The sequence below is a fragment of the Muntiacus reevesi genome, chromosome 18 (genome assembly GCF_963930625.1).
Source record: "Muntiacus reevesi chromosome 18, mMunRee1.1, whole genome shotgun sequence".
NCBI classification, from domain to species: Eukaryota; Metazoa; Chordata; class Mammalia; order Artiodactyla; family Cervidae; genus Muntiacus; species Muntiacus reevesi.
Window position 1 is genome coordinate 28,421,497 of NC_089266.1, and position 62,827 is coordinate 28,484,323.

At 43.3% G+C, this 62,827-nt stretch overlaps 1 protein-coding gene across 5 annotated transcripts; it reads right to left on the reverse strand.

Moving 5' to 3' along the window:
* Nucleotides 1-4,271: 4,271 nt before the first annotated feature.
* ULK2 (unc-51 like autophagy activating kinase 2) lies at nucleotides 4,272-60,622 on the reverse strand. 5 transcript variants are annotated; one of them, XM_065911214.1, is made up of 28 exons: nucleotides 60,047-60,622; nucleotides 59,086-59,178; nucleotides 57,744-57,785; nucleotides 52,849-52,881; nucleotides 52,400-52,436; nucleotides 47,481-47,654; nucleotides 46,324-46,397; nucleotides 44,031-44,132; nucleotides 43,008-43,066; nucleotides 41,044-41,126; nucleotides 39,278-39,325; nucleotides 38,850-38,938; nucleotides 33,101-33,272; nucleotides 25,758-25,818; nucleotides 22,550-22,687; nucleotides 21,557-21,702; nucleotides 19,811-19,891; nucleotides 17,989-18,275; nucleotides 16,947-17,134; nucleotides 16,440-16,543; nucleotides 13,887-14,036; nucleotides 12,815-13,023; nucleotides 10,859-11,037; nucleotides 10,366-10,484; nucleotides 9,891-10,048; nucleotides 7,041-7,176; nucleotides 6,379-6,467; nucleotides 4,272-5,390 (listed from the first exon to the last, which is right to left on the reverse strand). In XM_065911214.1, the coding sequence occupies exons 1-27, from the start codon at nucleotides 60,134-60,136 to the stop codon at nucleotides 6,409-6,411; spliced, it is 3,111 nt and encodes a 1,036-aa protein (XP_065767286.1). In that variant the 5' UTR covers nucleotides 60,137-60,622; the 3' UTR covers nucleotides 4,272-5,390; nucleotides 6,379-6,408. The 5 variants fall into 5 exon arrangements, with proteins under 5 accessions (XP_065767286.1, XP_065767285.1, XP_065767289.1 ...); XM_065911213.1 differs by having other exon boundaries at nucleotides 4,272-6,467; XM_065911217.1 differs by lacking the exon at nucleotides 47,481-47,654 and having other exon boundaries at nucleotides 4,272-6,467.
* Between the last annotated feature and the right edge of the window lie 2,205 nt (nucleotides 60,623-62,827).

Here is a 62,827-nt window from a genome sequence, read left to right on the forward strand (position 1 = left end):
TTGAGGAGTGAGTGTCCAGGGCTCATCCTCTGACACTGGGCACTCCTGGATGGGGTTGGGCCAGCAGTCGATAGCAGAATGTCAAGCAAACCTATGAGCACAGGTGAGGGCTCCCAGGCCACTGAATACCAGCCATGCTGAGCCAACCAGAGCCATTCAGCTGGACCACAGAATGGTGAGAATCAGCTGTGTCCACTGTGTGAAGCTACTGTTCTTGGAGTGGTTTTGTTACCCAGCAAAAACAAACTCATACACAATTCCTAGCAACAGAGAACCCTCCTGGATACACCCCCATCCTGTTCATCTCCAAGTCACATGGGTTTTAGCTCCTTCCCGTCTCTAGAAACCAGGCACTTTCTCCTCTGAAGACATTTCAGGGGGTGACCCTGCGTCCACTTATGCCGCTTCCCATCTTTTCTCCAAGCTGCCAGTGCAATCAGGCCACCCGCCTGTGTCAAACCTTCCCATGGCTCTGAGGGAGCCTCCCTAGCCTTCCAAGCTGCACACTTTGACCCAAAGCACTGACCTCTGGTCAGGCAGGGCTGGTGACGAGAGCCTGTGTCCGCCACAGGATGGACGTGCTCACATGTGCACAGACGTGCGTAAAAGAGTCCCTGTGCACAAGCAGAGTCGTTGCTGTATCTTCATCTTGTGGGGGCGTGTCAGGGCGTGGGCTCCAGGTAGCCTGCCTGAGGCAGATCCTCACGTGGGCACTGACCACCATGAGAGTCAGCAAGCACCTTCAGTCCCCTCCCAGACCCTGTGAGATCTATACATGCTCAGGTAGAAGTTCCTGGATGTGTGACGACACAGGATCACACGCAGTGTCTATCTGTCTGGAATGTGGATGTCACCACTGTCACTACTGTAACCACCACCAACAGCAACATCACCACCACCATCCCCACCATCACCACATCCCCATCAGCATCATCCTCACCACCACCAAAATCATAAATGCCACCATCATTTTCCACAAATATGTTTTGAGCACCTGCTCTTTGCCAAGAAATGTCCTAGGAACTAGGCGCATTATTAACAAGACAGATTCCTGGCTTGAGAGAGATGACACTTCAGTGAGCAGAACAGCAAGTAAAAGCATAAACGGTAATTTCAGAAATTGGTTACTTGTGCTACAAAAAGCACGTGGTGCCGGGACAGAGGACTGCTGTCTTGTCACTGCCTCCATTGAGGCAGATTTTCCTGCCACAGGGCCTTTGCACAGGCCAGTCCTGCTCTCAGAACACCGCCCCCCCACCCCCCCCACCCCCCCCCCGCTTCCTTAACCTGGGCAACGGCCACTCATCTTTTCCTGACTTTGGCCCCATCACCCCCACCATGAGCCCACCCACAGCAATGACACTGTCCATCTCTCTTTCATGGCATTCATTGCACTCGCCAAGTGGTTATCAGTCTTGTCCGAAAGGTACACCCCATGAGAGCAGTCAAGCCTCTCATTGCTGCAGTCCCAGCATGGCAGGTGTGTTAAGTAGGAAGAGACCAACTTTGAAGTCAAACATTGCAGTTTCTTGAAATTTATCCATCAGCCTTTGGCCTAGGACATACCTCATAGAAGAGGTGATGCCTCCCTTAGACCCCTCCTCCCTCAACTCCAGGGCGTCACCCCTAAATCCAAGCGTACAGCAACTCAGGGTTGTCCCTTCTGCACCCTGTTGGCTGGAGGCCTGGCCATTCTCACCCACAGAAGCCCCTTCAGGGCCATCCTCAACACAGGAATATGAAGGCCCCTGGAGGCAGAAGTCAGGGGGAGTCCTGGAGCAGCCTTTCCTCTGGAGACTCTTTTGTCTCTCCTTTGGGACCCCATGCCCCACTACTCTCAAGAGAAAGGTTGGTCTCATCAGCCCCTGGAGGGGCCCAGGGGTCTTCGGGTGGTTTCTCTGGAGGAAGGGGGCCCAGGACTTGCCTCCCTGCTCCTCTCAGAAGGGAGCAGGGCTGAACAGGTTCCTGTATAGCCCTGTAAGCCCCTGCTCCTAGGTTTGCCTCAGACCCTCTGCCCTTCCCTGTTCACAGGTGTTTTCCCCACCAGGACCGTATGAGTAGGTGCCCCTGTGATCTTCACTGGATGAAAAAGCAGAGCTGCAGAAGGCAAGAGATCTGCCCAAGGCCACACAGCACAAGTGAAAGGGGCCTCACTTGTCAAAGGACCAGAAAGACAAGTGTCTCCAGATGCTTCAAAACTAATAATCGTGTAAACTTTGCATCCTGTGTATTCACTAACTGTCCAATGAAATGTTTAAGGTCAGAATCGTTACCAGGGCTGTGCTGCTGACCGAGGTGGACCGTCCACATCCGTGTTAACTGACAAATGGATGGTGGGGAGCACACGTCCCCAGGGGCCTGTCTCTGCCACCATGTGCACCTCAACGCCTGGCTCTTCTGCGGTTCACCTGGGCACCGGGAACACACACAACAGCCTGCAGATTAAGACTGGTTCTTACATTTAAAGTGGATATTTTTTTAAAAAAGAGAGATTTTGTGACATGTGGAAGTTATGCGATACTCAAATTTCAGGTGTGTCGTCTGGTTGCTTTCCGCAGCTCAGCAGCAGGGCTGAGTAGTTGCCGAAGTGGCCATTCAGTCCTGAACGGAGCAAGTGGGCAAAACAGGGTGTCCTGTCCAGCCTCCTGGACAGGACGTTGCAGAGCAGATGATGTGTTCGTGACCATGTGGAAGGAAGCTGGGACCCATGTGGAAGTAAACAAGCCCCTTACGTAATAAGCATCTGTTCTCAAGAATCCCCCAGTTTTCATATCCTCTCTGGATTGACATGCTCTGGTCACAAGCTGGTTCCTCCGTGAGCGACCTCTTAAATGTTGACATGTGCTCAAGGTTAGCTGGTCTGAGAAATGAGATTTTATTCCATATCTTCAGTGTCCGGAGTCCATGGATGACTCACGTCTCTGAACACCAGAGGTGATGAGGAGACAGCCTGTGACTGGAGAAGCATCCCCAGCCTCAGCCTCCCTCAGAGCCCCCCTCCCTGGCTCAGATCCGCCCCCCTATCTGAGCCCAGAGACTAGGACCCTCAGCCAGTCTGTACCAGGGACTTTTTACCCTGTCACTCACAGAAGCCTCCAGACTGGAGACTGTTGGAAGGGAGAGGCAAGGAAGGAATGTGTCAAGAGGCCACCGCTGCACGAGGGAGTCCGAGACCAAGAGAGTTGCACCCAAGGAGGCAGAGAACAGCCAAGACACAACAGCCTGGGAGTGGGAGGACGAAAGGAAGCCCAGGGCTCGGGGACCTCCACCCAGATCCACTCCAGAGGCTCTTCAAAAAGGACACCCTCAACGGCACAACAAAGATTTACATGGCACATCACTAACCGGCCGAGCAAGGCCCTGGGGAAGGGAACCTCACGCCTTGGCCCCTTCCTCCAGAACGGTCTGGGTACTGGCCTACCATGACCCTTCACCTGTTTGGCTTGGCCTTGTCCACAAAGGCTGAGACTTTAGGGGCTACCGGTCATTTCCCGTGGTGGGTGCTCTTCCAGGTGGGCCACTGTGATGTGTCTCCTCTGTTTGGGTGAGGACCCAGCCATCCTGACCCCTTGCCCACAGATGGTGTTCCAGCCAGGGCTGGGACAAACAAGGAGACTCGGGCAGCACTCAGGAGCCTCCACAGCTGCAGACTCAGGGCTCAGGGCACAGCCAGAGTCATCTCCTGGCGTGCAGAGCAGACACGATACTTCCAGGTGGTGCCTGTCAGGGAGAGAAGACGCCAAGCTCCCCAGCAGCAGGCATTCTTCTGGAACAACACAAGTTCGCTCAGCCCCAGTGAGAACAGGTGACTGCTTGCGGAGGCTATGGCGGGAGCAGCAAGACTTCCTCCAAGGCCCATGCACAAGTCCTTCCATCACCTCACGGGCTTTCTAAAGCCAAGTAACAACTTCACATCTATGGTGTCCAGCTTGACTCCCCTCCTGTTACCTGTGGGGACTGAGCCCACCCAGCCCAAACAGGGACCTTGTCTCCAGCCTCCTCTCCTCGACCCCAGGAGGGCAGAACAACAGAAGGGCACTCTGGCTCTTCCTCTTCAGGAGAAGGGGGTGTGGGCATCATCCCTCAGGCCCAGCGCAGGCCCAGTTAAAGCAAATCCTTAAAACAGGAACAGCCAGCTAGCACATTCGCAGATGACTCCTCTACCTGCATTTGTACGGTCCATAACTTTCCAGATGTCAATCCATGAATGTATGGACCGGTCCATTTCCATTTCATGAAACAGATGATAGAAAAATCAAAAGATACACATGGAAACATAAAGCATTTGTTTATTATTGCTATAATCAAGGCAAAATCTCTTAAAACATTTGGCCTTGATAATGGAAATATAATCAGAATCATTATTCCTGCATTTACAGTTTGTTTTCTGCTGTTCAGACTGCAGGGTTTCACACATACACCACATACCACCTGACCTTTCTTGCACAAGAAGAAGAATGCACTTGGAGACCACTCCCTAGGTACTGACGGCAGACCAAGCCATTTCCTCACTGTGAACTCATTCCATCCTGTGTTTAAAACAAACGGGAAAGGGGAGGAGGGGCCAGAATGCACCCACCCCCTTTGGAGGATCAACTGAGATGACCCAGGTGCTAACGGAGAGAACATACAAGAAACTCCCTTTACTCTCAAAACAGTGGTACAAACTAGACCATCACCGGTAATGGTGCTTGTCACCCTGCCGGGGGAGAGGGGAGCCCCAGCACAGCCCTGCTCCCATAGCCTGCAGGACTGTCACCACAGCCTGAAGTCCTGGGGCAATGTGCGTTAACCACCCAGCCTCCAAACTCACTGAGGAAGGAGCTGGTCTGACAAGCCACGTCACAGGGACCCAGCCTTGTCCTAGAAACACCTGGTCAGTTTTATTTATCTTAGTATACATCTGTACAGGCAATAATAAAAAGGCTACTACACAATTCAGTGAGTTTTATCTAGTTTCATGGGTAATGCATGCAGTTACAAATGAGAGGTAGAAACACTGTATTAAAGACCTAAAAATACAAACATCATATAAATAAATGTTCAAATTAACTGCTGGGATTTTATACAGATAAATAAGGTAAAAATTACATTACTTCGTCAAAGAAAAGGAAAACCTTTTTGTTTTCATCAGTACACTAAATTAGATTAATGCCAAAGAGCTTCTGTGCAATTTGTCCAAGTTCAGATGACATCATCTAAAAGATTAAAACTGGAGAATGGTTTGTTCAAGTATCCAAGCACGTAAGTCAAAGAAACCAAATCATCGACCACGTGGGCACTGTTTCTGGAGGGACGTTAAGGGCCCACATTCTCCACGACTAGCTCTCTGGTGGACTGCCAGGATTAGCAGGAAAATGCACGCGGGCTGGAGAGAGCCGCCCCTTATCCTAAGAGAAAACAAACCTCATTTTTCACTGACTTCATGTAAAACTCCACATCACTAAAAAGCCTAGAGGTCACCAACTCTGTTTTGGCCCTACCGCAATTCTTGAGTGTACCTCTGGCCTGCCACTTGTTCTAATGCTGCCCGAATAAACCTAGCGGTCACAGGCATGAATGCACATTATGCATGCACAGTAAAAAATGCAAACTAAAGCAGACAACCAGCAACTTAAAAACATCAGTGAGAGAAAACCTGTAGGCGTAGATGAATAGATTAAGAAAATGCAGAGGCTCATAAAACACAAGTCTTTACCACTGAAAAGTCCACAAGAGATTACATGTGAATTCTGGAAAGGGTACGCATATATAATCAAGTAAAATACTTTAAACAAGTCCATTGTGCCTCAGTTAGTTTTAAATTGCAAAATCCAATACAGTTGTTTTAATAAATTAGTGCAATATGAAAGATTTTGGAAGATTATTAATATATGTCCACGTTAGCTCAAATTGAAGATTTCACAATATCTTCCAAGAGTCATCTTTCACTCCTTCTTATTTCTTCCTGAGCTGTTTATGGGTGCGTGCTCAGACTCAAACTCACCCCGAGAACTGAACTGCCCGGAGGAGATGAGGCTTTTTATTTCCACTCCTCGGCGAACACAAGGAGTCCCACACTGTGCTCTGGTGGCTAGTACAAAGAGCCACTCATCACTTAATGCTAACTCTCCTTAACAGTAACGTATTGGTGACTCTAGTTCTAAGGTACGTTTATTTACCAAAATCAAACCGAAAGCCCAGTGGAACACTTTTGCATCTGCTTCTATAAAGAGAAAGGGAAGGGGTGACTTCTCTGGTAAGGCAGACCTCCTACAATATGTAGTTCTGGGATTGGTTTTCCTTTGTGAAACCACTGCGTGCTCTTTGGTAGTCACCATGTAAGAGTGGACACACAGGACACAAGCTGTGCTCCCAATGGCATCACATGACACCCACCGCTGGTCCTGGGGGCAGGCCTGCTGCTGCTCACAAGGCTGAGGTGCTATAGCAGAGTGCTGACAATCTTCTTTCAATACTAGATTTATCTAGAAATAAAACAAATCCATGAAAATACCATTAATATTTCAAAACCGAGCAAAGAATCACCACTGAGAAAAATCTCTCTCTCCATCTCCGCCCTCACTTCTGTCCTATCTTTGCCCCAAAGTCAACAGTTCTAGTGCTTTTTCTTCTTTCTGCCTGTTAATTGTCTAGCTTAGTGCTGCGCGGTGTAAAAGCTAGATTAGCAAGTTAAACGAAGAACATGTAGATTTTAACAGCTAGTTTGCTCACAACTGCAAATAAGTATAGAACTGCCAGCCCCTGGCTGCTCTTCAGAATGTGGATGACCACACCTCCTCCAAGAGGCCCACCACCTCATCTGCTCTTCACAAGCCTCGTATCTACTTCTCACAACAGCTCTGCAAGGCAGGCCTTGTCCCTCATCTCACAGAAGAAGAAACTGAGGCCATGGACGGGGGATGTGACTAGCCCAAGGTTGGGAAACCAAGATGCAACACCCTTGGGCAGGTCACTGCACACCCCAGGGTCTTCCTGCTGTTCCAGGAGAAGACAAGGAGATGCAATCAGCAAACACACTGCTTTCCAAGTCAACTCACATCTGTGGATGTTTTCAATGTCTGCCGGGTCCTGAAGAATCTTAGTTAAGCCCTCCAGAAGAAGGGCTGCTTTATGATAGCGATAAACAATATCTTCAGTCTGCTGAAACATTTCATCCAAGGCTGCGGCTTGAACCTGGAACCAGTGAACAAAGACAAGAAGGTTCTCAGTTTTTCCAAGAAAATATGAATCCATGTGCACAATGCAGCTTAAAATGGAGTCTCTCTAAAATTAATACATTTTGACAAAATGATGTAACTTACTGGGTGAATGATATAAAGGAAAAGCTTCTTGACAAAAGAGTTACTAACTCTGCATTCAAACATAACCTTCTTGAACTCAGAGACTCAAAACTCCTAAGGTTTAACACTTCTAAACTGACTCATCTCTGACTTCAATAAAAAGTTTACTTTAAATATATACTTCCATACTAGTAACCTGGCATTTCATTAAAGCAGATTTTGTTACAATGAAATAATTAAATGATGTTAAAAGCCATTTATCAGCTGCTTCTTTCAGTTAAAGGACTTCCTGGTGTGTGGGATTTATTCACTCAGAGACATTTATTGGGCACCTCTTGAATTTACGGGGCAGTGGGCATACGATGAAGGTGAGCTCACAGTCCAGCTAAGGTGTGGGCTGTGCTCCAACAGCCACACGGTATCACAGGAGGAAGCCCTGGATGGTACCCAGTGGACTACGCTCAAGGAGCACCTAACCAGACTATCAGGGAGGGGAAGGTGAGGAAAGCCTCCAGGAAGTTACACTGAGGCCGAGTCAAGAGAAGCAGGCGTGAGCTGGGCAGTGGGAGAGGGGGGCAGGGCCTCCCCAGTGTCATTCACAGGGTTATGAGCATTTTGCTTTCCCAACAGCATCCTAATTTTCTTTTTAATCATTCATCTCTGAGTCTGAGGGATCCAGTGTGCTAATTTATCTGTCAGTATGCTGTCTCTTTCAAAAAGTAAAGCCACTTACAATAAGATAAATAAAAATGGATATGGAAAATCAAAGTCCTGAAACGGAGGGAGAAAGAACGAACTACGTGTAAGGTGAGTGCCCCCACGCTGCTCAGTAGCCAGGGCCCAGGAGAGATTTGTTGGAGGCATGTGGCCCTGTCATCAGCAGAGACAGCAGCACTGTCACTCCTCACGACAGGACATCAGTCCTGGCACAAATTTTAAGAGAGAATCTGTCCTACGAAGTCTTAATCTGGTACAAAACAATACAGTGTATAATATTATTCATGTCCAGTTTGTAGTAATATAATGTATATTATTATCTTCAATAGCTTATATTCCAAAATTATTTTCATATGACTTTTTATTATGATGGCTTTCAAAAAAATGCCAAGGGGGTAATATAACAGTGCAATTTCAGAGTTCAGGCAAATCTGGGGCCAAGAAGGAAGGTCAATTGTGTTAGTATGGTAAAAATCATAAGGTTGGTCAATAATTAAATTCTTCCCCACTGAATTACTTCTTTAACAGCCCCTAATTTCATGCTTACCTCAGGCAATTTTCCTCTTAAGATACAGAAAACAAATTATTTCTACGAATATAACCAGATATTTGGCAAAGTAAGTTAAACTTCTTGTCTATACTGAGGTCAGTCGTGGAATCTGAGCACATGAATTTTTGCAGATAGGGTAAAAGAGCAGAATTTTTTTCTAACATTTTAAGCCAAATTTCTTAAACAATGGGAAATGAAGAAACAGATCCAGCAAAAGCTTTTAGATACAAACTATCAAAAGACTAGATCATGCCTAACATTAGCAATTCTTAAGCGGTATGGTAAACTTTTATTAACACCAAATGTGGTAACCAACACAGCTTATGTTTGCTGCATGTTGCTGCTACTGCTAAGTCACGTCAGTCGTATCCAATTCTGTGTGACCCCATAGATGGCAGCCCACCAGGCTCCCGTCCCTGGGATTCTCCAGGCAAGAGTACTAGAGTGGGCTGACATTTCCTACTCCAGTGCATGAAAGTGAAAAGTGAAAGTGAAGTCGCTCAGTCATGTCTGACTCTTTGCGACCCCATGGACTGTAGCCTACCAGGCTCCTCCGTCCATGGGATTTTCCAGGCAACAGTACTGGAGTGGGGTGCCATTGCCTTCTCCTTGCTGCATGTTAATTCAGTCCAAATACTCCTTCAGGAAGAGGTACCATGACACCTGGTACATGGGAGTGGTGGGGCTTTAACTCTGTTTAAAAGGATGATGTCAAGCAGGTATGCAATTCAAAAGACACTCTTAGAATGGATAAGGAAGCTGTGGTACATATACACTATGGAATATTACTCAGCCATTAAAAAGAATTCATTTGAATCAGTTCTAATGAGATGGATGAAACTGGAGTTCATTATACAGAGTGAAGTAAGCCAGAAAGATAAAGACCAATACAGTACACTAACGCATATATATATGGAATTTAAAAAGATGGTAATGATAACCCTATATGCAAAACAGAAAAAGAGAGACAGATGTACAGAACAGACTTCTAGACTCTGTCAGAGAAGGCAAGGGTGGGATGTTCAGAGAGAACAGCATTGAAACAAGTATACTATCAAGGGTGAAACAGATCACCAGCCCAGGTTGGATGCATGAGACAAGTGCTCAGGGCTGGTGCACTGGGAAGACCCAGAGGAATGGGATGGAGAGGGAGGTGGGAGGGGGGATCGGGATGGGGAACACTTGTAAATCCATGGCTGATTCATGTCAATGTATGGCAAAAACCACTACAATATTGTAAAGTAATTAACCTCCAACTAATAAAAATAAATGGAAAAAAAAAAGATGCTCTTAAACACCACAACTATTACTGTACAATATTACACTTAAAAAAGGGTTACCATTTCTACAGCACAGTTATAGATGAGTTTCTCTGCAGTTACGCTGTTGATTTCATCAATAAATCTCTGTTTGTCAGAGAAGAAGCGATTCAGCTTTTCTGTCAATTTCTTGCACATGCTAATGCAGAATTTATATCGTTCATTCAGATTTTTGACAACTGGAAAAAAAATAAGAATTCAGTTTTCTTTCATAAATAGAGTCATGGTGACATGCAGCTTCCCTGCTAACTTAAGGAAAGCGACAAAAAATGATCACTGAGAAAAGTGCCTGGAAATCATTCTTTCCTATGTCCTCTCAGTTAAGAGAGGATTGACAACAAAGCACCTGATTGCTCTATATTAAAAACAGAGAAGCCAGCATCTTTTCCCATTGAAGAATACTTAATAACACAGTGACCCCTCATCAAAAACCCCTTTCTCAGTGCAAGGAGAGAGGACTGCTGGGCCCCCAGGAGCTCATCATGCCCCAGCCTACCTTGCTTCACACCCGAGGACGGGCTCAGCTTCCCGGATTTGATCTGCTCTTTGGCAAGATGCAGAGAGGCTGCTAGGAGTTGTGCAGCTTTCATGTGCAACACGAGCTGCTCTACTCGCCTGGCCCAGAGACAGCAAGCACAGTGTTAGCCTATGAACCAACAGGCCAGGCCCCATCTCAACCCGCCTTGACACTCTTAGTGCACAAAGGACTCCTGAAAGGAGAAGGGTCGGTGTGGAAAAAAGTGTACTTTTAACATTAGGGGCACACTCAGATAAGAGTACCATTTCTTTATAATCAAGTATCTTTAAAATCAAGGCTGCAGAACCTCCAGTCTTGGCTCACAGAGCGAAATTGAGCACTGAAATAACTCAGAGACTCCTTGACATTTTTGCTAACCGGACGTGACCTGCAGTAGGTGGCGAGACCTCCAGCGTGGACACCAGTATATGGAGGGCAGGAAGGGAGGAGATGGACAGCAGGGGGCACCTACCCCCAGTCCTTGCTCAGCTGGCTGATCTGGTCTACCACCGCACTCTCCTGGATCTGGTACATGGAGACGGCTGATGCGCAGAGCTCCGGGCTCCCCCCGCGCACAGCTGTCAGGTCCAGCACACACTCCGTGAACAGCAGCATTGAGTTCAGGTGGCGTAAGGTGTCTGCATGTTCTTGCTAAGGCAAAGCCAACTTGTCTTAGAAACTTGAAGGTTAAGGAGGTGCATACTCATTTTTGTATACCAACCATGGCCACTGCTAATATTTTTCTATATGTATCAATATCAGAATGATCAAAGGAGGCTGAAATTTCTAAATTCCAGAAAACTAGTGAGAAGATAAACACAAATGAAATCAAAGGTGTATCATGTGTTTTTGTGGCATGTATGAGAGCAACCACAACATTCAGCCTCAAAGATATGAGGCCACTGTGCTTTCACAGGAAAAAATGAAACACAGAACTAAATCAATGTACATGAGACAGAAACATGACCAAACAGATACTGAGATATAAGAACTTCAGCATATTCTGGACTTGAGACTACACTTCTCAATAGTTTCATGAATTCTACTGGCTTAAAATTTCAGAGATACTTTATTTAAATTTCTGGTGGTTCCTCAGTTAACAGTGGTTCCTAATAATAAAGCTTTTAAATTTCATGATCTTTTCAGTTAGTTAGAGTGAAGTACAGACAGACATAATAGCAATGCATTAGAAATTGGTATTCTAAAATTAATGCTGTTTTGAGATTTGTTTTTAGCTAGCAATGTATTTTGAAATCTCAAATAAGACTAAGTTTCTCACTCTACTTCCATGGTTAAAAGGGATGAAAACCAGCGTCCTTGAGACAGGAGAATAAACGAACCAACTTTTGAGAGTCTCCCTGCTCTGCAACAGCAGATTGGACTGTATGTTCCAACACTTACTAGAACATAATTTACATTATACATATTTTCAAAATTACAGTTTATTACACAGAATCACTACTAAAATTTTGCATGTAATATTTTATAACTTTTATGTGAGATACTTAATCCTCCTCCACACACAACAGAAATCCTAGGGATCCAGCACAGACACTTAGTGCCTTCGATGGTCTGGAGAAAGGGTCACTTTAATTTGAAGTGCAGAGTGATCTGCACTGACTAAGGTCAGATACAGTCCACGGGAAGACGGCCTAGAGTCGACGCTGAGGAGTTAGCTGCACAGGCTTTGGAATCGTAACATTAACCTCTGTTCTGGATGTGTGCTCAGTACGCTGCACATTATGATGTGTTTTTCCCTGGAGAACCCACTCCATGGAGGGACGTGACTATCCAATCTGCTGGGAAGCTGTATTTCTCAGCGTTACTGACACAGTTGGCATTATAATTTACTTTTTCAAAACTTAAATTTAAGCGTATCATTTTTATCTTGTAAGGTAAGGTAAACTTTGAGAATAAAAAGTTATGGCTTTAGGGAAAAGATTGTGTTTTAAAGTTCTATAAGTAAAAGGTATCCCTCATAGCTCACTCAGTAAAGAATCTGCCTGCAAGGCAGGAGACCCAGGTTCGATCCCTGGGTTGGGAAGATCTCCTGGAGAAGGGAATGGCAACCCACTCCAGTATTCTGGCCTGGAGAATCCCATGGACAGAGGCGCCCAGCGGGCTACAGTCCATGGGTTTGCAAGAGTCAGACACAACTTAGCGACTAAATCATCACCACCATAAGTAGTAAATTAACTTCAGATAAAAGAATTAAGAATACAAAATCTGTATGTGTCACTTCCTGTGAACCAAAGCTCGTTGTGAATGAGTGTCACTGTCAACATAATTCTAAAAACACACCACCAAGGTTTCAGATAGAAAAGGTCATGGGGAGAACCACTGGGACTTGCTTTCGGATTCTGCCCTCTCATCATCAATTCTCTCCTCACTGTAGCCTTAAAGGACACATCGTAGGGTCTCTTCCCACCTCCATCAGTGTTTCCTCTGGCAGTTCGGGGGCTTCAAAGGTGATGAGACCCTCCAGGCTGGGGGGTGAAGCACCACAAGGCACATGTCTCAGGCTGGGGGCCGCTTCTGCTCCCAGAGGGGGAGACCCCGAGCACAGCCCAGGCGGGGAACTCCCACACACACGGCCGCCGATGGAGCACAGAGAGCCCCCGGAGCCGCTAGAGCCCCCTGTGGAGAGAGGACATGGACAGCACTCGGTGATTAGCACCCAGTGATCACCAGGCAGGATGGCAAACAGTAAAAGAAACCCTCCTCCCACCCCAGCCCAAGAACAGGCTCTATCTTCCCACGTTCACCTTCATTCCTCAGCTGTAGGCATCCTTCACAGACTCATCACAGCTGCTTTTAAATTGTTTTAGACAAACTCTAGCATACGCCTTTCTCCCCTGCTATGCCGCAGTCCTCAGGTGAGAAAACTCAGCCATAGGTGGTACATCACTAAAACTCTATCCAAGTGCTGGTCTGGAGGCACTTACACCAGTTCTGATTTCTAATACCACGAACAACATTGTGATGAGATCTTGCCTTCTTGTGAGTTATTTATGTGTGATAAATATTTTATAAGGCCATTTTGTTGTGAGTGGTCTTATAAACAGAATGCAGTTACCACAGGTCAAATATTACTATACACACTTCTACAGCTCTAAGAATCATCATGCTGTTTTCTAAAGCAGCCAAAAGTGAGCACACAGTTCCCATTAAGCCTCCACAGCACTGGGTTATACTATTTAAATGTTGGCTTAGTTAATAGGCATAAACTGTTATTTTCTTTCTCTCCTTTCTTCAGCCGCCCTGCGTGGTATGAGGGACCTTAGGTCCCTGACCAGGGATGGAACCGGTGCTCTCTGGAGTGGAAGGTAGAGTTTGAACCACTGGGCCACCAGGGAAGTCCCCTCATTTACTTTTTATAACCCTTTAAGGTAAAGAAGATTGTTATCTCCATGTCACTGGAAATTATATCACACCATGAAGGCATTTTCAGAACTTGCACCCCAAACAAGAGCCCAAGGCAGAACTAAGTCAATCCTCACCTGAGGTGGTTCTTATCCGAAGGCCCGTGTGGGCACATGTGGTGGCTGCGGCCCTGTGTGGGGGAGACCCCACTGTGAACATCACAGCCCTGGGACTTGCTGCTGCTCCTATAGGAGGGGCCAGGGCAACACCACAGGCTCCTGCAGGGGCTGAAAGAAGTTCACCACGCGTGCTATATTCCAGAGGGCAGGGTTACAGAGAGACTTCACTGTTACATTAGATTTTTGGTTTTTTACAATAAGCACTTATTACTCTTCAAAACAGAGAATTCAATTTAGAGCTCCATGAAAAATATTTTACAGTAATCTCTTCACAGCTGTGAAATCTTCCTTTCACCAAAGCCTAGAAGTCAGTTTTCTGTGCACTTCTAAAATATGTGAACTGCAGTCACAGTTGAGAATAATTTGAAAATGTGGAAACTAAGAACTGGAAATAAAAATGTAAGGACAAAAACATGATTAAATAATGGGCAGAGGATCTGAGAAGTTACTTTACAAAAAAATATGATCAATAGGTACATGAAAAGATGTTCAACATCACTAATCATCAGCGAAATGCAAGTAAAAACCACAGTGAGACACCACCTCATACCTGTCAGGACGGTCATCTTCAAAAAACCACAAATAACAAATGTTGAGGATGTGGAGAAACTTAAGAGCTAAGCTGTCTTATAGCTTATAGTTTCTTAGAAGAAAATGCAGAGGTAGGCATGAGATAGGAGTATCTAGGGAGACTTCAAGAAAAGGAAGACAAAAGCAAAGACACAAGAGAAAAGTTTACCCTGCTACCTACAGCTACAGCAAACCCTACACACAGCCTCACTCGTGGCAAAAAAAATAAAAAAAGACCTCACTATTTGACTTGATTCTTTATATCTAGTATATCATGTCTGGCTTTCAACAAAAAATTAAAAGGCAAGCTCATCAACAGATAGGATGTGGCAGAGAAGAGAAATGAGTAATGTATCTGATGAGCTCATCAATGGACAGGACATGGTGGAGAAGAGAATCAGCTAGCCTGAAGGTACGTCAGTAGGAACTTCCAAAACTGGAAAGCAAAGAGAAAGAAGAACCAAAACAAAACCCCGAGAATGTCCAAGAACTGTGGGACAACCACAAAGGGAATATACACGCAATGGGAATATCAGAAGGAGAAAGAAAGAAACGAAAGAAATACCTGACGTATCAATAGTAAAGACCCAAGTAATTTCCCAAACAAATGCAGAATCAAACCACAGGTCCAGGAAACCTCAAGAACACCAAGTGGTTAGAAGTAAAAAAAAAAAAATCTATACCTAGGCACTTCATATTCAAACAGCAGAGAATCAAAGAAAAATTCCTGAAAGAAGCCAAACTGTGTGTGTGTTGGGCAGGGGGTGGTGGCGGCAGGGAGAGAACATCTCATCTATTATATCAGAGGAACAAGGTTGAGACTTACATCAGACTTCTCTTTAGAAACCACGCCAGATGAAAGTGGAGTGAAAAGTGAAGTCCTGTTGTACAGAAACCACAAACCATACTCAAGATATTTACTGGTCTAGACATTCCCTGCTTTGGAGTTTCATGGGAGAGCCAATAAAAGAATTACAGAGAAAACAAGAACAAAGGTTACAACAGTGATTCTCAAATTTAAGTGTGCATAATAACATGGGGAGTTTGTTGGAGACACAGATTCCTAAAATCCATTTCCAGAAAGCTCAATTGAACAAGTCTGGTTTAGGGCATGGAACCAGCTCTTTGATTTCATTTTTTTGACAAGCAGTCCAAAGTAATCTTGGTGTGGGTCCATGGACATAAAGGTCTCTGGGACAACTGAAAGAGCCAGGGATCTCAGTGACCCATGGCTCTCTATAGGATAGGCCTGCTACATAAGAAATGCTGAAGAACACATATGTGTTTAAGGTAACTTTGGCCAGTATTATCCTACTGATAAAAAACAATCTTGGTCAGAACTCCTTCTAACTCATCGGCTGCTTATCATCCAGACACTGCACAAGTCACTGTCTTGGCAGGCTCCTAAGAAATCAGATGAGATGACAGAGGCTGGATGAAGAGATGTGGGTCAGCAGGTTCATGAACAGTCAAGAGGAGTAGACAGGCAGAATGTTACCCCCACATACAAGCCAGAGATGCTCACATCCTGACCCTCGGAACCTGTAAATACCTACATTACATGGCAAAGAGGAATTAAAGTTGCAGATGGAACTAGAGTTGCTAATCAGCTGGCCTTAAAGAGATTATCCAGTGGGTCCAATGCAATCACAAGGGGCCTTCAAATGGATAACAAGCAGGCAGAAGGTCTGAGTCTAGACTGGCCATGGCTGACTTTCCAGATGGAAGGGGCCATGAGCCAAGGGGAACAGGTGATCCCTAGAAGCTGGAAAGGCAAGGAATGCAGTCTCCCCAGAGATTCTGAACACAGCCCTGCCCACACCCTAACTTCAGCCCAGTGAGACCTTGAGAACCGTAAACTAATATACTTGTGGTAATCTGTCACAGCAGCAAGAGGAAACTAACAAATTACATGCCTAAAGGAAACCAGATTTTTCTTACCTGTATCCATTGGTCGTTCTGTATTTAAACTGTCCGTGCTGCCCTGATGTCCACTGCAAGGTGTTTTTACTTGTTGATCTGATAATTTCCCAGTACTGATGGACCTAAAAAGAAAAATAATAGTGTAAATATATATTTTTAAAAAATCTGGACATATCAATAACAAGGGTGACTTAAGCCAAGCCATAAAAGGATTAATGGGAAGTCAAAGAACAAGGAGACAAAAATAGAGATCAAACAATTCAAGGCAGAGATTAACTTCATAACCAGAAAAACAGAAAGTATAAACAGACCCCTCAGGAAACTCAGGATGAGCTCTGATTCACACAGGTGCAGGAAGCATCTTGGTTTTCTGAGATGCTACGTTTACACAGTCACTAACTGTACACAATATCACTAACCACTGGCATTGAGCAGCTGCTGGTTTGGTCTGGTTGTTTTATGGTAGAAACAGAGGCACTGCTACAGTCTTGAAGTTTGAGGCTGGAAGGAAATGGCCTTGTTTACCTGCCAAACACTGCCTTGACCTGATGCTCGGACTTCTGCCTCTCCCCTCCTTGAACCAGGACACAGTGAGTGCATTTCCTTGGGTTGTTCCCGTCTTTCGGTTGCCCCTCGGAAGGCCCAAGGCGAGTAGCCAAGGCGAGAAGGTTGGAAGATGCTTGCGTTTTGGGAATTTTGAAAGGAGCCGTGGTCTAAAGAAAAACACATAAGCGAATTACTCCAACATATGGAGTAATTCCATTCAGAGTCACCAGGCTCGCGATGCAGAGGCTGGAGCAGAGACTCCAGACTGTGGCGAGCCTGGATTCAAATCTGGCTCCTCTACATCCAGTCTCTGTGACCCTGACAGTTCATTTATGCTAAGCCTACTTCCTTTCTCCATGGTAAACAGGATAACAAATGTAAAGCACGCAGCAAGTAGAGGACTCACACTTGGCCTGGCACACAGCAGGTCCTGATTAACTGGAGTTGTTCTCCCCCGAATGCTTTCCACAATTATCTGTTAGACTAGCTCATGACCTGGCTTTCTACTCCTAAGAACTCAGTTAAGCTACTGCTAAGCCGACTGAAGGGACCTTACATTGACACTAGCTCCCTGTACAAGTGCACGCCCTAGACAGCAGCCCAGAGAGTCAAGAGTGAGTAAGTTCCAGATCAGACTTCCCTGACAGGCCTGGTGACCTTCCTGTCTCCTGGGGCCCTCCCACTATGCACCCCTCAAGACAAGATTCTCATAGAACTTACCAGAACCCTGCTCTTTGGTTTGGAATGACCCATCCAGCCTTAGGCCAGAACCCCACAGCACTCTACCTGCAGACCTAATAGAGGCATATGCCCAGGTCCTGTCTTTGTCTGCGCTCTGACTCAACATCCCTATGTGGCTCCTGGGTGCTTCTCCCAAGATCTGGGAGTAATCAACTTCTCTATTTCAATTTCTCTTGTGGGCTGCTACTGGATTCAACTAACCATCCAGAACACAGTGCCCAGTTAAGAAATGTTCATTTAGCCAAGTCATAACACCCACATGAGGGCTGAGTACACACACCTTAGTAGGAGAGCCAATGATGGTTGGTAACGGAGTTCTGAAGAGCCAGTCCGAGCTCCGCGGGGAGGACCCGCTGTGCTTGGTGGGGGAGGTCCCGAGGCTGCCAGGCCGGCTGGGCTGGGGGGAGCAGCTGTAGCCTGCCCCGGCCTGGGATGGGCACACGGGGTCAGAGTGCTGTTTTCTGAGCTTCTGCTTGTTCTGGTAGATGTCGGTGAGGGTGGGAGCGCTCTGCAGTCGAGTGCCCAACAGGACAGGCTGTGGTGACTGGGCCTGCGGCACGGGAGAACCTGCCAAGGAGACAGAAGCAACGTTAACCCGAAGAGAACAAGCACAGAGAAGAAATGGGGAGTCAAGAAGACACCTCTCAAATGAGAATTCTAATGAATGTCTTGTTTTCCATGAGATATTCTAAAAATTGCTTACCTGGCAAGACACAATTTTTTGGCTCCTTTACAAAACAGTGACAAGGGCATTGCTGTTGGTGTCCCAGGAGACAGAAGTTAATGACTGTGGGTCTATCAGCTGTTTTTATCAACAGCAAGCACATAACTCAATTAATGCAATGCCTAATTACCAACAAAGAAAATTAAAGAGTAAATGGCTAAAGCTAATGAAGACAACACAAATCTACACTGAACAAGATGGTTTCTACTCTTCATGTGAAGACACACATGTGTATTATCAATGAAATTATTCTCTCTTCTCATGTAGCAACTAAAAGAAACTCAAGCTAACCTAGAAAAAAACTCCTTATTCAAGAAAAGAACGTTGGCAAGAAAATTATAAAAAGAATATATTTTTCCTGGATTGTTTTTTTGTCTAAAAACAACAAGCATATGGATATTTGTCAGTTTCATGAAATTCATCTGAAACCTAAAATATCCATCTTCTCTACAAAGAGAATACCAATCATTGACAGACTTCCTGACTCTCAGGGGGACACTGGGAGACAAGGTCTCGAAAAATGTTTGGCTATGATCTGGGAACTCTCCTCCAAACACTGCTGCTACTGACCTAACTTCCATAAGCCGAGAGCTCCAGTTACAGCTTCTTGCAAGTCAAACCACCACCAACAACATTAAAGACATATAAACCTTCTTGGTGGCTGATAACCATTATCTTCCCCAAAACAGACACCAGTAAATATAAGATCCTGCTGCTGACCACTCTTAGCTTAATCTCATCCTAAATCTAGTATTTTAGTTTTTAGACCCACATTCTGCCATACATGTGTGTATACATATACACATGTACCAATAAATAGTGACAAAACATTATGATCTGAAGAAAGTTATTTGAGTTCTATTATTAAGGGAACACAAAATCTGCAACACTAAACCAAGAAAAGAGTTCTTTTCTAAGTAACAGAGCATTCCTTTAACTGCCTAGTTCCTCAAATGCACATGTAAGATTTGACTTATCAGAGTGTGATTTACACATATCTTTTCAGACATATATATTTTACATAATAAAGCAAATAAAGATCCACATTTTTTTATATGATGCTAACTGGTAGCTCTTATTAAAACCAATATTAATCAAAGTAATGAGATTTCATTTTCTAGATTGATTTTCATTGTCTGTATGACAACCAGAATTTAGCCAAGTCATTAATTCCTAAGACTTGGTTTCATGAAAGAATCATATACCCAGGAGACAATCAATCAGCAATGATGCACTAGAAGACATTAGACCAAGACAGGAGAGCAAAAAAAAAATCTCATATAAATTCTATTGGTTTGCTAAGACTGGAAAAATCTAACTTGAATTCACTCAAAACGGGACTTAAACTATGAACACTGACTGTGCAGACATCGCCTACCTGATGAGTTCCTACTCCTGGATTCGTGGCCCTGAAGATGCCCGCAGCAGCACTGACGGAACTGCTCAGGAATGGTGCCCACTGAGAGAAGGGGAAAGGATGGAGAAATGGGTCAGAACTAGTAAAGGATGGAACAGGCAACAGGTGCACAGGCTGTATATTATAGCTGACAGAATTTAATTAGCAAAGATGTAGTTCAGCTTGTGCATGCTAAGTGGCGCGCATGCTGGGTGCTGGGCTCACTGAGAGTAGAGCCCCACTGGACCTGCCTGGAGAGCAGAGTCCTGGGAGAGAGCCGGGCACACCCTCGATACCACAGGGCATGCCTTCATGACAAAGAATGTGAAGAGCTGGTCCCAAGGGTCCAGCCCATGGAGCTGCCGGGTCCCAGCGGCTGGCCCTCTACCCGCCATGTTCCTGCCAAGGTCACTCCCGTGCTGCGCCAGCTGTGACTGCACGGGTCAGAGATCTGGATGGCATGGTGCCTGGGGATGCTCCTTCAGCCTGGGTGACATCTTCTCAGGACTCACTACCATCAGAACTCCTGCCCACTTGTCTCCTCCCTCCCCCACCCTTGGGGGTCAGGCTGATGGGTGCTCTGAAGGGCACCCGCCGCTCCTGCTTCCTCCCTGATCTCCAGCAGGGTCTTCCCATGCACTCTCTGGAATGTTCTCTGCATCTACCTCTTGGAAGCCAAACTAACGAGAGGGACAGCCGGGGAAGACTTCAGGGAGCTTCGGCAGATGAGAGACACGTGTCCACCAAAAAGAAGAGGCACTGACTAAGTGTGGCTGGGCCTTGCTCCTGGAACTGGGAGAGCCTAAAGGTTACAGAGGGGATGAGGAAGGACCATGGTCTTATTTGAAGAATGTTTTTCAGCTAAAAATACTTTCAAAACCATTGCAACAGGGCAAGTGGTGATGTAACATTTTGACAAAATGTCACTAGGGTTCTGTTCTGTGACTGGGGCCCCTGGGTACTGCCACAGTCTCTCGCTCTCCCTCCTGCTGAGGCGTCTCCTCATGCCCTCTCGGTTTCCTCCAGCAGCTGTGACGGGGGATGCCGGCCCTCATCTTGGAAGTATCTGTGTCTGTGTATGCTGGTCCTCCCTGTCCTGCTCCCCCCACATTTCTGCTGGGTGGCTGTCTCTCTCAGACTCTGCCATCTCAGCTGCTCTGGCCTCTCCAATGTGTGTTCTCAAGTTGGAGCCTTTTCTCTGTCTCTCAGTTTTCCTGAAAATGTGGTCTGGGGTCTTTCTGTTGGGTTGGGATTTGCTGTTCTATGGCCTCCCAGGGTGCCCTGGGAGTGGTTTCCGAGCTTGCCCTGGTGCTGTACGTGGTGACCAGGAGAGGCAGGAGGAGCTACCACCCCTGTCCCCTGCAGCAGAAGGGCCTCTGGTGGACACAGCCTGGCACAGTTACGTACACCACTGCCTTGTAACTCTCTTAAATCCTAGCACCAAAGCAGGGCAGGCATTATATATGCTTTAACCTAGGGTATCTGATTTTGTGTTTAGAGATGCTTTTTATCCATAAGACCCATGGATACTATCATATTTTCAACAGTGCTCCGAATGGATTTACAGACCCTCAAGAAGGAGTTGGAGCAGTGGAGGGTTGGAGGGAGGGACATGGCTCCCTATCAGCTGGGACTCAAGGCCACCAAGAGCTGGGTTCCTAAGGGATTGTCGTGTCACAGATGTCATCATGAAAAAGGAGGAAAACAACTGTCACGTATTCTTCTTACCCAGAGGGGAAGGTGAGTAAGGCCTGGAAGAGCCAATGGAGAGTCTTCGTCCTATGGCCGGAACCGCATCTGCCGGTGCTGGGGAGCAAGATCCCGGACGGAGGAAGCCCAGAGGGCTGGTGTTAGACCTTCGTACCGCTGCAGATCTGGGGAGAAATACAATTACTCCCTTGCTGGCAGCTTCCAGGATTTTATTTCTGTCTTTTTTCCTAAAGCTTCCAAACAGTATGCCGTGCAGTAGATTTTTTAAAGTATGGAGCATGTTGTATGGAACAGACATCAAGTGTGTGAAATTACAGAGTGAGGTCTCCCTCCCACCTTGGATCCCTCCACTTAATTTCCAACACTTCCTCAGTCTTACTCAAAAGGTTACTGCTATGTTCATTTCTAATGTATCCTTCCAGAGTTCCTTAATTCAAATATGAATGTATCATGCATGTGGGCATGCATGCTAAGTCATTTCAGTCACTTTTGCAACCCCATGGACTATAGCCCGTCAGACTCCTCTGTCCATGCGATTTTCCAGGCAAGAATACTGGAGTGGGTTGCCATGCCCTTCTCCAGGAGATCTTTCTGACCCAGAGATCAAACCCACATCTCTTGAGTCTCCTGCATTGGCTGCTGCTGCTGCTAAGTCACTTCAGTCGTGTCCGACTCTGTGCAACCCCACAGACATCAGCCCATCAGGCTCCTCTGTCCCTGGGATTCTCCAGGCAAGAAAACTGGAGTGGGTTGCCATTTCCTTCTCCCCCTGCATTGGCAGGTGGGTTCTTTACCACCAGCACCGTATCACACTATATGAATTACCCAGCCAAGTTTAAACATCATTTAAATGGATCCACTACAAAAACATTCATCATTATTCAATTTCGTACACCTCCAGCACACACCCATGTGAGAGAGTAGTCAGCTATGGAAAGTGACGAACCTTCAATAACAAAGGACTTTAAAAGACAGGTGGAGGAACTGGGAAAGGGGCGAGTGCCCACCTACCGTGGAGAGCCATGTAGATTTGTGCTGGAGCCAGCAGTGGAGGTGAGGTTCTGCTCTATGCGCTGGTAGTTCCTCACCTGCGTGGGGACGGGAATGGGGGCAGCTGCGCTGTGTGGGGACACGGAGGGCTGGCACTGCCTGCAGACACGAGTCATGAAAAAGGAAAGAAATCCAGTGAAACCAGTCTCCTTTCACTTGACCCACTGGTGACATTGAGAAAACTCTAGAAGAAGCCAAGTGATCACATCTGAATGCGAATAAGAAATGATCTTAAATATATATATATAGCTGAAAACATCACACCTGTCATTTCAAGAAGTCTCCTGGCTTGCACACACACACTGAGGAGGAAGACGTGCAGCCAGAAGGGGACACACACCCCTCTACAGCAACAGGAAGGGCCCACGGCCCGCACAGCGCCGCTTCAGCTGCTTACCTTCTGCGGCTCATTCTCATGTGATCAAGAGGAAAAATGCTTCTAGGAAACTATGCTGGGTAAAAGAACAGGAAATTCAAGAGCAGAGATGCCTGGAATGTTTACAAAAGTTATGAGTGCAGTAAGCATTCTCAGGAACTGGGACTTTGATGAAGACTAAAAACATACTGTGTGACTCCCAGCACACAACTCATGTGAGATCCACACTGTGCAGCACAGCTGGTTTCTTTCCTTGCTTTTCACAAATTCAGAAACGGCATGTCCTTAGATGACCTTCAATGCAATCTACAACATATCTTAAAACATCGGGGGTGACACTAGGCCTTAAGAAAGAATGAGTGATTTCATTCTTTTGCCTTTCCTTAATTCTGAAAAAGCCACAAAATCTCCCACTTTTGCCTAGTTACAATATTAGAGAGATAAAGAGATGATATATTTAGTTATTTAAATAAAAAATCAATGAAACTGATAAACCCCTGGTGATATTAACTAAGGATAAAAGAGAAAAGACTCAAAATCGTAAATGAAAGAAAGGTCATAACTAATGCCACCTAGAATACACAGATAAATCCTACAAATACACAACCTACCAAGACTGGATCACAAAGAAAGAAAACCTGAATAGATCTATTACTAGTAACGAGACTGAACCATTAACTGAAAACCTCCCAAAAGAGAAAAATCTAGGACCATATGGCTTCACTGATGGATTCTAGCAGTTAAAGACTTACCAAACAACACTCAAACTCCTCCAAAAATTGAAGAGGGGGGAACACTTCCAAACTCATCCCATGAGTTCAGGATTACCCTAGTACAAAAGCCAGACACAGACACTATAGGAAAAGAAAACTACAGAATATCCCTGATGAAATTTGAAGTGAAAATCCTCAACAAAATACTAGCAAACTAAATTCAAGATTATGTCAAAAGGATCAAACACTATGGTCAAACAGGATTTACAATATACCATAATTAACAGAACAAAGGACAAAAACCACACAATCATCATAAATGATGGAGCATTTGTCAACATCCAACACCCTTTCATGATAAAAACTACTAAATAAAACAGGAATAAAAGGAAATTATCTCAACAATAATAAAGGTATATATGAAAAGCCCACAGCTGACAACATATTTAATGGTGAAAGACAGAAAGTGTTTCCTCTATGATCAGGGATGAGTTAAGAATGGCCTCTCTCAACAATTCTATTCACTATAGAATTCCTAGCCAGAGCAATTGGGCAAGAAAAAGAAATAAAAGACATTCAAACTGGAAAGGAAGAAATAAAATTATCTCTTCACAGACAGCATGATCATAAATGTAGAAAACTAAAGATTTCACATACAAGGGGAAAAAAAAAGACATCAGAACTAGTAAACTCACCAAAGTTGCAGGATATAAAATCAACAAACAGAAAAATCAGTTGTATTTTCCATATATTAACAACAAATAATCCAAAAAGGAAATTAAGACAACAATCTCACTGATACTAGTATCAAAAAGAATAGAATTTGAGAAATAAGTCTAACCAAGGAGATAAAAGACTTGCATGATAAAAACTACAAAACATTGTTAAATGTAATTAAAGAAGACACCTGATATTCATAGATTGGAAAACTTAAATATTAAGATGTCAACAGTAATACCCAAAGTGTTTTATACAGATTAGTGCTGTCCCTATCAAAATCCCAATGGCTATTTTTATATAAATAGAAAAAAAATCTATCCTAAAATTCATATGGACTCTGCATGGACCCTGAATAGTCAGAATAATCATGGAAAATAATAAAATTGGAGGTCTCAGTCTTTTTATTTATATTTTAGGCTGTGCCACATGGGCTTGATGGAGAAGGCAATGGCAACCCACTCTGGTACTCCTGCGTGGAAAATTCCATGGACGGAGGAGCCTGGTAGGCTGCAGTCCACGGGGTCGCTAAGAGTCAGACATGACTGAGCGACTTCACTTTCACTTTTCACTTTCATGCATTGGAGAAGGAAATGGCACCCCACTCCAGTGTTCTTGCCTGGAGAATCCCAGGGACAGGGGAGCCTGATGAGCTGCCATCTATGGGGTTGCACAGAGTTGGACACGACTGAAGCAACTTAGCAGCAGCAGCATGGGCTTGAGGGATCTTAGTTCCCAAATCAGGGATTGAACCCACTGAGAGTGCCAAGTCCTAAGCACTAAACCACCAGGGAATTCTGCGAGATCACATACTTCTTGATTTCAAAACATACTACAAAGCTACAGTAGTCAAAACAGTGTGGCACTGGCATAAAGACAGACCTATAGACCAACAGAGAACTCAGAAACAAACTCTTGCATTTATGAATAAGTGATCTTTGACAAGGGTGCCAACATCACTCAATGGAGAAAGGAGAGTCTCTTCAGCAAATACTGCTGGGAAAACTAGATATCCACCAGCCAAAATTGAAACTGGACCTTCTCTTATGCCACATACAAAAACCACCTAAAAACAGATTAAAGATCTAAATACAACAACATAATGTATAACCATACATCCATGTGGAGACCATATATGGAGACCTATTGTACAACACTGTGAATATGCTGTTTTTGAACTCAAACTGAAAAATAGTTAAGACAGCAATTTTTCATTTCTTTTTTTTACAATTTTAAAAAATGTTTAAAGAAAGAAACCGTTGTGAAACAAAATACATTTTAGAATCAAGAATAGAGTTCTGTAACTTCACTCAAACACACAAAAAATATGAAAAAATGTTTAGTGAAATACATGCAGACATACCCTCCACACACCAAGAACTCATTAGAAGCACGTCTGCCAGCAGTTCCGATTGGCATATCATCTGAAGAAAAAAAGAGAAAAATACAACCAGTTTTGCTAAACCACCTGCTTAAAAGTGTTTACTGTTCCAACTTGACTATTAGGAAACAATTTGGTCACAATACAAATTTACCATTTGCTTATGTTGTGATTTTGCAACAATAAGCTAGTAGGGAACACTGCACCCAGTTGAACCCACAGGCTGCCAACATCAGGTTTTTTCAAGGTAAACTGTCATGCTTATTGCAATGAGTATGTATTTCTCCACCATTTAATATGTGCAAAATCTGTGCTACTGTTTTTACCATGTTCCGTTTCACATGGCACTGACAAAGGTTTTAGGTGTTGTTCTCCTAACCCCAATTTGCTATAAACACTGTGGGCTTTACTGAACTACTCTGCAGAGTGTGGTGACTTAAGAACATGTGTGTCACCTTCTAGTACAGCTGCCTGCACCCCGAGTCCAGTTCACTCTAACGCTGGAGCATCCCCACTCCTGCATGACACTCTCCTGGGTCTTGCATGGGTGGCTGAACAAGATGTCATGAAGCTGGGCCTCCTGGACACAGATGCCACAGGGAGTCTTCATGCTCAGACATCACCCATCTACGGGAACAGAGTGCAGCTCAGAACACAGGGTCTCTCATCCCTTACCACCTCTACACCCATCAGATCACACTGCCCTGTGTGACCTTTACATGGTTGCAAAGGTATAATTCATATGTGGTGATATGAAATAGTACTGTTGACTAATAATATAAATTTTTAAAAATAAACTATGGTAACTTCAAAATACTCAAAAAGGAAAAAAATACTCACAATCCTCCCTTTGAATGGCCCTATATGCAACTGAGGAATATCAATACATTTATTTTTGTCCCTGCTGTCATGAAGCTTACACTCTAGTAGTGAAAAAAGGTTAACAGTAGCAGGAAGTGATAAGATGTATAAAAGGAAAATAAGTCAGGGTAAGGGGATAGAGAGGGCCACAAAGAAGTCAGTTTTAAAGACAACAGTTGCCCAAGGGTAATGGAGAAAACAGGGCAGAGGGGACAGGGTTAGAAGCTGGAGTTCACCTCTCCATTTTGCAGCTTTGAGTTTGGAATCATATATCACTGTGAAACAAAACTAAGAAGAAAAGAACAATCCCTAGAAATTAAAAATAAAATGAAGTGATGGAACCTAATCATGTATCAGCTCGGTAACATAACTACCAGAGGGGAATGCTTTCAAGTGACTTTAAACTCGGAAATTTAATTGAACATTCCTAATGGCTAACTAAAGAGCCTCTTGATGAAAGTGAAAGAGGAGAGTGAAAAAGTTGGCTTAAAGCTCAACATTCAGAAAACTAAGATCATGGCATCCGGTCCTATCACTTCATGGCAAATAGATGGGGAAACAGTGGACAGTGGCTGACTTTATTTTTCTGGGCTCCAAAATCACTGCAGATGGTGATTGGAGCAACGAAATTAAAAGATGCTTACTCCTTGGAAGGAAAGTTATGACCAACCTAGACAGCATATTAAAAAGCAGAGACATTACTCTGCCAACAAAGGTCTGTCTAGTCAAGGCTATGGTTTTTCCAGTGATCATGTATGGATGTGAGAGTTGGACTATAAAGAAAGCTGAGTGCTGAAGAACTGATGCTTTTGAACTGTGGTGTTGGGGAAGACTCTTGAAAGTCCCTTGGACTGCAAGGAGATCCAACCAGCCCATCCTAAAGGAGATCAGTACTGGGTGTTCATTGGAAAGACTGATGTTGAAGCCAATACTTTGGCCACCTGATGCGAAGAGCTGACTCATTGGAAAATCCCCTGATGCTGGGAAAGACTGAGGGCAGGAGGAGAAGGGGACGACAGAGGATGAGATGGTTGGATGACTTCATCGACTTGATGGACATGGGTTTGGGTGGACTCCGGGAGATGGTGACGGACAGGGAGGCCTGGCGTGCTGCGGTTCATGGGGTCGCAAAGAGTCGGCCACAACTGAGCGACTGAACTAACTAATGGCTGAGTCTTTGTTGGGGGATTTGAGCAGCCCCTCAAAAAGGAAGCTGTCTGAGACAATGACTCAGACTGATGACCCAGTGTAGACTCACTGTCCATAAGATCTGCCACACACGAAGCTTTCAAATAACATCTTAACTGCTAATTCTAAATTATGAGCATGTGACCATCACCAAACATTCAAAGAAAGAATCTAAATGAAAAACTAGACTCTAAAACAAACTGGAGGAAAAAAAGAACTAAACATTTTACAGGGAAAAGTTTAAAAATGTATAAAGTGTGTTCAGAGAGAAAATAGTGCATCTTGAAACAAAAATAACAATACTGAGAGGGAGATAAAAAGAACTTCTAAAAATTGAAAAGATGAGAGCATAATAAGTAAAAAACCCAATAGAAGATTAATGAAATAAAATTCACATTTTATGGCAAGGCAAGAGAAATTTAAACAAAAGTTCTCTCTGCTCATTTGGGTCTCCTCCCTTCCTTTTAGTGGATATTTTGCACCTGCATTAACCAGACCTCCTTAGGAAATAACCTTCCCTCTTAATCTTGTAAGGGGTCAGCACAACAACCCACCACTGACTTTTTACATGCAGACCTGGATTGGGTAGCTAGCAACATGTCATTTGATGTACAGCCCCTATATAATTGTGCTTTGACCGGTAACAAGTAGAACAGTCCTTATTAACTTTTCATCAAGAGAACATTAAGGAAACTTTCCTAAAAGTAGAGCAATACAACAAAAACATGAAAAATCAGACAAAGAAGGTTAAGAAAATCAGGAGTATGCTCAGGTATGTGTTACATGAGTAGTGTTAAGTTGTACAGATGTTTTAAATGTTTCCTTCAGAGACCTCCAGTTCCTGATTTCACATGTAAGGAGCTTGGAAGTCATCCTTCCATCTTGATAAGTGAAAACTCTTTTTGGCTCCAGAGGAAACAGGAGGACCCTGGGCGAAGAGATGTCCCCAAGACTGCAGAAACAGGCACACACAGAGAGGACTGGTTTCCCTGGGAAGGGACTCATCAACCGAAACGACTATCGAAACCAGAGCCAGGGCAGGAACACCTGAATGAGAACTGACAACTTGCTGGAGCCTCGGGGCAGACAGCTCTGAAAGCTGAAAACTCCAGCGAGACGCAGTCATAGGAGCAGTACAGGGCTGTCAGACTGACCTCTGGGAGCCCAGGCAGACTGCCACAGTAAATGTGGAGAAAGATACTTTCCTGCCTGGAGCGGGGGAGGAGGCTTCTGTGGAACAAGGCCAGTCCCCAAGGGACATGTACTAACCCGAGTTCACCGGCTAGGGCTGAACACAGAGCCTCAATGACCTGCAGATGGGGAACCCCCAACTCCAGGCCTCTCCAGCCACCCTGTCCCACCTCAGACAAGAGAAGAAACGGTGAAATAGCTCTGAAGTTCACAAACCAAAGGCTCAGGCTCCATGAAAGTGTGTGAAAGTCGCTCAGCCATGTCTGACTCTACGCTCCATGAAAGGCAGAGCCTTAACCACAGGGCTGCCTCCTCCTCACCACATCAGTAACAACCACAGCTCTAACGGCCTGTGGACAGCACTTACCTACCCCACCCCAGCCCTCGATATGTCAGATGCAGCTATCTAGACACAAGTACAAACCACATCAAAGGCAAAAAAACACCCTGAAGAGGCAGAGCATCAGAACCAGACACAGTAGGGATGCTGGGATCCCCAGATCCGGAATTTAAAATGATGATGATTATCATGTGTGTGTGTGCTCTCAGTCGTGTCCGACTCTTTGTGACCATAGGAACTGTGGCCCACCAGATTCCTCTGTCCATGGCATTTCCCTTGCAAGAATACTGGAGTGGGCTGCCATTTCCTTCTCCGAATGGATTAATATACTAAGGGCCCTAATGGAAAAAGCAGACAGCACACAAGAACACATGGGGAATAAAAGCAGAGATGGAAATCCTAAGAAAGAATCAAGAAGAAATGCTAGAGATAAAAAACACTGTAACAGGAATGAAGAATGTCTCTGGGAGGCTTATTAGTAGACTGGGCATGTTTGAGGAAAGGATCTCTGAGCCAGAGGATTATTTCAACAAAATCCTTGAAAACCAAAAAATAAAGACTTAAAAAAAAAAGAACAGAATATCCAAGGTTTGTGGGACAACTGCAAAAGGTGTAACATGTGCAAAATGGTGATTCCAGTAGGAGAAGAGAGAGAGGAACAGAAGGAACTATCTGAAACAATGAGAATTTCCCCAGATTAATGTCAGTCATCAAGCCCCAGATCTAGGAAGCTCAGAGGACACTCAGCAGGGTAAATGCCCCAAACAACTACACACTGGCATGTCATTTTAAAATTCTAGAAAACCAAAAATAAAGAAAAAATTCTGAAAGAAGCCAGAGGAGAGAAACACCTATAGAGGAATAAAAACAGAATTACAGACTTCTCCGAAACCTCAAAAACCAAAAGAGAGTGGAACCAAATACTTAAGGTGTTGAGAGAAATAAACCACCAACTTAGGATTTCATACCCTGCAAAATTATTCTCCAAAATGAAGGAGAAATATAGACTCTCAGACAAGCAAAAATTGAGGGGACTTGTTGCCAGTAGATCTGCCTTGTAAGAAGTTCTTTAGAAGAAAAATAATATAGATCAGAAAACTGAACCTACACAAAGTAAGGAAGAGCACTGAAGAAGGAATAGGTGAAAGTAAAATGAAAACTTTTATTTTGATTATTCTTAACTGATCTAATAGGTAACAGTTTGTTCAACAGCAACGATGTACTCAGTTATGTGTGTTTCCCTCCATGCCCTATGTGTATACATATATATATATATGCTTGTGTATGCTTATATATAAGTGAAATTAACGACAACAAAGATACAGGGAGGAAGGAATTAGGGTTATTTTGTTATTATAAGATACCCACAATATTCATAAATGGTATGGTGTATTTCAAAATTGACATGGATTAGTTACACATGTATACTGCAAATCTAAGACAAATCAACCACTCAAAAAAATAAAAAAGAAGTATAACTGATATGCTAAGAAAGGAAAGAAAACAGAACCTTAATAAATGGTCAATTAAAACCACAAAAGGTAGAAAAAGAGTAGAAGACAAACAGGAAGGCAGATCAAGAACAACAATAGAAAACATGAATGTGGTAGGCACTAATCCGGGTGTATCATCAATAATCACTTTTAAGATCAATGGTTGCACAGGTAAAAGAGGTTCAAAGAAGACATACAGGTGGCCAACAGGTAAAGGAAAAGGTGCTCAACGTGGCTAGTTATCAGAGAAATGCAAATCAAAACCACAGTGAGGTAATCACTTCACGCCAGTCTGAAGGCTCCTATCACCAAGACTACACATCAAAAATGCTGGACAGGGTGTGGGAGAAAGGAACCCTCCTACACTCTACACTGTAAAGATTCTGTCACTGAACACGTCTTAGAGAATCAACACAATTCCAATCAAAATCCCCAAATGGCTTTTTTGTAGCATTTTCAAGTCAAAATTAAACTACATGGTGGGAAAGGGGCCAAGAATAGCCTGGGTGATTCCACAGAATTCTTGGGTGCCCCCTCACCTTCACCTGACCCCATATTACACACATACAATGAAACAAACCCTTTATATAAGCCTGATGGGGCATGTCTGGGATTGCATATAAATGAAGAAAAGACAGAACATTCAATAAATAATCCTGGGGTAACTGATAGAACTCTTATCATCTATACAAATGAGTTTCAGGTAAAGTTAAATATGGAAAAAATAATGAAAATCTCTAGAAGGCACCATGGTACTACTGGGGCAGCATGACAGGACACTGCTGCTAGCGGCTATAGGCTACAACTTGCTTGTACGAACATTTTGCAGAGCTGAAGTTGTACACATCTACAGCCACCTGGAGGAAATCTGGCACAAGGACATCTGTTACCACATATTCTGAACAGTAAAAAGATGGAAATGATCCAAGTCACAATCAGTAGGGAGACGGATAAACTATGGTTCAGTTGTACTATTTTTAATATAAAATTCATAAGTTAAAATGAACTAGATACACACCTAGCTATATATCTAGATACACAGCAAAAATAGGAATAAAAAAGCAAACTACAGAAACAAATATTCTATTTGTTTACTTAAAACTGTACATTTACTTAAAACTGTAACATCAAAAAAATACTGTTTTTTTTTAGATACAGGCATATTAGAATTGTAATATAAATCAAGAAGAAGAATATATCTCTGGCAAGATTAGAATGAGGCCAGGTGCTCTGTCTGTACCTACAGCATTGAATACCTTTAAAAAGACATCTAAAACATCCATGGCAAAATGGCGACATAAATAAAATTAGCATGGTGGACCATTTGAGTATCTGCTGTATTATTTGGTTTGAAATATTTCACAATTTAAAACTTTTAATTACTTTTTCAGTAAGGTAAAACCACCATACAGGATGATTTCTAAAGGCAACTCCCAGCTCTCGGTGCTCTGGTCAGAACCTGCCACCTGCTATTACATGCTATGCATGATTCCCCTGCCCCAGCCAAGCAGCCCTAAAGTGTGTCTGGTCTGAGGTCGCAGCTTCATGACAGCTAGTAAGGGGCTAATGTAAGCAGCTATTAAATATGTATTTGACAAACATCCTGAGACCTCTTGACACAGACTTCTCCAGCTTCCTACATCTGCACACAGTCAACCTGATACTATTAAATCATTAAAGTCTTTAAGTTTCCAGCTCTTCTGATCCTACTCCTCTGCAGCCAAACCCTAGTTCCTTCTTTTTTATGGTTCTAACTTCTCTTCTCGTAGGTCTCCCAGTGCCCTGCACTACTCCACAGAATCCTGCCTTGGATTCAGGCAGCCTGGATTCTGCTCCCTTTATAAAACATCCTTCCTGTGTGTTTATGAAGCTCATTCCTGAACTCTGGCCAGCATCTCCTGAAGCACAGCCAGACTGTTTGTAAGACCTTTGACTCCCAGATTTTTTCCAAAAGAGGTCTTCCTTTAGATTCTTTCCTTAAATTTAATCTTTCTCATTCTGCTGGCTTCTCCACTCCTTTCTGTTTGGATACAAACAGAATTTGAGGTCATTTCCTGCAAAGTTTCCATCTACCTTCAGAATCCAAGGTTACTGTCACAGGAATGTAGGCATATAGTTCTGGGAATTTCATCAACTAAATAAAATGTCCATTTGGAAAGGTGTCCTACACACAAGAGCGTGACATAAAGGTTAAAAAATACTAGTCTAGTAAATTCAGAAATACAATGTGTACAAGCAGAAAAGATTCTCACATGAGTGGTCTGACGAGATGTTGTGTGGAACCAAAACAAAGTCATCCGTGTCACAAGAAGAGTTCTTGCTACTAGTACTGGCAGAATCTTTGGACACCTGGAGATAGTTGGGAGGACCCAATGGTGGGGAGGATAAGTTTTCTTCCTGAATATGCTGCATATCTGGAAGGGACTAAAATTAATAACATAAAATTAAAAGTGGCCTCAATAAAATGCAAGTCAGAACAGCCATTAGACTAAGGAATATTTTTTGCATGAAAGTGGCACAGAGTTCAATTTCATTGAAGATTTTAAAAATCTCTTTGGAAAACCTTTCCCTTAGAGATGCACAGTTTAAGGTGTGTTTGCATAACACCATCTAAAATGTTTCCCAAAAGTGATACTTAAAACACATCACACCTCTTATCACGTGCACAGGTCTGCCTCCCCTGAAAGGTCCGCTGTGAATCTGTATCATGTCCCATCCTCGCTTCAGCTCATGGCCTAGCAAAGCAGATACTCAATATCTGCTTACCTAATGACTAAAACAAAATGTCCAGGGACTTGAATGACATTCTGCACACAGTTTTCAATCTCCAATGAAGAAAAATTCTAAAAGGGAAAAGCCAAAAAAAAAAAAAAAAGGGAAAAGCCAGAGACTATGTTATACAAAAAAGTAACTAAATCAGTAAGGATAACTGTGTATAAGCACAGGGAATAACTAACACTTCCAGAAAAAAAGATTTAGAAAGCCTTACAGGTTTGGGTGTGTTCCCTTTGTTTTCTTTTTTGTCAGGGGAAGGAGTTGATTTGTGGAAGATACACCTGTAAGGGATTTGTGGAAGATGGGACCATAAGGGAAGAAAAGCGTATGAATATATTGAATAGATCCTTGGGCACAAGTAGCTATATTCCTCTTGGCACTTGCCTAGTTCAAGGACACAGTAGTCACAACTTTAACCGAATATCTTCATCATACAACAGTCTCCTAAAACAATGAACTTCGTAACTTACTGTGTTAGGTCCCCATTACCCTGTTTAACCTTTGTTTCTATTTAAGAAAAATACTACAAAATGCTCTGTAAAGCCCAGTTTTAAACCACTACTATTTCTTCGAATGTCACTGCACAGTGAAACCAGTCTCAAATCTCCTTATCACTTCTCTCTGTGTGTGTGTGTGTGACATATACATGATATAAATTCTCTTATCACTTTTTGAAGAGCACTTATGCTTCAAGGTTACAAACAGAGTGGAAGTTGGAGGAAGTAACATTACAGAGCACTCACCACGGGCTTTGCACTGAGCTTGCCACTGGGCCCTGTTAAGAGCTTTCCATGTATTATCTAACTCCAGCCCTATTCTGATATCCATTTCATACATAAACAAACAAAACTCAGAAGAGAGAACAGGTGAGCGGGCCAGGTTCCAAGCACCTAACTCCACCAATTCTTCCCTGTGCCCTTGCTCCCCAGGCAGGGACTCTCTCAATGTCTCCCTTTGCTATTTATAAAATTACCTTCATCCACAGCCACCTGTGTGGAAGAGATGCTTCTCAGGTTCAAAGGTCATCTTCCACTAATTCTCTTCCCTCTTCAAGGAACCTGATCAACTCCCCTCTGCTTTCCCCTCTGCACACAAACATGTTTAATTTCTTCACATCTCAAATCAATATAACTCTCTCAATTATCATCTTATCTCCCTTCTTCACTTAACAATGTTTCTTGAAATTTTAGTTTTCACTGACTCAAATTCCTCACCTCCAAAGTATCACTTGCTGCTGCTGCTGCTAAGTCACTTCAGTTGTGTCCAACTCTGTACAACCCCACAGATGGCAGCCCACCAGGCTCCTCCGTCCCCGGGATTCTCCAGGCAAGATCACTGGAGTGGGTTGCCATTTCCTTCTCCAATGCATGAAAGTGAAAAGTGAAGTCACTCAGTCATGTCCGACTCCTCGAAACCCCATGGACTGTAGCCTACAAGGCTCCTCTGTCCATGGGATTTTCCAGGCAAGAATATTGGAGTGGGTTGCCACTTCCTTCTCCTAAAGTATCACTTTACTCACCACAAGCCTCTTTCTGCCTTCAACCCTCCAATGAAACTGCCTTTACTAAGCTTTCCAATGATTCCACTGCCAGGTCTGTGGACCCTCTGCTACTCCTTCAGGTACTGGACTCTGCTTCCCAGACACTGGGCCCCCAGCCCTCCATTCAGGGACCCTGCTCTCTGTTTCCCTTTCTACTTCTCAGTCTCTTTTGCCCCTCTAAGGAGACCGGTGGAGTATGAGTTTCCCCAGTGCCACCCTGGCCTCCAACCCTCACAGTTTACACCCACCTGGGGCCCACTATCGCCTTCCTATATCAACTACCCCTGCAGAGTGCTGACTCCTGAGCTCAGATCTGCCCCTGGGCCTGCACATCACAGTGCATCATTCTTGTGCTCCCCCTCTAAGTGGCTCCATCAACTCACAACACTCAGGCCCCATCAAGACTTTCCTCTTCCCTTAGGTCCCAAATTCAAGCAATCTCTAAGCACTGCAGATTCCTCATCCTGCTCTTCCTGGCCCCTTGTCCTTCCCTTTCCTACTGCTGACTTAGTTCAGGCCCTCATTCTCAAAAACAAACAAAGCAAACCCCAAAACAGTGCAATGGTCACAGGCTGTTCTCTTTGCTTTGGGGAGAGAGGCCTCTCTTCTGATCTTCCATCCAATCCCCCACCTGCTTACAGAGGAATTTATTTGCTAAAACACACAGTGGATCAGGTCACACCTCCACTTAAAGCCACTCAAATGTCTCAGCACACACAGCCTGCTCTGCTTATAGCCCAGATTCTGCCAGGACGCAGACTGGCCCCACCCCGGCTCCACTCGCCCCCCAGCACCTCACCTTGTTCTCTGCACCCTCAGGCTGGGCCATGAGAGGAGCCTGTCCCACAGTGCTTCCTGCAACGCCAGAGGGTTCAGCTCTGTACAGCATGGCGGCCATCAGTTATAGCTGGTTATGAACATGTGACATGTAGCCAGGAAGACTACCTAGTTGAATCTGCAAATCACTTAATTCTAACAAACATACGTGGCCATGGTGGGCTACAGACTGCTGCAACAGGTCATGGCTCCATGGGGATTCCTCTGCTTACATTACCACTCTTACAAATTCAAAACTTAGCTCAATGTCTCTGCTGAGGGTCTCTGCAAGCTCTCAGTCTGATGTCATGGCCTCATCTCCAGTCCCACAAGCAAGAAGAGGCATGAGGCATCTGCCTCCCACAGGCTGCTCCACCGGCCTCTCCTCCACACAACCAAACCCAGAGCTGCTCAACAAAGGGACCTGCCCTGTCACTGGTATCAACCAAAACTTCACACAAAGTGGGCATTAAAGACATTTAATTAAAAGAGTAGATATTTAAGAAGTATTATCTACATAGCATTTAGCTTATAGCCAGTATCAGATCTAACAGAAATATTTGAAATTTTTTGTTCCAGTTTTTGTTTTTCACCTTTCAAAGACTTCTCTGGAGTAAAGTAGCAGCTGGGTATTTTGGGAGAATGTAAAGAACAGACTGTCACACGGGCGTGCCTGCCTGCATCCCCCTCAGTACAGGAGTCCAGCCCAGCCCCAGGAGGGAAGGAGTGCATGCAGGATGTCACCTCACTGTTGCGGATTATGTTGACACAAGGCCTATCAGATCACTCCACTTTCTAATCTCTAATTGGAAATTATACAGAAACATTCCTGCTCTCCTTTTTATTTCCAGATTTGTTATTTTCACTTCAAGCATGAGCTCTTCATAAAGGTCTTCTAAAAAAAGGTTTTTCCACCAAAGTTCTGGAGCTTCTCAGGTGGTGCTAGTGGTAAAGAACCCACCTGCTAATGCAGGAGATATAAGAAACTCAATCCGTGGGTTCAGTGTAGGAGACATAAGAGACTCAACCCCTGGGTCGGGAAGATCCCTGGAGGAAGGCATGGTAACCCACTCCAGCATCCTTGCCTGGAGAATCCCAAGGACAGAAGAGCCTGGCAGGCTACAGTCCATAGGGCTGCAAAGAGTCAGACATGACTGAAGCGACTTGGCACGCACACGCGAAGTTCTGAGCATTTATAATAACTACGCCTCCCTTCCCCACCACGTCTTCTCCCTGGTCTGCTCTTCCAGCAGCCCAAGCACTCCTCATTTGCTCTCCCTTTCAACACGTCTCATCCAACAAAAACCCAATACGCTGTGTCCTGTCAAAGCACTCTCCTACTGTGTTCCCCTGGTGACCCCTCTCTGTCTCCTCCCACGGTTTTCCAACCACCCTGCAGGCCTCCCTACACCCAGGTCCTCCCCTGCCCCGCCCCCTCCAGCACACGCTGTGCTCTCCACACCCCGTGTCACCTTGCATCATGTACATACTCCATCACAGCAGCTACAGTCATCATGTACCCACCACATACCACCACCCACCCTGCAACCAGAGGGTAACCAGGCCTATGTTACGAATGAGGAGCTGACCTGCCCAGCAGGTTACAGGAGCAAGCAGCAGGGCCACAGTCTGCAGTCTCTCCCTGACAGTGTACTTCCTCAGACTCTTCCCACTCACTCTAGATTCAGTGTTTTTCTTTATTCCAGACTGAAACAGGAGATATACGACACTTTTTTTCCCTCTTAAGTCTTTAAATTCATGGGAATATAACGTAAGTCTTCTTAGCCCTCTGCCTTTCTATTTGGTCTGAGTCGGCAGGCTGTGCAGAAGGGCTTTGCCAGTGTTAGGGCTCAGTCATGTGCCACAGGCTGCTCCAGCCTCTGCCTTTACCAGGGGCCATAGGGTCTCCCTGGAAAACAGGAATAACAGCACCTGCCACTGCCTGAGTATTACTGTATGCCGGGCAGTGCGGTCAGTGCTTTTCCTCTTTATCCTTAAAAATGCCATGAAGCACGTAACTTATGCTCACTTTACTTAGGCTCAGAGAGACTGAGTCACCTGTCACAGGCAACATGGCGAGTCACGAACGTGGACATGTCCAAGCCCAGACTCTTGAGTAGCAGGCTGCTAACCACCAGCCAGCTTCCTGTGCAGCTCCCCAGCCCCACTGCCAGCAGAAGTCAAGAAATGCGTGTCTGCAGGCCAATCTGAAAAATGCCCGAAGAGGCTGACACAATGGTCTCTGGACTTTGACTTGTGAAAAGTTTCAAGGTCACAACTCTCAGGCAGCAAGAGAGATGTGGGGGGAAGTCCAGGAAAGCACAGAAGAGGGAAAGGCAAGACCCAGAGGAGCAAAGCAGGAGGAAAGTTCTCAGGACCAGGAAGAACCACTGAGACTGGAGGGAGGGGGCTGCAGAGGAGCAGCTCACAGGGTCTGTCGCCATGATGACAGGGTCTCAGGCCCAAAGGGCACTCCCCTACCACTGGAGTTTTGTGTGTACTAACTCTCCAGATTGATGTTTAGTCATAAAATAAATAATAAATAATTCATAAGATAAACACAAAGCTACCTATCTATCTGTCACAGTGAAACCCTTCCCAACCTTACTGAGCATGAGAAGGTGAGAGCACTGTGTTCCTGGTTCAGAGGAAGGCAGCCCTGAGAGGTACCGTGTTCTGCTTAAGTGTGCACATCTAGGTAGGGGCAGATTCCAAACCGAGATCCTCAGCAACAGGGCTCCCTGCTCAGGCCTCAGCCACACTAGAAAACTCCACACATAAAGAGAACACCCATAATATATCTGCAGCTTTGTCTGTGAGCAGACGCACTAGCACACTCTACCGTAACTTCTAAAAACCCCAGGACTTACCGGTGGAGAGGCGAAACGACAGGACGGAGAGCTGCCATAGGAGCCTCCAGAGGCAGAGCCGGCATACACGGGCACCGGGACTGGGCAGGCTGCGGAGAAACACCAGGGAAGAGAGGCCGCTGAGTGCAGCTACATGAGTCGTCCACTGGAAAACCCGCCACAACCGCCACAGCTTCGTGCTGACCAAAATTCACAACCACATACTCCCAGGGATGAAACTAACAACACAGCAATTACTGAACTATTTCAAATTGGATGTAGAAGGAAAAATGGAACTGGAACTAAATAAACACAACTATAAGTATTTAAGAAAAGCCCAATGAAATCTTGAGAAGCACATAAAAGATTAATTTTGTGAAACCAAATCCTAATTTTACCTTATGGTTGCATTTACTTGTTTAGTAAAAACGTAAAAAGTGGGTACTCACATTTTTTTACTGGAACTTGCTCAAGGAAAGGATGGCTGAAAAATGCTTCTGTAATGAAAATGAGAATGCAACCTTTAAACTGACGTTGATTTTGGCAGACGGGTTGATCTTGTCGATGTAGTCAACATAGTACCCTTGAAATCATATATAATTATTAATGTTGTTGTTTAGTTGCTAAGTCATGTCCAACTCTCTTTTGCAACCCCATAGACCCCGCCAGGCTCCTCTGTCCATGAGATTTCTCAGGCAAGAACACTAGGGTGGGTTGCCATTTCCTTCTCCAGGGGATCTTCCCAACCCAGGGATCGAACCCAGGTCTCCTGTATTAGCAGGCAGATTCTTTACCACTGAGCCACCAAGGAAGCTCATAATTATTATTACCTTCTTTATACAGGCACAATTTCCTTTCAGTGTAACAGCATGCTATTTTTATAAATCATCTATAAAAATCATCAAATTGTAAGTAATTCTGAATCAATGAAAATTTTAAAATAATGGCTGTGAATTCTCCAAATGCCCATTACTAACACAGTACCACGAAGACGACTAAAGTGGATCTGTCCTCTTGTGTGGCTGTCTTCAAGCAGACAACAACACAGAGAACCGCGGCCAGGCCCTCGCTAAGCACATATGTGAACTACAGCTGTCAACTGTCCTGACAGGAAGTCTTAGGCAGCTGATTTGTTCAGTAAATTCCATCCTTCTATCCCAGAAGAAGCATTTCTACAGCTGGTTTCACATTTTTTAAAGTTATTAATTTGATTTAGTTCCTTCAACTATTCACCAAGGATAAAACCTACACAGTAAACCTGCTAATTAGATAAATAGGTAGGTGAGTACATGAAAGTTTATTATTTTACTCTTTTTTCCTGTATGTATAATTTATTTCATTATTTCTTTAAAAGCCCACAAAGACCATCTCAATTATCATTAGGTCTCCAAATTATGTGCTACTAAATAGCACAGAGTGGACAAGGAGAATAGCATAGCATGGAAGTTTGTCAGATAATACAAGATCAGGAATGAGATTAACTCAGATTTAGTCTAAATGACCTCACTCTCTGAAGCACTCAGTTCATGGCCTCAGTAAATGTTCTCAGTAGAAAGTAGTTCTAACAATTTCTGTATAGGGGGTGGGATGAAATAATCTGGATATATCTTTTCTGAAACTTCTGTAGAAACTGATATTGAACTTTAGTTCATGCAATTGGTAAATATTTCTATCTTTCAGAGAAAGAAATGGACATTGCCCAGTAACCATGAGAAAAATGGGCCAATAATGAAATGAAATACAGGATAATAGTTTCTAAATTATTGATTAAATATTTATATTCTTTCCATACATTTACAAAATCTGTAAAAAGGGAAAACACAGAGATAGAAAAGTAAAAATGAATTTCATTTTCCTCTGAAACCTCTATAGTATCTTAAAAAAATTGTTTTTCATGTGGTTGCCAAGAGGGGAAAGGAGGGTAGGGAGGGACTGGGAGTTGAGGATTAGCAGATGTAAACTATTATACATAGAATGGATAAACTATAAGGTCCTACTGTATAACAGTAAACTATATTCAACAACCTGTGATAAACCATAATGAAAAAGAATATATATGCGTGTGTGTATAACTCAATCACTTGGCTGTATACCAGATACTAACACAACACTGTATATCAACAATACTTCAATAAAACATAAATTAAGGAAAAAAAAAACTCTTCAAAATACACAAAATTATAAACCAGATACAAAATTTGAAAATATTACTTACCAAAGTCCATTCTATCTTTTTGGTTTCTCTGAAGCAAACCCAAAAGAAGATTAGCCAAATAAGGTGATGTTTCTCTGGGAATGCTGTGGGGGCAGGGGGAAAAAAAACACTAAAGTGGTGAGTTTATATATATTAACTACACAACTTCTGCTTTCATTATGGTAAACGAAAATGTATATGCAGTTTCACAAATACCACATTTTATACCAAGACAACCATGATAAAGCCTCATTCCTTAAAAGAAAAACAACCCACTAAGCAGTTGCTTCTGAGAAACAGCATCAGTCTGGGAAGACTCTTGCCTTGAGATTCTCACTGCCTTTGTCAGAACATCTGTAGGACAAAGCCGCTCACAAGCACAGCCTACCTTGAGTTTTAACACAACTTCAACCTAGCACTGAGAGTTGCTACAGAGTTCTCTGTAAAACAAAGAGCAACCTCCAATTCTGCCTGGAAAAGGGCAGAGCTTAAATAAATACAAGTGTCTCCAAATAAATACTATACATATGTTAAAAAAAAAAAGGCACAGAACAATTTGCAAAGTAATTTGTATTGAACTGTATGTGTGCAGAAGCGCCAGTAAGAACCAGACATGGAACAACAGACTGGTTCAAAATTGGGAAAGGAATACGACAAGGTTGTATATTGTCACCTTGCTTATTTAACTAATATGCAGAGAACATCACACGAAATGCTGGGATGGATGAATTACAAGTTGGAATTAAGATTGCCGGGAAATCTATCAATATGCTGATGACATCACTCTAATGGCAGAAAGCGAAGAGGAACTAAACAGTCTCTTGATGAAGGTAAAAGAGGAGAGTGAAAAAGCTGACTTGAAACTCAATATTCAAAAAATTAAGTTCATGGCATCACTTCATGGCAAATATAAGGGGAAAAAGTGGAAACAGTAACAGACTTTATTTTCTTGGGCTCCAAAATCACTGTGGACAGTGCATTAAATTAAATTTCACTGCAGCCATGAAATTAAAAGACACTTGTTCCTTGGGAAAAAAGCTATGGCAAACCTGGACAGCCCATTAAAAGGTAAAGGCATCATTTTGCCAACAAAATTCTGTATGATCAAAGCTATGGTTTTTCCAGTAGTCATGGTACAAATGTGAGAGTTGTACCATAAAGTAAGTCTGAGCACTGAAGAATTGATGCTTTCGAATTGTGGTGCTGGAGGACTCTTGAGACTCCCTTGGACAACAGCAAGATCAAACCAGTCGATCTTAAAGGAAATCAACTCTGAATATTCATTGGAAGGACTGATGTTAAGCTAAAGCTCCAATACTTTGGCCACCTGATGTGAAGACCCAATTCACTGGAAAAGACCCTGATGCTGGGAAAGACTGAAGGCAAAAGGAGAAGAAGGTGGCAGAGGATGAGACGGTTAGATAGCATCACCAAGTCAACGGACATGAATTTGAGCAAACTCCAAGTGATGGGGAGGACAGGGAAGCCTGGTGTACTGCAGTCCATGGAGTCACAAACAGTCAGAAACAACTTAGCAACTGAACAACAGAATAAATATATACACATGAATAAACAGTCAAACATGTAAAGAGAACTCACACTAAAAATATTTCTAAAGAAAAAGAATTTCAAAAGGTACACAGCAAACTCTTGTTCTCCCTAAGGGCAGGGGAAGCCCAGACACTTTCTGCTTTACACCCATCTGTTCTGTTTGCATTTCCCTCCCTTCCCTCAAAGAACACACATAACTTCTGTAGGTTTTTCTGGTGAATAAACTTAACATTATTAAAAAGAAAGAAAATGGCACAGCACATGGGCACATATGATGCTCTAGTAGCTTTCTAATTTCCTGTTAAAATGAATGCTCTCCTTACAGCTAACTGAAAAAAATATGCAATAATGGAAAAACATCCATAAAACATATAGAATTCAGATAAATAACACAGTATTGACATAGTAAAACCCAGTGTAATCAAGACACATACCTAGGCATTAAGTTCCTGTTTTTTTCATAAAACATCCTTAGGTCTTGAGGACTATTAGCCTGTTAAAAAAAAGAAGAAGAAGAAGAAAATGGTTTAATTTCCTAAAACACCAAAGGCAAAAACTCCAAACCACATGATGGATGCTCATATTCTTGCTATAGAATAGAGACTGAACTTGAAAGCCATGGACTGCTGAGGGAGCCATCGATGGGCACAAGGAACTTCTAACACCTCTGACACTGTATGCAGATTCTGCATATCTGGGCATAATGTATCTTTCTGAGGTCAGATTCTCAGAGAGGCCTGAGGCTCAGAAGAGTCACTACTCTGGAGGTTACATGGCCCACCCAACAGGTGTGCTGTGTGAAGTCAGGTGCAATGTACCTTCAAGGGAGTCAAGCCAGAGAACTAAGAAAGTGCTCCTTTCCAGCCTCTCGGGAACACAATACAGCGGCCTTGCAGTAAGAGCTGCTGAATTACAGAAGCTGCCTCTACCTTCAAACCAGGCTAGGAAAACAAGCATTCAACCTGTTGTGTCACTGACTTTTAATACCATCTTGGGCAAATTATTTCTCTCTGTTTTAGTTTTCAGATTTAAAAAACGGTCTCTGTAACTGGCCAATATGAACTCAAGAGGAATCACTGTGATCATATGCTAGAAGAGCTCCTTCTGACAGAATGCTAAGGGAGAGGCAGACCTACATAAATAAATTGTGTAAAACCTAAACAATGACCTCTCCTCCAGGAGAGGCAGGAGGAGAGTTGTTACCCATCTTCCCAGACCTGTCCCTACCCTCACATGGATTCCCAGACCCCAAATCCAGGCTAAGCAGGAAGCGCTAATGTCACCATTCACACCTATTTCCCATGGGGTTGCTAGCCTGAGCTGGAGAACCTAGTATTACCTAGGATTAACCCCTTCACTCTTCAAGGGTCAACCGCATTCCCCATTTCATAAGTCAAAAGGCAACTTCAAAATGAAAAGAGTCCCAAACTAAGTATACCTGAAAAGAGTCATGGTACCTGAAAAGGTGGCTTTCCAACGAGGCACTGATATATCACTGTCCCAATGCTCCACAAGTCAGCCTTGGCATCATAATGTTGAGACATGATAACCTCAGGAGCCTGGGGAGAAAGCAATTCAAGAGATGCGCATAATGTCAGTTACATAATTGATCTCCATATGTTAACTGGAGAAGGTCACACTCCTAACAAAACTACAACAATAAAAACAACACACTGTGATACTGCCCTAATCAAATGATACTGCAATCAATACAGACCCACATTCTTACACTGAGGTTTACTGCTGCTGCTAAGTCACTTCAGCCATCCGACTCTGTGACCCCATAAACGGCAGCCCACCAGGCTCCCCCATCCCTGGGATTCTCCAGGCAAGAACACTGGAGTGGGTTGCCATTTCCTTCTCCAATGCATGAAAGTGAAAAGTGAAAGTGAAGTCGCTCGTGACTCTTAGCGACCCCATGGATTGCAGCCTACCAGGCTCCTCCATCCATGGAGGTTTACTGGCAAGTCTCAAAAACAACAGTGGAGGAAAAGCAGCAGGTTGCATAAAGAAAATATTTCTATATAATAGTATGGACACATAAAATACAGAAAGAGCATTAAAATAATAACAAAGAATACACCTCAATCCCAAGACCAGGGTTACTTCTGGGGCAGGAGAGTAGGAGAGTGAGAAGGGAGGGTTACAGAAGGCACACAAACCACTTCCGAAATATTTCATTTCTTCTAAAAGAAAACCAAGGTGAACACGGTAAAATGTTAACTGTCAAATGCGGATTGTAGGCACATAAGTGTTTGCTACATTAGTCCTATTTCTGCCATTTAAAAACTCTAAAATAGCAGAAAATCTATTATGCAAAACATAATAAAAACAGTCTTAAAAGCAAACAAAAAGTCTCTGATACTTTGTTACAGCTGTTTTCTTCCCTCTCATTAGATGTTGCTTTCAAAAACTACCATCAATCAAGGTAAGCATTGACTGGAAATGCTAAATACACTGAATGACAGTGACATTTTATTTTCTAGGTGTAACATTTTTATTTATTGTTCCTAGTAAATTTCTTACTGGGTCAACTTCCTTTAATAATCAGCCCAAGTACTCTCTCTATCCTCAAGGCTGTAAGTTCAAAACTGAACTGATTTCACACTCAAGAAGTGCAAAGTAGTATTTAATTAGATTATAGGATTTATTATATAAGCAGTAAAGTTATGATCAAGAAAAAATAAATCTAACACAAAATTTTTTTGAACTTTGAGCACTAGTTCCCTTGATCTCAAAGCTGATTTTATATTAGAAGTAACCCTAACTGAACATAAACCCATTTTAAATTCAAACTGAAGTAGTTTCATTTACTTCACAGGATTCTGAAGCTCCAGAATCAAAGTGTTTCCAGGCTTACCACCTCACATTAGTTCAGAAGTGTCACAGCCTCACCTTATTAGACCTGACAGTAACCATAGGAGAGGATAAAGAGAAAAGTTAAGATTTTACAGCTGTTACGTGTGACACAAATGGGAAACATTTCTATAGTATAGGAATCCTGTCAAAAGACAACATGCAAAGGATGACTACATCCTATAGCTGAAGATATGCCCCCAAAGATTTTTTTTTCATTTATTTTTATTAGTCGGAGGCTAATTACTTTACAATATTATAGTACCAAAAGATTTTAAGTATTGCTAGAATTATACATCATGTATAGCATGACCCCACTTCATCAATTTTTTTCAACTTTTATTTCTAATTTAATCTAATAGAAGATAACTACCATAATAACTAATTATCTTAAAAAAAATAAATGCCAATGGGCAAAGATGACTTTTATAGTCCACTAGGCTAAAGCGCGGAGAAGGCAATGGCACCCTACTCCAGTACTCTTGCCTGGAGAATCCCATGGACGGAGGAGCCTCGTAAGCTGCAGACCATGGGGTCGCTAAGAGTTGGACATGACTGAGCGACTTCACTTTCAGTTTTTAAAACTTTCATGAATTGGAGAAGGAAATGGCAGCCCACTCCAGTGTTCTTGCCTGGAGAATCCCAGGGACGGGGGAGCCTGGTGGGCTGCCATCTATGGGGTCACACAGAGTCGGCCACGACTGAAGGGACTTAGCAGCAGCAGCAGCAGGCTAAAGCGAAAGACATCTGTATTACAGCATTTCAGTAATATAATTAACATTTATAAATAATAAAAACTCAGACTATGATAAAAATCACATTTTAGCTGGAAACAAGCTTTATACTTAAATTCCAATGCTTCCCGCTGTAAACACAAAGGATGCAAACACTCACCATGTACATTGGGGACCCGCACAGCGTGGCAGCCATCATGTTACTATGCAAGTAACGGGCAAAACCAAAATCAGCTGTTTCACAAAATAAAAGGGAGAAAGTCAAATGATACCTTTGCTCACATTTAACACAGATCATATGATTCTTTAAGATACAAGCGGGCACAAAAGAACTATGAGAAACTAAAGCTTATTGACTTAAGACTGTCCACCAAAGAAAGAAGTGGCCACCTCACTTTCAACAAGTTAAATAATGGTAGTAGCCACCAATGGCACAAGTCACTGCTCTGCCAGTTTTGTAACCAAGAAGGGAGTTCCATGCTTTGCGAGAGAAAATGCCAATAATAGTAAATGATTCATTAATAAAGCTCTCATTAAATAACACCACCAGGTATAGAGTTTGAGCTGTTTTCATCCTCCTCCAGATACCAGATGTAACCTATATAATAACAGAGATTTCTTAAAATAATGGTAAAAAATTGTTTTTCCAAAAACCATGAGAACAGCTTTAAAAAAAAATCTAGCATTATGAAGTGCTTCAAATAATACTGAGAGTGCTGAAGTGTTAGTCGCTCAGTCGTGTCTGACTCTTGGCGACCCCATAGACTGTATAGCCCGCCAGGCTCCTCTATCCATGGGATTCTCCAGGCAAGAATACAGGAGTGGGTAGCCATTTCCTTCACCAGAGTATCTTCCTCACCCAGGGATCGAACCCAGGTCTCCCACATTGCAGGTAGATTCTTTACCATCTGAGCCATGTCTTCCTTGAGTGGGCTAAAAAAAACCCAAAAAACCTTCCAAACAAGAAGCCTGAACTAAATGATCTCTCAGATCCCTTACGTTAAAATCCCATGAGCTATGAAGAATCAGGGTATTAATTTGCTGCCAGCAATGCAGTGTGTCAGCTTCCCTCTGACGAAGAGAAGCATCTCCTGCTGAGATTCCTACTCGGAGCCCTGGTGCAGGCCTGTCAGCCTTGTCTGAAATTTAGCACCTGCTGTCAACAACATAAAGGATCCCCACATCCAAATGGACTTCAGTGAACAGAACAAAAATCTCAAGTGTCTCAACAAAATTCATCATTCTCACTGAACTAAAATTACCTAAGAATACTGAGTCTCAAAAGTATTCTTTGAGTGAAACAACATAGCCATATACCTATTTTGATGCGAATACCACTGACACTGGACTTCCTGCGATTGGCGTAGGACAGCAGGATGTTCTGGGGCTTGAGGTCCCTGTGGATGATGCCCTTGCTGTGCAGAATGCGCATGGCAGCTGCGATCTGATGCAGAAACACTCTGATGGTGTCCTCGCTGAGTGTGCCCTTAGCTGGGAGAAAAGGTGTTCCATAAACACTTAAGACTACAAAATTAAGTCTCATCTGTGGGAGTAAGGAATGGGAATTCACTTTTTTTCATTGTTTTTACCCTAACAATTTAAGTCTATGAAGAGATATCAAATATCTCAAAAATTTTAATCAACCTGTTGTAAAGAGAACTGATTTATGTTCACAGCTTCCATTCTCATCAGTGTCCCTTTATGGTTTTCTTTTCCCACTTCTACTAGGAAGAATGAGCATGACAACAGATGCTTTAGCAAATGCGAGTCTCCTCCACAAGCCAAAAATAAATCCCCTTCACATCAAGTTCTTGGGATAAATGTCCATATTTAACCCCAAACACTACCTGAGTACAAATTAAAAACAGGTGATATGCTTAGCTGGTGAGACTAAGACATTGCCCCCAACTGGACCTGTCAGGGGGCTGTGGCCCACACCTGTCTTCTTTTCATCTCCCAGAGGCATCTCTCCTAACTAAAGACACCTGTAAGAAGCCACATCTTCACTGCTACCAAGAGGTGGTGGGAACATGACTGGAGAGTAGTCACTATCCAGCAAACAGCCATGCTTCCACGTGCACACCAGAGCATGCAACAGTTCAGAGCCTGGTGTGGGGTCAGGCTGCCTTTGTCCAAATCCCAGTTCCTGCACTTATTAATCCTCACTGCACAGCCCTGGAAGTTGACCCCTCTGTGCCAACTCCTCCTCTACTGAAAACTGAAAACAGACTAACCGCATGGGGCTGTTCCAACACTCAAACAAGACAGCACATTTAATCATAAAGACTTAAGGAAAACGCCTGGCACGTAATAAGTACTCAAAGGTAAAGTGAAAGTGAAAAGTGTTAGTCACTCAGTCGGTCCAACTCTTTTGTGACCCCCTGGATCGCAGCCCACCAGGCTCCTCTGTCCATGGAATTCTCCAGGCAAGAATACTGGAGTGGGTTCCCATTTTCTTCTCCAGAGGATCTTCCCGACCCAGGGATCAAACCTGGGTCTCCTGCACTTCAGGCAGATTATTTACCATCTGAGCCACCAGGGAAACGAGGTAGTCAGTACACAAATATGTATTTTATTACAATGGATCTAAAAGTCAAAAGTCCAATTCCTTGAATATACATTAGGTATTTAATATCCGTGACCCCATTTTGACTTCTCTGGCTCAGATGGTAAAGAATCTGCCTGCAATGCAGGAGACCTGGGTTCAATCCCTAGGTTGACCTCATTTTAGAGTCTCTGTGAACATACTTCTGACTATAGAACTCTAGAACATGTTCTTTATAACCTTCTCTTATGTGCTTAACACTAAGAAAGACAGAAATAACACTAATACACTGAACAAGTGAAATATTACTTTTAAAATCATTTTAATGAGTGACATTTTACGTCCTTAATATCTTCAACAGTGGAAACAGTGACAGACTTTATTTTTGGGGGCTCCAAAATCACTGCAGATGGTGATTGCAGCCATGGAATTAGAAGATGCTTGCTCCTTGGAAGAAAAGTTATAACCAACCTAGACAGCATATTAAAAAGCAGAGACATTACTTTGCCAACAAAGGTCCACCTAGTGAAAGCTATGGTTTTTCCAGTAGTCATGTATGGATGTGAGAGCTGGACTATAAAGAAAGCTGAGCACCAAAGAATTGATGCTTTTGAACTATGGTGTTGGAGAGAACTCTTGAGAGTCCCTTGGACTGCAAGGAGACCCAACTAGTTCATTCTAAAGGAAATCAGTCCTGAATATTCCTTGGAAGGACTGACGCTGAAGCTGAAACTCCAATACTTTGGCCACCTGATGCGAAGAACTGATTCATTTGAAAAGACCCTGATGCTGGGAAAGATGAAGGTGGGAGAAGGGGACGACAGACGATGAGATGGTTGGATGGCATCACCAACTCAAAGGATATGAGTTTGAGTAAACTCCAGGAGTTGGTGATGGACAGGGAGGCCTTGTGTGCTACAGTCCATGGAGTTGCAAAGAGTTGGACATGACTGAGCGACTGAACTGAACTGAGTATCTTCAAATAAACTAAATCCCCATGGTTTAAAAATTATCAAATACTTTTTTCTGAGAGCTATTTTCATCTTTTCCTCATGCTATTAAAAAGAAAAATCCAAATGCACTATAACACAAAAAGTGAAAGGCTCCCTGCTCCCCTCCCTGGAGAGGAATGAACATTGTTAAACTCTGGAGTACGTTCTCCCGGTTCTCCCAGCTCTACTGATACTCGACGATGACTGCACATTAGTGGGAGGGTCAAATCAACAATTGGAGCTTTACTGCTCTAACATTTTAAATTACACTGAAGCAATGAAAATGGACGGTACCATTTTTTCCATCTCATTCATTTACATTTTAATTTTAGGGCTTAGAAAACTTTTGCCACTGTAAATGACTGCAGCTGCTTAGAACTTGTATCTTTGCCCCATGACACACAAAAGTTTATCTGATTCAGAGACCAAATTCTAACACTGTTTCTGTGCAGAAAAATTAATGATCTCATTTAGGCTGTTTCTGGGCACAAACTACAGTAGAAATTCACATATTTCTATGAACACGGAATGCCTACTCTCAACACAATCCCATAAACTGAAATTCTCTTGGTAAACATTTTAAAGGCACAGCCAACATGAAAACTCTCAGACGGATGAACTCCTGAGCAGTTGGCCCTGACAGGGGAGACTCAGCCATGGCTGCCAAACTGAACGTATCTGCTAGAAATAATGTTAAAGTACAACTTACCAATTACTTCACAATTTCCCTTATTTTAACTTGCAGTCAATAGAATTTGTTTTTTATCTTTTGAAGATGTGAAAGGCACTTTATTTATCAAAGCAAATACAAGGACTAAATGGGTGTCTTGTGATTTAATGGCATTATGCCCTCCAGACCTCTGACTGACAGATCTTCTTGATCAGTGCATCGCAACAGAAATATAATGTGAGCCTTATACATACCTTAACATCTCCTAGTAGCCACATTTTCAAATGTGAAAAGAAACTGGTGAAATAATATTTAACCTAGTACTTCCAAAATATTATTTCAACCTATAATCAACATTAAAAACCTTGATATAATCACTCTTTCTTTCAAAACGCAATGTGTGTTGCACATCACACACACCTTTCAATAGCTCAACAGCCCTATGTGGTCAGTGGCTACTGTAGTGGACAGTACATCTCTAGACAATGCCTTGAGGATCTAAGTTATTCGACACATCTCTTCAAGTGGTAGAGAGGGGAGAGGTTAAGCATGACCAGAATCACACAGCAATTAAGTGACATAACAAAGGAACTACCACAAACCAGCCTGCCTGTCTGACTCCAACATTCAGGTAAGCTCTTCATTGATCTGAAACGACTGCTATCCAGAGCAGAGCTCAACATCACGTACAGACTGCTGAGGAAGCTAACAAATCTGCTATGGCAGCATCAGCACGTATGTCAGCCCAGAGGCTTTCTGTTAGAAAAGGACACTGATATTCCGACAAGGAAGTGAAATAGTTAAGTGCCCCTCAGCCTGACCCCGGAGAAAGGGGCTTTTACCTGGATGGATAAGAAGTCAAGGATCTCAAGATTCAGAGGTTAACAGAAGGTAAAAGCAAGGTGTCTTCTAGCTTCAACTCCTCTCCTCCAATAGAGGAAAAAATGCCCATCTCTGAATTTTATCAACTAGCAAATGACTTTTTGAAAAATCTTTACCAAACTGACATAATTTGAGAGAATCTCAGGAAAAATACAAAAATCACACATGGACTAACCTCCCAAGTTCAGAATAATGGCGGTCTCTCAGTGGGAGGGACTGGAGTAGGACTACAGAAGGGCCCACAGGAGCTTCAAGTGTATTTAGAATTTCTTTAACTATGGGGAGCAGGAGAAATACTTGTGTTCTATATATTATTTCTACATGGCTTTCGAAATCTCAGCAATATTTTATATTTTAAAGATTTTTAAATCTCATTTTTAATTGTTCCTTGTTTATCTTAACATTTAAAATACATTGCTTCTCTTCTGTAAACTGCCCACACCGTTTGTGAGTGTATCTACTGATGTCTTAGTGCTTTTACCATCAATTGCCATGATCTAGTTCTAGGCTGAGAGATGAACCTTTTACTACTTTTTTGTTTGTTTTGCCTATTTCCCTATATCTTCAAGGGTGAACAAGTAGGTGCTGACTTCATCTAATGTCCTTTAAAAAGTACTTTGGAGGGACACAATTTGATCTGAACACGAACACACTTTATATATGGAATTTCAAGCAACATCTAGTACTAAAACCTTACCTCTATGCCACAAAATAATGTCAAGGTTACCCTGAATCCCTTACGACATCTTTTAAAATTTACAAGTAACATTCATGTTAATAAACACATCCTAGGATACATTCTCCCACTATTATTTTTTTTTTTGAAGGAAATGAAAGAGACTAAAGGTTCACTGCCAGCCCCCAACTAGAATCCTTTGAAGAGAAATTTTGTTGGTTTTTCTCTGAGAGGCCTGACCTCTCAAACTGTCAGAGAAAGGCACACATAAACAAGTACTTATATAGAAGTAAAGGAATAAAACCACAACACACAACAATCAGTCAGCAAAGCAACCATAATTAAACATACACAATTATTTATTGAATGTTTCCATACGTGTACAGAAAACAAGGGTAGCATATTTCAGAAGTAAAAAAGATTAAACACACTATAGTACTATATTGACCACTGACAAAGTCAAAAAATTACCTTGCAAATAATCTGCCAGGTCTCCACCATTGCAATACTGATACACAAAACAAAAAGTAATTAAAATAAGACACTGATTCAAGATTAATTCAATTCATTATCAGCTAACTTTTTTTTAAACTTGGCTACACGGCATATAGTATCTTAGTCCCTGACCAGGGATCGAACCCACATCCCCTGCATTGGAAGCTTGGAGTCTTAACCACTGGATCACCATGCAAGTAATATCAGTTAATTTTAATTAAAAATACATTTGTAATAATATAAATCCAGTCCCCCCAAAATTATAAGAATCATAGAATCAACATTTTAAAATTTTATATTCCTTATAAAATAGAACCTAAATCACTGAAACTTTATTAATTCAAATTTCAAATAACCTACTGTCAATTTTAAGGTATGTATTAATCAATAGAAAAAAATTAAAAAGAAACCTGTATACTACCTACCTCCATCACCAGAAACACAGAGTTGGGTAATTCCTGAAAAGTAAACATATTATACATTGTCTAGATTAGAGGAAAAATTAAGCAAAAATTTTAAAATAATGATTGTTAATAAAATAGTATATATATTCATTTTAAAGAAGCAAAATGAAATCACAAAATCCATTAGTAAGTGAAATTTAACATCCCCTAAACACTGACATAAGCATCTCAGCTTCAATGACACTAATGGCTAATGTAGTCATCAATAAGTTCAAGTCTATTCACAGAAAGAACTAAAGGAAGACCAACACTAAACGTGCAGTCTCAATTCTGGAACACATGGCCTGGGATGCTTCGTCCTACCGGCCCACATATACCTAAAGGAAGCAAGTACTTGCTGGGATTCTTAACTGTAATATAATACATTTCCACCTTTTTGCTTAATTATCTTCACCTCTCCAGCTGGCCAATGTTTACATCTGGTATGTAACCCCATACCCTTCTCCTACTCATACAATGAGAAGCTAAACACACACACACAAACACACTTTACTTTGAAAAAATGGGATATCATATATAAATGTCTGAATCTTGCTTTTCTCATTCAATAATATACCAAAGAAATCCATCTAAGTCAAATGCATATGCACAAGTCATCGTATGACTGTATCACCATTTAAGCTGTTTCCTACCAAGGAACATCATTTGTTTCCAGTCTGGGCCATTATAAGCAAAGCTGTATTGTTTCTTGGACATACATCCTAGTTCTCAGGCTTTTATGGCCCTCAGATAGATGTCCAGGATTCTGGGTTGTTTAGTCAAGGATGTGCAGCTCTAACAGTGGCAGATACTTCTCACTGATAGAATTTTTAACTCCCTACTATAAACAAGACACTGGTCCAGGCCCCGAGGGTATAGCAGTAAGACAGCAGAGTTCTGAATATCCTGTTCTCCCCCATCTTTAATTCTAAGAAGGGAGGGTCAGCAGCAAGTCAACAAACAAAAGAAATAAGTACACAGAGCATGGAGAAGATAACAGGTGCTTTGGGGAAGGAGGAGAAACAGGGTTAGGGAGGGGACTGCAATTCCATTTAGGGTGGCTAAAGAAAGCTCCCTGAAAACATAACATTTGAATGAAGACATAAGGAAGGTTGAGGTGTACCTGTGCAGAACACAGACACAGCAATCCATCTGCACATATAATCTCCCTGCAGGAAGGAGGTCCTCAGCACAAGGAAAAGGGGGAAGTGGCCAGGAACCACAGGAGGCCCAAGTAGACATAACAGAAGCAGCAACACGCAGAGAAGGGGAAACCGGGGATAGCGGGGTTTGTCTTTCACTCACAAAAACAGAAGCCCCTGCAGGACCCATGCAGAGAAAGAACACACCCTGACCTGCATTAGCAGGAGTACTTGGGCTGCAATGCCCAGACTCTTCCTCAGGGTATGGAGGCAAAGTATCGTCACACATCACTCCAAAAATCATATCCAAAGACTGATATTTGTATCAGTGACACATCTCCCCAATCACACGAGTAAGAATTACTGCACTTTCTACTTTTGCAAATAGGAAGGGTGAGAAGTGACATCTGTCACCTTAATTTATCTTTCTCTACTTGTTTATGAAAATTTCATCCATTTATGGCTGTCAGTATCATCTGACATAAGTTTTTTAAAATTTTTATGTCCCTACTTTTATGGCTTCTGAGTTTATCTTGATTTAAAACACCTCTCTAGGGACTTTCCTGGTAGCCCAGTGGTTGGCAGTCCTCCTGCCAATGAGATGGACACAGGTTTGATCTCTGGTCTGGGAGGAGCCCATGTGCTGCGGAGCGACTGAACCCTTGCACCACAACTACTGAGCCTGTGCTCAGCAACAAGAGAAGCCACCACAGTGAGGCCTGTGCACTGCAATGAAGGCTCAGCACAGCCAAAAGCAAAAATAAATAAAATACCTTTCTAGCTCTTAGATTACATATAGTCATATAAATATTATTCTAAGATCATTACTGCTTATTTTATATATTTAAGCCTTTAAGTCATTGAAAATTATTTTGGAAAAATGATGAGGACAGATGTCTCAGTTTGCCAGCACCATGTACTGAATGAATCTCTTTTTCACCATACTAAAAATTAACAAGAGGTAGACATTTCCAGACCATTGACATTCATGCAGGAACGTATTCCCAGATGACAATACTTACCTCATGCCCAAAATACTCAAAGATATGTATCTTTCAAAAGCAGGCGTGATATCACCCTCCAAACGGCTTTGCACCGTCCTTGGACTAGAGATCCATCCCATGTGGGCCCTCCACCCTCCCCTGCATCACCCAGCACTCCCCCCACCCCCAGCACTCCTGCCACATCCCTTCTTCCAGGTCCTCACTCTTGTCGTTCCTGTCGGCTCCTCAAAGAGGCTGCATCTGCGTTGGAAGCTGACAGGCGATTGCCCAGCCCAGCCTCCTCCCGCTGTATTACATGACTATAGATTCATATATGCACTTAGAAAACTCTAAAACAAATATAACAAACAGTGGTTATCTCTGGGAAGTGCCATATCTTTTCTAATTTATTCATTTTGATAATGTTGGAATATTTAAACTGTGAGTGAGTGAGTGAAAGTCGCTCAGTCGTGTCCGACTCTTGGCGACCCCATAGACTACACAGTCCATGGAATTCTCCAGGCCAGAATACTGGATCTCCCCAACCCAGGGACAGAACTCAGGTATTTAGATTCTTTATCAGCTGAGCCACCAAGGAAGCCCCATTCAAACTGTGGACATATATTACTTTTGTAATTAGGGAAAATGTGTTTAAGTGTCATCTAAAGTGAAACCTGAGCACTACAATGTCAAAAGTTTTCAGTTCATCAAAGTGCACATAAGTCTGAGGTAGACCTCCACAAGTGGCGGCCAGTGTGAACAGTGCTCGTCTCCAGTGGATAAAATGACTGCACCGGCCTCTACACCCCACACCCTGTACCCCTGATCAGAATCCAGCGAGCAAATCTAAACTCTGTCTACTCAACAGCCAAGCACTCAAGACTATATTCATCTGACTAAGAGTTCTGTGTCTATTTTTATAAATTAATTCCAGGAGTACACAATGCACAAAATAGTAAACATTTCTCAGTAGTCACCTTGATATTTCCAATTGTTCCACAGTTCTGGTTTCTGGAACATGTTCTCCCTAATGATATCTCATCCTGCAGCCAAAGTCAGTACTTTAAAATATTCTTCATTCCGACAGACAAAAATCTTAACTACACTCTCCACCCTGAAAGCAAAATCGACTCTGAAATTGACAGCGTTTTCTGTACCTCTCAAGAGAGAGGGAATGAAGAGTTAATATTACTTAATTTTTACGCAAGGCACTGACTTGTACCTCGTGGTGCCCTCTATCTACAGAGACTCAGACAACTACACAAACAGCTCTGAGGAGAACCAGCATTTCAATAGGGATTGTGACATCAGATTAGTTTTGACTTTAATTGTTTTTCCCCTTTCTTTCTAGGCTGCTTTGAATTTCTCAAATGAAGGAATCAACTATATCTATTTAAATAGGTAATAAAATATACCCACAGAGTATACATGTCCTATATATGGAATTTGTTGTATTTTTGGAGATCACACACTGACATCAAAAACTTTAAACCTGTTCATGCTACTTGTTCCAGTAATTCCAATTCTAGAAACTGAACTCACAAGACATAATCAGATATCTTCAGAAGGTATGTATTATCCTTGGAGCATTTTTTTGTAATGGGAAAAACCTAAACATCTTGTAACTTGGGTTGAGTTAAATAAATACTTTGTTGTATGATATGACTACATGAAAAATGACTCTATTTTTTAAAGGACATATAGAACAGCCCACTAAAATTAAGCACACTGACAGCAAGAACTGTTTTACTCACAGCTTTGTTCCTAGCACTCAGAAATGCCTGGCAAACAGCACCTCACCTCATCGAACCTCACAAAATGACTGAATTTGAGTAATGCAAGTGTATAGAGAAATGGTTTTAGCTAGAAATATATATAGCAGAATCACATTAACACGCTCATTTACTTCCTGGAATTCCACTGTCCAGACTAAGAAAACAAAAGAACAGAGTAATGTCCATCAAGCACCCTGGGTCGGTTGTAGAAGGAGTGGAGGGAAAAGCTGAATGCACTGACCCTCAGGATCAGACCCCTGGAGTTTCTGCCAGGTGAATACCACTAGCAAGTGTGATTCTAGGATCCAAGGATTTTAAAACACAATATGGCCCCTAAATACAAGCCAACTACTTGCTCTGGTGCTCTAAACTTGGAATAAACAGGAATTTTCTCTAAACTTGGGCTTTTGAAAAGGATTTCCAAGGGTGATTTTGACCACACAGAAATGGTGCTTAGAACGTAACTTCAGAATCCAGCCTTCCCACCTCCAAATATAATGCGACTCTACCGTATGCCATGGCAATCAACATAAACAAATCCAGGTGATTAATCTGCAGAGTTTCCTTGTTATCATGCCACGAATCGTCTAATATCACCACTATTAGCAAACATTGCTTTTGCAATAAGAAAAAAAGCTCCAGTTGATTTTTCAATAGCCCAAAATAGTCCTTTCTACATTCATAGCAGAAATGCCAGATCTGGCGTCAGTATTTCTCTACTTGACCTAAAACAACACTATTGTAGCATATTATCATTTGTCAGTAAGTTTACTTATGCAGCACATTATTTATCCTTTTGCCCTATGCTGTTTTACACAAATTCTTAATTAATAAACACACAACTCAAGCTATACATCTTTTCAACAATAAGGCAAATTTTCTATTTCTATGATGACATTTAAATTTGTATGAAATAGAAAAAATTTCTATTATTAACAAACATACATACATTTCTCTGAAAATTCAAAATAAGGTACCTGAACATCATAGAGTGCTACAATGTTTTCATGCTGAAGTTCCTGTTAAGAAAATTGAGAATTCAAAATATTTGTATTTATCCTAAGAATTGTAATATTTCAATATGCAAATAAAATTAAGTATATACACACATTTAAATCCATTTATACTACTTCTAGTATACCACACTTTTGTTACTAGTTATAACAATTCAATCTAACGAAGAATAACAAGAAAAGTGCCTGATCAAACTTTACTTGGGGCCTATATATTTTTTCACTGTCCTAATTCATTCTCATTTACAAAATAAAGGTCAGAGTCAGTATGACCACATACTTTACTGCTAGTCTTTTAGATTTAAACAAAATTTCTAACAAGAAAGGCCTAAAATTCCAAACTGCTTTTAGAAAGCTTGATTTGCCTAAAAGAAAACAAAATATAATTCAACAAGCTGTAATTCTTACCCAAGAGCTGTCCACAGAATAGCAGTTCTGATGAATGTTAGATGAAGGTTCCGTGTTTATATTACTTTGGGATTAAACACACCTAAACCTATTTCTTCACTGCATAATTTTTTCAAATTTCTTTATAATGAATCAAGTGCTTTGTGACTCTCCAAGAAGTATTTAGTAAACATGACTTGCCACATTTGTTTGACCATGGACTCCTTTCTCCCCCTCAAAGCATCCCACTTGGATAATTCTGCTTACCTAAAAAGACAACTTCCAAGGAAAATAACTTTGCTCAATTTATAAGGAAAATAGATTACAAATGCCCCTAGTTCTCCAAAAAATATTTAACTGTAACAAGAAAGGAATCAACAGAAGAGAGAAATAATGTGTAAGAGAGGCCCGTGTGTGGTGGTAGTCACTCAGTCGTATCCAACTCCATGCAACCCCATGGACTGTAGCCAGCCAGGCTTCTCTGTCCATGGGATTCTCCAGGCAAGAATACAGGAGTGGATTGCCATGATCTCCTCCAGGGGATCTTCCCCACCCAGGAACTGAACCTGGGTCTCCTGCACAGGAGGCAGATTCTTTACCATCTGAGGCACAAAAGAAGCCTCCAAGAGATGCCTGCCTCTTCTCAAAGGACAACTCAATAACTAACGGAAAAGAATGATGAGAAGCTAAACCCAGTTTTCATCTAATCCCTCTAAGCACTGGCCAAGAGCCACAAACATCTATTCTTAAAAACAGTTTGCAAGTACTCAATGTTTCAAAAAACTGAGCATGAAAAAATGAGAGCAACAGGTGAACATTCTCAAACTTGGGGTCAACTACCCAAACTGGAAAGGATGTCATCTTGTGTTAAGTTTTAATCTAGTATATCTAATATGAAATATCCCATAAAGAAACATACCTTTAAGATTTTAATTTCCTTCCCAAGCAGTATTTGTGATTTTGACAGGTTCTTTTTATTAATACTTTTAATAGCTACCTCCCAATCAGTTTTCTGGAAAGGAAAAACAATTACTTCTGAAAATTATTCCACAGAAACAACTGAAGAGAAACAAAGAAAAAAGAATCTATAAGCATAAAGATGTTTTTAGCAAATTCATATAACAGCACTAGGAAAAATAGAACCCAAATTTCTAACAGGAAAATGATTTTACAAAGGTGTAGCAAGCTAATGTCCCACAAGACAGCCAGAAAAAATAAATATGAAGCCTCCGTAGTAACTAAAAATAAATGGGGGAAAAAAATAGACACTTTATTTCCAACTACTTAAAAGTTATGGAGGATAAACTGGGAGATGGTTGAGTTAACCGAAAATAGGATTTGACAGCTAGGCAGGATTATACGTTTTCGCTTTTTTTTTTCCCTTGAGCTTTAAGTTATTCTCACAATAAAGGAAAACTCGGTAGTATTGTATTCACTACTTTACAGGCTGAGCAACCAAGCCAGCCCCCTTCAGACCTGCCCCTTGGCCCAAACTCTCTTAGGCTTATTTCCACTCTTGAGGTGCCTTTCCGAATTCTTTAGATTCTAAAACCTGCTGGGAGCCTGTTTTCGAAACACCATAAACTTTAAAAGAAAAAAAAAAAAAGCTGAGCCCGCTCTCAGGTCGATTTGGGTCTCCCCGCCTCACTCCCGGCCGTCCGCCCAGCACAGGAAAGGAGGTGGGTGGGCGGTCGGGGCTCCGCGCGGGGAAACGCGACACCGAGTTGGGGGAGCCCGGGGCTCGCGGGCCACCTGCCCATTTTCCGCTAGGTCTGCAATTCTCCGCCACCGGGGAGGGTCCGAGCTCGACCGGCCGGGCCTCCATGCCGCCCCGGCCACAGCCTCACAGCCGCCGCGGCCCCGCCTCAGGCGGGGCTCACCTGGCGGTGCCGCCCCCGGAAGACCACGGCGAAGGCCCCGTGTCCCACGAGGTCCCGCTTGCTGTACTCGAAGTCGCCCACCACCTCCATGGCCGCGCCCCGGGGTCGGCGCGGGCGGGCGGTGATCAGCACCGCGGGCCCGCCGGCCCCGAGCGCGCCCGCCGGCCGCCGAGCTGGGGCAGCCGCGGCCCCGGAGCTGGGCGGGCGTTCATGCCGAGAGGCCGGGCAGAAACGGGGAAGCGCCGCACGGGGCCGGGGTCAGCGAGGCCCGGCCCGGCCCCGGCCGCTCCTCATGCCGGCCGCCGCCGGCCGCTGACTCCCTGACGAAGCGGGCTCCCTGAGGAAGCGGACTCGGCGCTGCCAAGCAGGGGCGGCGCCGTCGTCGTCACTGGGCGCTCCCGGGGCCGCGCGAAGGCCGGGGAGAGGTGCGGGCCCCGGCGCCCCCCATCCCCGCCCGTCTGCGCCTCGTCCTCTCCGATGGTGCGGCTCCGCCCGGCCGCCGCCCTTCGCGGGCCTGGCCTTGTGCCCTCGCCACCCTTCCCCGGCAACAACCCGCACGCGCGCGCCGGCCGCTCCGCGCCGACTGCCGACCCTCCGCGACGTCAGCGCTTCTTGTATGCCGCAGAGCGCGGCGCGGCGGACGCGCTACCTCCGCCGGGAAAATGAGTGCCCAGCTGCCGTTGGAGGCGGGAAGGAGCGCGCGAGCCGGCGGCGCCCAGGGCTGGACCCGCGGGGAGGCGGGCTTCCAGGAAGGGGCAGCAGGAGAGTTAGGGGCATCCCTGTGCAGTGTGGACCCCGCGGATGCGATGAGTCAAAGGAGCATCTCTTATATCTAGGCATTTCCGCGCCGTGTGAAACCAGAGGCCTCACCGCCAAGCCCCCACCCTTTTGCGTTTACTGCTCAGGGCCCCTCATGAGTGTGTAGGTCAGGGATCCTGCATCTTCTGCGGCCGCTTGGCTTCTGTGAGGAACTGATGACAGCTCAGGGCCTTCTTCCTCGAAAAATAAATGCTGATGCTCGCAGACTCGGTTTTGCTTGTTTTCAAGGCTCTAGTGAGAAACTTTGCTTCCCAGCCTCAGGTGTCCTGCAGCGTGGCCTCCGGCTTCCTTTGAATGGCCTAAAAGAGTTTTCTTTCCTACCAGGTCATTAACAGTTCAAGTAACAAGGAACTTACTGTCACCTTTCCCTCAGAGAGGTGTCTACTGAAATCATGTTTTAAACCACGTGCTTGAAAACGTCAGAAATCCCAGGTCCCATAATCGACTGCATGTTCATTTGTTTAGCATATCTGCTCTCAAGTCATCCCTCACTTCCAGACTTACATTTCCCACCCAAGGCCCTTTCCTGAACACTGATCTCTGAAGGCTGATCAAGGACCCTCAGGACATCCAACCTTGTGGCAGTCAGTCTGCGAAATCTCCAGAGAGGAACTGGTCCCTTCCTCTAACCCTTAAAATGTGAGGTCTTGGGTTTATGCTCCCAACTGTGCACACCTGCCTAATTCCCTCCCTTCGTCAGAGTCTGGCCCAGGTGAGTGTTGGAGCCTGTATAAGTCTGCAACCTTCAAAAATTAAGAGCAGGATTTCCCTAGTGGTCCAGTGGTTGGGAATCCACCTACCCGTGTGTGGGGGGCGTCAGATTTGATCCCTGGTCCGGAAAGATTCCACATGCCACACGGAAAGCTGGGCCCATGTGCTGCAACCAGTGAAACCCGTGCACCTAAAGCCCGTGCTCCGCAACAAGAAAAGCCCCTACACCGCAACTAGAGAAATCCCTCGCAGAGCAGCCAAGACCCAGTGAAGCCATACATAAGTAAATAAATAAAAAAATTTTTAAATGAGGATCAAATGAAGCAAATTTGCACATAAACACAAAAATTCATTTGGAGATGATTCCTTACCTCTTTGAAAGAGTCCCTGTCTTCTTTTCTCTTTAAACATGAGTATTTAAATGAGTCAATGACCCAAAACCCATTGAGAGGTAGTTCTCCAGGATGTGTATATTATGGGTTGTAGGCCCCTGAACCAGCTACTTCACCTCGCCTGCCTAGGTTTCCTCGTTTGTAAAAGGAAGCTATAACATCAAACATGTACCTTCACTGGGTGGTTAAGAGGATTAAAGAACTGATGCTGAAAGAGCCTGGAACAGTACGTGGCTCTGCAAAGCACCACTTAATGTGTGTGGACAGGGAATGTGAAGGACAGGGAAGCCTGGTGTGCCACAGTCCATAGGATCACAAAGAGTAGGACACAACTGAGCAACTGAACAACAAGTATGTGTGGGGTAAGTAAAGTGAGATCAAACCTGGTCATAGGTGACACTTCCTCCCCCCAAGCCCTGTGCTGGAGTCACCCCCTTCCCTCCTCTGGCCATGCCCCAGGTGGTGCTCAGGTGAACAGAATCCAAGCTTGGCAGTTCTAGCTTTTATCCTTTTATCGATGGACCATTACACCTGTGTAAGAGCTGGTTCTCTAACAGCCCCCTGGAGAATTCACTTCCTATAAACTTTCTGTGCAGAAGCAGTGGGTGTAAAATTTTTGGACATCAGGGAAGTCACGAGGAGAACTAACACCCCAGGACTAAGGCTGGCAGCCTTTCCCATGAAGTACCTGGCCATGGCCAACATCCCAGGGAGCAGAGCAGGAGCTGTCCAGGTTGTCCTGAGGCACCGAAGCTGCTAGTTTCCGGGTCTGTCCGCCGAGATGTCTTTTTTTTTTTCCGCCTAGGTGTCTTGTGGGGCCTCAGTACCCTCCAGGAGCAGTGCTTCAACCTTCCTGCTG

Coding starts and splice junctions, on each gene's coding strand:
- ULK2 (XM_065911214.1), bottom strand. CDS start 60,136: ATGGAGGTGGTGGGCGACTTCGAGTACAGCAAGCGGGACCTCGTGGGA. Junction 41,127..43,007: donor AACAGGAACTTAATGCCTAG/GTATGTGTCTTG, acceptor CTGCCCCCACAG/CATTCCCAGAGAAACATCAC. Junction 19,892..21,556: donor TTACTCACCTTCCCCTCTGG/GTAAGAAGAATA, acceptor CCCTTCTCTCAG/TGGGCACCATTCCTGAGCAG.